Genomic DNA, 72,089 nt, shown 5'->3' on the forward strand with positions numbered 1-72,089 from the left:
GCCAACATTGCTAATGAAGGGGAAAGTAAAGCATTCACACAGCAGACCACAGGGCTGTGCTCATATCTGACTCTGTTAAGTTCCCCAGAGCTGCTCCATGTTCTGTACACATGCGGCTGCTCCATCCAAAGTCAGTTGTAGCAGGGAAAGAAAGGGGGCGGTGCTGTGAGCTGCAGGATACCTGCAGATATTCTAGTGTCTCAACTTGTGTCTGTCTACAGACACTGCACCGGCCCTGGCCTGAGGGGGGATTCTGGGCAGCTGTAATCCCCTCCTGCGTTTGCCTATGCTCAGGAGCTTTTCGTGAATACTATTCTAGCTTATACAATCTACCTTCACATATAGAGAAACCTCCCCCTATAACCAATAGATCTAAAATGGCGGATTATATCCAACAATCAGGCATGCCGACTTTATCCGAAGCCCGATCTAAAGATTTGGAGGTACCTTTTTCAGACGATGAGCTGAGCACTGCTTTGTCTCAGACACCCTCTGGAAAGGCCCCGGGCCCAGATGGGTACACACCCGAATATTATAAAAAAAACTTTACTCCCTCTTAACCACTTCCCGACCGCCGTATGTACAATTGGCGGCCGGGAAGTGCACACAATTGGCGGCGGTTCTTGTAGGGGCATGGGCGGAGCGATCGCGTCATCAGTGACGCGATCCTCCGCCTCCGCCTGGCGCCGCTCACCCGCCGCAACATCCCGCCGGCTATACGGAAGCGCCGGCGGGATGTTAACCCCGCGATCGCCGCATACAAAGTGTATAATACACTTTGTAATGTTTACAAAGTGTATTATACAGGCTGCCTCCTGCCCTGGTGGTCCCAGTGTCCGAGGGACCACCAGGGCAGGCTGCAGCCACCCTAGTCTGCACCAAAGCACACTGATTTCTCCCCCCCCCGCCCCAGATCGCCCACAGCACCCATCAGACCCCCCCCCTGCCCACCCCCCAGACCCCTGTTTGCACCCAATCACCCCCCTAATCACCCATCAATCATTCCCTGTCACTATCTGTCAACGCTATTTTTTTTTTTATCCCCCACCCTGCTCCTTGCCCCCTCCTGATCACCCCCCACCCCTCAGATTCTCCCCAGACCCCCCCCCCCCCCAGACCACCCCCCCTGTTTACTGTATGCATCTATCCCCCTGATCACCTGTCAATCACCTGTCAATCACTTGTCAATCACCTGTCAATCACCCATCAATCACCCGTCAATCACACCCTGTCACTGCCACCCATCAGCCTGCCCCTAACCTGCCCCTTGCGGGCAATCTGATCACCCCCCCCCACACCAATAGATCGCCCGCAGATCCGACATCAGATCACCTCCCAAATCCATTGTTTACATCTATTATCTCCTCTAAACACCCACTAATTACCCATCAATCACCCATCAATCACCCCCTATCACCACCTGTCACTTTTACCTATCAGATCAGACCCTAATCTGCCCCTTGCGGGCACCCAATCACCCGCCCACACGCTCAGATTGCCCTCTGACCCCCCCTTATCAATTCACCAGTGCATTAATTACATCTGTTCTTCCCTGTAATAACCCACTGATCACCTGTCAATCACCTGCCAATCACTTGTCAATCACCTGTCAATCACCCATCAATCACCCGTCAATCACCCCCTGTCACTGCCACCCATCAATCAGCCCCTAACCTGCCCCTTGCGGGCAATCTGATCACCCACCCACACCATTAGATCGCCCGCAAACCCGCCGTCAGATTACCTCCCAAATGTATTGTTTACATCTGTTATCTTCTCTAAACACCCACTAATTACCCATCAATCACCCATCAATCACCCCCTATCACCACCTGTCACTGTTACCTATCAGATCAGACCCTAATCTGCCCCTTGCGGGCACCCAATCACCCGCCCACACGCTCAGATTGCCCTCAGACCCCCCCCCCTTATCAATTCGCCAGTGCATTAATTACATCTGTCCTTCCCTGTAATAACCCACTGATCACCTGTCAATCACCTGCCAATCACCTATCACCCATCAATCACCCCCTGTCACTGCCACCCAACAATCAGCCCCTAACCTGCCCCTTGCGGGCAATCTGATCACCCACCCACACCAATAGATCACCTGCAGATCCGACATCAGATCACCACCCAAGCGCAGCGTTTACATCTATTCTCTCCTCTAAACACCCACTAATTACCCATCAATCACCCCCTATCACCACCTATCACCACCTGTCACTGTTACCCATCAGATCAGACCCTAATCTTCCCCTTGTGGGCACCCAATCGCCCGCCTACACGCTCAGATTGCCCTCAGACCCCCCCTTATCAATTCGCCAGTGCAATATTTACATCTGTTCTCCCCTGTAATAACCCACTGATTACCTGTCAATCACCTATCAATCACCCATCAATCACCCCCTGTCACTGCCACCCATCAATCACCCCCTGTCACTGCCACCCATCAATCACCCGCTGTCACTGCCACCCATCAATCAGCCCCTAACCTGCCCCTTGCGGGCAAACTGATCACCCACCCACACCAATAGATCGCCCGCAGATCCGACATCAGATCACCACCCAAGCGCAGTGTTTCCATCTATTCTCTACCCTAAACACCCACTAATTACCCATCAATCACCCCCTGTCACTGCTACCTATCAGATTAGACCCCTATCTGCCCCTAGGGCACTCAATCACCCGCCCACACCCTCAGAATGCCCTCAGACCCCAGCCCTGATCACCTCGCCAGTGCATTGCTTGCATCTATTCCCCCCTCTAATCACACCTTGAGACACCCATGAATCACCTCCTGTCACCCCCTAGCACACCTACCCATCAGATCAGGCCCCAATTTGCCCCGTGTGGGCTCCTGATCACTCGGCCAATCCCTCAGATCCCCCTCAGACCCCCTTCCGATCACCTCCCCAGTGCATTGATTGCATCTATTTTCCCCTCTAACCACCCCCTGAGACACCCATCAATCACCTCCTGTCACCCCCCTAGCACTCCTATCCATCAGATCAGGCCCAATACAACCTGTCATCTAAAAGGCCACCCTGCTTATGACCGGTTCCACAAAATTCGCCCCCTCATAAACCACCTGTCATCAAAATTTGCAGATGCTTATACCCCTGAACAGTCATTTTGAGACATTTGGTTTCCAGACTACTCACGGTTTTGGGCCTGTAAAATGCCAGGGCGGTATAGGAACCCCACAAGTGACCCCATTTTAGAAAAAAAGACACCCCAAGGTATTCTGTTAGGTGTATGACGAGTTCATACAAGATTTTATTTTTTGTCAAAAGTTAGCGGAAATTAATTTTTATTGGTTTTTTTTCACAAAGTGTCATTTTTCACTAACTTGTGACAAAAAATAAAATCTTCTATGAACTCGCCATACACCTAACGGAATACCTTGGGGTGTCTTCTTTCTAAAATGGGGTCACTTGTGGGGTTCCTATACTGCCCTGGCATTTTAGGGGCCCTAAACCGCGAGGAGTAGTCTAGAAAACAAATGCTTCAAAATGACCTGTGAATAGGACGTTGGGCCCCTTAGCGCACCTAGGCTGCAAAAAATTGTCACACATGTGGTACCGCCGTACTCAGGAAAAGTAGTATAATGTGTTTTGGGGTGTATTTTTACACATACCCATGCTGGATGGGAGAAATTTCTATGTAAATGGACAATTGTGTGTAAAAAAATCAAACAATTGTCATTTACAGAGATATTTCTCCCACTTAGCCTGGGTATGTGTAAAAATACACCCCAAAACGCATTATACTACTTCTCCTGAGTACGGCAGTACCACATGTGTGGCACTTTTTTACACCCTAAGTATGCTAAGGGGCCCAAAGTCCAATGAGTACCTTTAGGATTTCACAGGTCATTTTGCGACATTTGGTTTCAAGACTACTCCTCACGGTTTAGGGCCCCTAAAATGCCAGGGCAGTATAGGAACCCCACAAATGACCCCATTCTAGAAAGAAGACACCCAAAGGTATTCCGTACGGAGTATGGTGAGTTCATAGAAGATTTTATTTTTTGTCACAAGTTAGCGGAAAATGACACTTTGTGAAAAAAAACGATTAAAATCAATTTCCGCTAACTTGTGACAAAAAAATAAAAACTTCTATGAACTCACCATACTCCTAACGGAATACCTTGGGGTGTCTTCTTTCTAAAATGGGGTCATTAGTGGGGTTCCTATACTGCCCTGGCATTTTAGGGGCCCTAAACCGTGAGGAGTAGTCTTGAAACAAAAATGACCTGTGAAATCCTAAAGGTACTCATTGGACTTTGGGCCCCTTAGTGCAGTTAGGGTGCAAAAAAGTGCCACACATGTGGTATCGCCGTACTCGGGAGAAGTAGTATAATGTGTTTTGGGGTGTATTTTTACACATACCCATGCTGGGTGGGAGAAATACCTCTGTAAATGACAATCTTTTGATTTTTTTACACACAATTGTCCATTTACAGAGGTATTTCTCCCACCCAGCATGGGTATGTGTAAAAATACACCCCAAAACACATTGTACTACTTCTCCCGAGTATGGCGATACCACATGTGTGGCACTGTTTTGCACCCTAACTGCGCTAAAGGGCCCAAAGTCCAATGAGTACCTTTAGAATTTCACAGGTCATTTTGAGAAATTTCGTTTCAAGACTACTCCTCACGGTTTAGGGCCCCTAAAATGCCAGGGCAGTATAGGAACCCCACAAATGACCCCATTTTAGAAAGAAGACACCCCAAGGTATTCCGTTAGGAGTATGGTGAGTTCATAGAAGATTTTATTTTTTGTCAAAAGTTAGCGGAAATTGATTTTAATTGTGTTTTTTCACAAAGTGTCATTTTCCGCTAACTTTTGACAAAAAATAAAATCTTCTATGAACTCACCATACTCCTAACGGAATACCTTGGGGTGTCTTCTTTCTAAAATGGGGTCATTTGTGGGGTTCCTATACTGCCCTGGCATTTTAGGGGCCCTAAACCGTGAGGAGTAGTCTTGAAACGAAATTTCTCAAAATGACCTGTTAAATTCTAAAGGTACTCATTGGACTTTGGGCCCTTTAGCGCAGTTAGGGTGCAAAAAAGTGCCACACATGTGGTATCGCCGTACTCAGGAGAAGTAGTATAATGTGTTTTGTGGTGTATTTTTACCCATGCTGAGTGGGAGAAAGATCTCTGTAAATGGACAATTGTGTATAAAAAAAATTAACAAATTGTCATTTACAGAGATATTTCTCCCACCCAGCATGGGTATGTGTAAAAATACACCCCAAAACACATTATACTACTTCTCCTGAGTACGGCAATACCACATGTGTGGCACTTTTTTGCAGCCTAACTGCGCTAAGGGGTCCAAAGTCCAATGAGCACCTTTAGGCTTTACAGGGGTGCTTACAATTTAGCACCCCCCAAAATGTCAGGACAGTATACACACCCCACAAATGACCCCATTTTGGAAAGTAGACCCTTCAAGGTATTCAGAGAGGGGCATGGTGAGTCCGTGGCAGATTTCATTTTTTTTTGTCGCAAGTTAGAAGAAATGGAAACTTTTTTTTTTTTTTTTCACAAAGTGTCATTTTCCGCTTACTTGTGACAAAAAATAATATCTTCTATGAACTCACTATGCCTCTCAGTGAATACTTTGGGATGTCTTCTTTCCAAAATGGGGCCATTTGGGGGGTATTTATACTATCCTGGAATTCTAGCCCCTCATGAAACATGACAGAGGGTCAGAAAAGTCAGAGATGCTTGAAAATGGGAAAATTCACTTTTTGCACCATAGTTTGTAAACGCTATAACTTTTACCCAAACCAATAAATATACACTGAATGGTTTTTTTTATCAAAAACATGTTTGTCCACATTTTTCGCGCTGCATGTATACAGAAATTTTACTTTATTTGAAAACTGTCAGCACAGAAAGTTAAAAAAATCATTTTTTTGCCAAAATTCATGTCTTTTTTGCTGAATATAATAAAAAGTAAAAATCGCAGGAGCAATCAAATAGCACCAAAAGAAAGCTTTATTAGTGACAAGAAAAGGAGCCAAAATTCATTTAGGTGGTAGGTTGTATGAGCGAGCAATAAACCGTGAAAGCTGCAGTGGTCTGAATGGAAAAAAAGTGGCCGGTCCTTAAGGGGTAGAAAGCCCTAGGTCCTCAAGTGGTTAATGCCATTTATGCTAAAAGCATTCAATGCTATCACAGAACTCCCCTCAGACCAAAGTCGGTTCCCAACCCAGATGTTGGAATCACATATATATCTGTTCTGCCAAAACCAGGAAAGGACCTTTCCCAATGCCAAAGCTACAGGCCAATATAACTTTTGAATGTTGACCTTAAACTATATGCAAAAATGTTAGCCAACTTTCTGGCTCCACTCCTAACTGAGGTGGTACACCCTGATCAGGTAGGATTTAAACCAGGAAGAGAGGCGAGGGACAACACGATCCGTACCCTTGAAGTCCTTCACTGGGTGAGGTCCCGGTCCACCCTGACTCTGCTATTATCCACAGATGTGGAGAAAGCTTTTGATAGGGTGGACTGGGACTTCATTGAACTGACTCTCCGTCATATTGGCCTGGGGATAAAATGCGTAAACGGGCTAGCACTATACTCTTGTCCATATGCCAGAGTAAAAGCAAATGGGGTGTTGTCTGAGACGTTCACCATTCACAATGGAGCCAAACAGGGATGCCCACTATCCCCCTTAATTTTTGCCCTTTCTCTGGAATAATTCGTATGTACCGTACGTAACAACCCCGATATCAAGGGTGTCTCTTTCCCATCTTCTTCCCATAAAGTAGTTGCCTATGCAGACGATCTGCTATTCTTCCTCACTAATCCACATATTTCACTACCCAATTTGCTAGCAGAATTCAAAAGTTATGGCCAACTATCCAATATGTCCATTAACTATAATAAAAGTGAAGCCCTTGTATTATTATTACCAATACATCTGAAGTCCACGTTACTAATTTCCCATTTAAATGGCCCAACAAAGCTTTGAAATATCTGCGAGTACAGATCACTCCGAACCGCAGGGACTTGTTTTCAACTAACTTTATTCCCACCCTCGATCATATTAAACAGGACCTCCTCCTATGGGACAAGCCACACTTTTCCTGGTTCGGAAGATCAAATATTATTAAAATGACTATTATGCCCTGTATATTATATCTATTTCAGACACTACCAATATTCATCCCCTCCCATTATTTTAAAGCAGTTACACAAACTTTCTCCAAATTAATTTGGAACGGTCGTAACCCGAGGCTTAAATATTCTCTCCAAACAGCTCTTAAAGAAATGGGTGGTATGGCCGTCCCTAACCCACGTCTTTACCATGCAGAAGCCATCCTGATTAGAGTTATAGACTGGCATAGGCACTCACGCTTTAAAAGGTGGGTAGCCATGGAGAATGAGATAATGAATGGACGTCTCCAACACACCCCCTGGTCTACCCCGTTATTTAAAATAATGGAACCAGCGGCATCTTTGATCTCTCAGACACTCAAAGCCCTGGCGAGATATAGACAAAATTCTGCCATTTTGCCCTGGCCCTCGCCTCTACTTCCTCTCCTGGATAATCCTGGCTTTCCCCTTGATCTCCCCCCTAATAGTTACCCTTTATGGCACACCTGTCCCAAATTATGATCAAATATCAAGGGGTGAGCAGCACAAACCAACTTTTAATGCAATTTTTTTTCAAAGCATGCATGCAGCAGTGGAGACCCTAATCCCCACAAGAAATATATATAACATACAGAGGGGCTGCAGCACACAACAGGAAAAAAGTGACAGGGGCTATTGGTTACGCCTTAACGCGCTTAAGCTCACCAACTGCGCCAAAGTGTCCCCGATCTGGTGAGTCCTACTCTAACCATGCAATGCTAGTTTTTATCAGCAGTCTAGTGGGAACTAATCTAAAAACACAAGAATCAACTAAATGGTAGAAAAGGAAATTAAAAAAATTATGGGCACACACTACAGAACCTTAGACAAGACCTTAACTCTCCCAATCTAGATCACTGGTCCTGGCTTCAATTTAGACACTACATTTTTTCTCAGGGATCCAAAAGCAACTTCTCTAGACCTCTGACGGTATTTGAACAAACCTGTCAAGGAGAGGGACCAATGCGAGGCATGGTCTCATTCCTATACTCGCTCTTAAACAACCCTGAAGCACCTGCGTCAGCTTATAGGGAGAAATGGGAACAGGACTTAGGCTTAACATTTTCAGACAAACAATGGGGAAAAATACTCACCTTCTCTCACAAATCTTCTATCTCTTCTAAAACTCAAGAAGCTGGGTATAAAATCTTTACGAGATGGTACCTTAGACCTTCTAAACTACACCGAATGTTCCCAGGATCTTCCCATCGTTGTTGGAGGTGTGGGCAAGACACAGGGACTTTGATACATACATTTTGGTCCTGATATATAAGATCACTCAGTTTTGGTCGGGCATAAGGGACTTGATGCACGTAATGACGGACGTCCTCCCACCAGACTCACCAGCCTTCTTCTTGCTACACCACAACACCTGGTCTATCCGTAGATACAAAAAATGCTCACGAGACACTTAGTTAATACAGCCAGGGCCTTGATAGCTAAAAAATGGAAATCCTCAGATCCCCCCACTGTGTTGGAATGGATAAGAGAGGTGGACCAGATAAGTTACATGGAAGATCTCACTGCTAGTGTTGGGCGAACAGTGTTCGCCACTGTTCGGGTTCTGCAGAACATCACCCTGTTCGGGTGATGTTCGAGTTCGGCCGAACACCTGGTGGTGTTCGGCCAAACTGTTCGGGGTTCGCCCGAACTGCAGAATGCATGGCCGAACATGGCCGAACAGGGCCCCTGTTCGGCCGAACAGGGCCCTGTTCGGCCGAATACTGCCCCCCTATGCCCCCTATGGGGTCGCAGGCATAAGGGGGGAGCATGCCCCGATCGCGGGGGGGGGCGGAAATTCCCCCCACCCCCTCCGCTAGCGCTCCCCCCTCTGCCCGCTTCCCCATACAAAAAGTTTGAAACAAGTTCAATAGTACCTGGGCTGGTGGCACTGGCTGGCAGTGGAGTGAGGAGGAGTCCGAGTAGCAGAGTGACGTTGAGGCCGGGCAGCGGGCGGTTCAGCGCTAGTACCCTTGTGGTACTTCCGCCCTTTCTCTGACCTCACGTCCTCTGCATACGAGGGTATGCATCACGCGTACCCTCGTATGCGTCATCACGCAGAGGACGTGAGGTCAGAGAAAGGGCGGAAGTACCACAAGGGTACTAGCGCTGAACCGCCCGCTGCCCGGCCTCAACGTCACTCTGCTACTCGGACTCCTCCTCCTCCTCACTCCACTGCCAGCCAGTGCCACCAGCCCAGGTACTATTGAACTTGTTTCAAACTTTTTGTATGGAGAAGCGGGCAGAGGGGGGAGCGCTAGCGGAGGGGGTGGGGGGAATTTCCGACCCCCCCCCGCGACCGGGGCATGCTCCCCCCTTATGCCTGCGACCCCATAGGGCCCCCAAAATGGGCATGTTCGGGGGTCCCATTGACTCCCATTGAGTTCGGCGTTCGGGCCGAACATGCCGAACATCTGGCCCATGTTCGGCCTGTTCGGCCCGAACCCGAACATCCAGGTGTTCGCCCAACACTACTCACTGCTTCTCTTCATGAGAAACATGAACAATTTTGGAAGACATGGTTTGGCTGGTTTGAATTCAAGGAATCTGATTGTTTTTTGGTCCCTTGAGCGTGACTAGAACCCGCCTTGATATACATGTAAACCACATAACAATGGGCGAAACGGGCATGGGGAACTTAGCACTTACCTCCAGCCCTTTTAGCCCAACACTTCTACATTGGCTTTTTGCCCCCTTGGCACTCGGGGAGTGGGAGCTTGCTTCTGGGATGGCCTCTCGACACAGTATTCATCTTCTCTTATCTATTTCTCTATCTACTTTCCTCTCCTTTTTCCCTCTCTACTTTCTCTTCTCTTACCTCTCTATGGTCACAGATATTTATTGCAACCTAAAGGGTTTCATAGTTTACCTAATACACCTAGCGCAAATGTGGCAGCATTAGATCAGAACACGGAAACTGGGACTTGAGGCCTCTGTCTGATGATTTTTGCATACTGCGACAAACCCTGGTGTATGTTCCCTTTCATCTTTTTGTCATCTTTTTTTTTTTTCTCCTTGTAATTCAGAGAGAGACCCCTCCCTATATACGATTGTTTGTTCTTTTTATGCGTCAACAAGTTTGTCCATGTACTCTAGTCTATTTCTACTAGCCGTACTGGCTTGCGGCTTAATATTGTGATTTCTCGTATGCTGTTACAGATGTACTTCCTCATTGCTGCGTGATGTTATTTATCTGTTACCCTTGGATTATCAGTGTTATGTGACATTTGATACTCTTGATGTTGATTATACTTGTATTGGTTGTTCACTGTTATGCTATTTTTTTCTTGAAAAACAAAAATAAAATAATATTTTTAAAAAAAATTAGTTGCCTAAAACATGTTTCACGGTCTATATCATGGCCACTTCTTAAGAGGCTTTATGTCGCAGGTGTACAGTACATGAAAAAGGACAATTAAAACCATAGGTTAATACAGCCACATCATAAGATGCTACGCACGTTCTTAGCATCCAGTCAGCTCAGGTAAAATCACTTGGTTCAATAACCATTAACAAATGCTCAAATTTAGTATCAAAAGGTTGGGTCCCTTAAAGAGACACTGAAGCAAAAAAAATGATGATATTATGATTTGTATGTGTAGCACAGCTAAGAAATAAAACATTAAGATCAGATACATCAGTGTAATTGTTTCCAGTACAGGAAGAGTTGAGAAACTCCAGTTGTTATCTCTATGCAAACAAGCCATTAACCTCTCCGACTAAGTTAGTCATGGAGAGGGCTGTTATTTAACTTTTATTATCTCAACTGTTCCTGGACTATTTACTTTTCCTCTGCTAGAGGAGAGGTCATTACTTCACAGACTGCTCTGAAAGACTCATTTTGAATGCTGAGTGTTGTGTAATCTGCACATATCATAGAATGATGCAATGTTAGAAAAAAACACTATATACCTGAAAATAAAAGTATGAGAATATTTTCTTTGCTGCTAATCTTCTTGTAATTATTCATAGTACACAACCAATTCACTATATCATATTTTTTGTTCGCTTCAGTGTCTCTTTAAAGTAAATGATGGCTCTCACATGGGCAAGTCAAAGCAGTCGGAGTAGCACAAGGGATGCGCCGATCGTTCGGCTGAACAACAATCGGTGCATCCCTTCTGCTGCCGCTTTGAAGTGACACTGATCTACATTAAATTAAATAAAGTAAATGTAGATACTGCTGTTTTCATCTTAAACAATAATAATAACAATGATGATCATCATCATAGAACAACAAAAACAATAAACGTAATTATAATGTGCAGAGTAAAATAATTAACATGATGATTTTTCCTTTAGATCCGTGTGTTCCAGTTAATCCATGTCAACAACAGGGTGGATATGGTGGAGTGAAGAAGTGACAAGATAGAAAACAAATAAGTAAATCTCTCTATACAACTAAAAATCACTTTGTACTCAGTTCCTAAACTTACTTCTCTGAACTGACAAACACCGTTGGAAGTATCCGCAATGCTAATTTCCTAAATAAATGTTATTTCTTGATTCATGTTGGTCTCTTAGTATTATTACTAATGTATCAATGTTGTCTATTGAGTGTCATTTCTAAATGGTATACTTTAACATTAAAACCTGCTGTTCATAACATCAGAAGATTTTAACTTTTAACTAGGGATTCCATTGGTGAATTAATGTGGACAAGGCAATACATAACAGTGATACATGCCACAGAAAAATTGGCTGATTTGAATGCTTCTTGGTGAAGTAGGTAATTTGATGAAATTGGTTCTGCGTAGACCACAATGTTAATTGTGGCTATAGTGGCATCAAATGTATAATTTGGGTAACGCCGGCACAAATAAATACCATAAGAGGCAGTGCTGGTTAGAGATGGGCCGAACGGTTCGCCGGCGAACGGTTCCAGGCGAACTTTGGGGGTTCGCGTTCGCCTGCATCAGGCGAACTTTTGCAGAAGTTCGATTCACCCCATAAAGCTGTATTGAGCAAAATTTTTCGCCTCCATTTTACTGTCAGCAGACTGCTTTCAGTGCTAAAGACCCCACCCACCCACCCTCCCTTCAAGCTAGGTCCTTTTATACCATTTGACTCAGTTGTCTGCCTACACAAATTAGTTATGGGACAGCTGCTACACACTCTGCTAGGGAGATTTTAATTGGCCTCCCACCTCCCACCTCCCTTCTACCCTTCTACCCTTCTACCTATTCCCTCCTCCCTCCTACCGGAGGGAGGAGGGTCTCTTCTGCCAGGGAATTATACTATTTTAAAAACCAGTATACATCATACCATAGCCGGGAAGCGAACCCAGATCTCACTGTGTGGTGGGCACGTCACCCTAAGCACTGTACCACTACAGTAGTAAGTGAAGCTTGCCTAAAATTTAACATTTATGCTCAACGCAATAGAACCATTAGGTTGCTTAAAGGAAAACTGTAGTGAGAGGTATATGGAGGCTGCCATATTGATTTCCTTTTAAGCTATACCAGTTGCCTGGCAGCCCTGCTGATCTATTTGGCTGCAGTAGTGTGAATCACACCAGAAACAAGCATGCAGCTAATCTTGTCAGATCTTACAAAAATGTCAAACACCAGATCATACCATAGCTGGGAATCGAACCCAGATCTCACTGTGAGGTGGGCACGTCACCCTAAGCACTGTACCACTACAGAAGTAAGTGAAGCTTGCCTAAAATTTAACATTTATGCTCAATGCAATAGAACCATTAGGTTGCTTAAAGGAGAACTGTAGTGAGAGGTATATGGAGGCTGCCATATTGATTTCCTTTTAAGCTATACCAGTTGCCTGGCAGCCCTGCTGATCTATTTGGCTGCAGTAATAATAATCCAAACATTTGTATAGCGCTTTTCTCCTGTCAGACTCAAAGCGCTCAAGAGCTGCAGCCACAGGGACACGCTCAAGAGGCCACCCTGCAGTGTTAGGGAGTCTTGCCTTGAACTCCTTACTGAATAGGTACTTGACCTAGCCAGGATTCAAACCCTGGTCTCCCTTGTCAAAGGCAGAGCCCTTAACCAGTACACTATCCAGCCACTGTAGTGTGAATCACACCAGAAACAAGCATGCAGCTAATCTTGTCAGATCTTACAAAAATGTCAAACACCAGATCTGCTGCATGCTTGTTCAGGGTCTAGGGCTAAAAGTATTGGAGGCAGAGGATCTGCAGGATAGCCAGGTAACTGGTATTGCTTAACCACTTGCCGACCGCACGCTTATACCGTGCGTCGGCAAAGTGGCAGCTGCAGGACCAGCGACGCAGTATTGCGTCGCCAGCTGCAGGCTGATTAATCAGGAAGCAGCCGCTCGTGCGAGCGGCTGCTTCCTGTCAATTCACGGCGGGGGGCTCCGTGAATAGCCTGCGGGCCGCCGATGGCGGCTCGCAGGCTAAATGTAAACACAAGCGGAAATAATCCGCTTTGTTTACATTGTACGGCGCTGCTGCGCAGCAGCGACGTAAGGCAGATCGGCGATCCCCGGCCAATCAGCGGCCGGGGATCGCCGCCATGTGACAGGAGACAGCCTGTCACTGGCTGCACAGGACGGATAGCGTCCTGTGCAGCCCGGATCTCCAGGGGGGGCCAGGTAGGAGAGGGAGGGGGAGGATTTCGCCGCGGAGGGGGGCTTTGAGGTGCCCCCCCCCGCAACACCCGGCAGGCAGGAGCGATCAGACCCCCCAGCACATCATCCCCCTAGTGGGGAAAAAAGGGGGGCGATCTGGTCGCTCTGCCTGCACGCAGATCTGTGCTGGGGGCTGCAGAGCCCATCCAGCACAGATCAGCTAAGACAGCGCTGGTCCTTAAGGGGGGGTAAAGGGTGGGTCCTCAAGTGGTTAAAAGGAAATCAATATGGTAGCCTCCATATACCTTTCACTACAGTTCTCCTTTAAGCAACCTAATGGTTCTATTGCATTGAGCAAAAATGTTAAATTTTAGGCAAGCTTCACTTACTTCTGTAGTGGTACAGTGCTTAGGGTGACGTGCCCACCACACAGTGAGATCTGGGTTCGATTCCCAGCTATGGTATGATCTGGTGTTTGACATTTTTGTAAGATCTGACAAGATTAGCTGCATGCTTGTTTCTGGTGTGATTCACACTACTGCAGCCAAATAGATCAGCAGGGCTGCCAGGCAACTGGTATAGCTTAAAAGGAAATCAATATGGCAGCCTCCATATACCTCTCACTACAGTTCTCCTTTAAGCAACCTAATGGTTCTATTGCATTGAGCATAAATGTTAAATTTTAGGCAAGCTTCACTTACTTCTGTAGTGGTACAGTGCTTAGGGTGACGTGCCCACCACACAGTGAGATCTGGGTTCGATTCCCAGCTATGGTATGATGTATACTCATGTATGTATCCCCAGCTATGGTATGATGTATACTCATGTATGTATTCCCAGCTATGGTATGATGTATACTGGTTTTTAAAATAGTATAATTCCCTGGCAGAAGAGACCCTCCTCCCTCCGGTAGGAGGGAGGAGGGAATAGGTAGAAGGGTAGAAGGGAGGAGGGAGGATAAAATCTCCCTAGCAGAGTGTGTAGCAGCTGTCCCATAACTAATTAGTGTAGGTAGGCAAATGGTATAAAGGACCTTGCTTGGAGGAGGGAGGGTCCTCCAGCAATGATGTGTATTTCACTCAATTAGGTGTGGCTCCAGGTATTAGAGCTTTTGAAACATGTTTTCTATCATTTTTCCAGCTGATAGAATGTTTTAAAACTTTGAAAGTTCGCCTCCCCATTGAAGTCTATTGCGGTTCGCGAACTTTTTCGCGAACCGAACCTTTTGCGGAAGTTCGCGAACAGGGTTCGCGAACCTAAAATCGGAGGTTCGGCCCAACTCTAGTGCTGGTGCCTAATAATTGATGTAATAAGAAATGGAAGCAAGTATTTAGTTGTGGAAGGTGGTGCTGATGTCAGCAGAGATTGCAACAGGGGGTTGTGGTAGGCTAGTGGAAGGCTTCTATCAAATGGGAAAAGTTACATTTACAGTAACTCTGCACGTTTATAAAAATACAAGTAGGAAAAATAGTGCGTGGTTCTCTGATATTCTTGAGCAGAAATGCAACCTATATGCCCAGGATAAGGAGGGTGGAGGACAAGTAACCCCCTTTCTGCCCCTTCTCTGTACATCATAGCTAAGTCATACTAACCCAAAGGGTTTATGGATAATCCTTGCTCTGAGGCCATCATAGCATCCTGGATTGCCACCCTAAGGCACAGTGCAGCAGCCACTTGAAAGAGGCACATTGCTATATAGAGTCAAACACACCTTCAGCATGTCAGCCCTCTCACACAGGAAAATGCGGCTATCAGACTTTGGGGTTGATTCTATAACAAATAGTGTGCCTTATCAGAGTTAGCATGCCTTATAAGAGTTGGTGTGCCTTACCAGAATTAACATGCCTTATCAGAGTTATTGTGCTTTATCAGAGTAGCATAGCAAGGGCTACGAACTTATGCATGCTAACTGGCAATGACAAGAGCTCCACTAGTCCTGCCCTGAGCCCCTGCGGGGCCAGTCACTTTAAAGAACATTATTCCCACACTTTGATTGGCCCAATAGGCTGACTGTCAAGCCTACTGAGCCAATTAAAGTGTGGGGATAATATCCTTTAAAGTGATTGGACCCGCAGGGGCTCAGGGCAGGACTAGTGGAGCTCTCGTCATTGCCAATTAGCAGGCATAAGTTTGTAGCGCTCGCTATGCTACTCTGATAAGTCATGTTAACTCTGATAAGGCAGACTATTTGTTATATTGAATCAACCCCTTTATGTGGTCTCAAAACATGGTTTATGATTGGCCTAAAATAGACAAATTGAGGTGTTGGAAGGGCTATTATTTTTTTTTTTTTTGTTAAATTGTGATAGGTGGCATCATCCACCCTATTCAGCAAAACTGAAAAAAAATGGGTGCCACCAAAGGCTCCCATTATAGAAGCTACAATTTGCAGCGGTGAGAGTAAGGGTTCCGCATCACCGGGGGGGGGGGGGGGGAATTAAGGGTTATGCATAGGTAGAGAGAGGATTCTGTGCTAGGCATCGGCAGAGGGAAGGTTCTGTGTGAGAGTAGGGTTAGGTTCAGTCATATTAAAATATCAGTAAAGATTACTGATATTTTACTATTACAATTCAGTAGTAGAATATTGCTAATATTAATGATATTCTACTAGCAGCAATCCTCTGCGCCCCTTTTTCCTGGCACCTTTTTTTCATGGATGTCTATTAAGTACATTGCCCTTTGGTTTTTATTGGCTTTACCATAAGGCGTGCAACAGGATGTAAATGTTAGCCTGAAGTGCCAAGGAGCACAGCACACGTGCCTGTGCTCTTAGTCTTCGAGGTGAAGAACCTGTGACGTTCCTCAAAGGTCCTATACCTATGAGGTATAGGACCTTTTGATGAACTAACCAAAGGTATCCCTCTTGGTTTCCAATCCCCCCACCCCATCCCCTTCCCCTTCAGCAAAGGTTGGCAGCAGGAAGCAATGCTGGTAAATATTTCTCTCCTTTCTTAACTCCTGCAGTGATATGTTCTTTCCTATGGCTTGTACTTCAGCCAGCCTCCTGTACTCACATGTAACAGGTACCAACTTGAGCAAGGGACCCAGTACAAAAGATAGTGAAGGCCAGCTGCAGTGCAAGCGAGGGGAGCACCATCACTGCTGCAGGCATGGGGAGTTGTAAGAGATACTTACCAGCATCAGGGATAGTCAGGAATGCAGATTACCATATTTTTTGCATCATAAGATGCTCCTGACCATGAGATGCACTTAGGTTTGGAGGACAAAAACCAGGGAAAATATATAATATATACTAAACCTAGTGCATCCATGATGCAGGGGCATCTTGTGGCACTCCCCCTTCCCAAGCTGTCTCTAAGCAGCACTGCCCAGCTAAAGTAGCTCCTACTGACTCCCAGCACATCAGACCACAGATGAAAGCAGATCTCACCACGCTGGGGCCTCCATCAAACAGGCAACTGTAAGAGGAAATAGAGGATCCATGACAGCCAGGATCAGCAGCCAAAAAGCCAATAGCAGTTGATAGGTAGGAGTACGGTAAGATTGTGCATTGAATGACCCACTGCCCCTTTAAGCCTCCTGTTGCCCAACATAGCCTCCTGCTGGCCCACAGTCTCCTGCAGCCCTACAGAGCCTCCTGCTGCCCCACAGAGCCTCCTGCAGATCTACAGAGCCTACTGCTGCCCCACCGAGCCTCCTGCTACCTCAAAGAGCCTCGTGCTACCCCACAGAGTCTCCTGCTGCCCCACAGAGACCCCTGTAGCCCCACAGAGTCTCTTGCTGCCCCAAAGAGTCTCCTGCTACCCCACACAGCCTCCTGCTGCCCCAAAGAGTCTCCTGCTACCCCACACAGTCTTCTGCTGCCCCACAGAGTCTCCTGCATCCCCACAGAGCCTCCTTCTGCCCCACAGAGTCTCCAGCTGCCCCAAAGAGCCTCCTGTAGCTCTAGGAGCTTCCCAAAATCCCACAGAGCCCCCTGCAGCCCCACAGAGTCTCATGCTGCCCCACAGTGCCTTCAACTGACACAGCCCCTCCTGCTGCCCCACAGCCCCCTGCAGCCTCACGGCTTCCAGCAGTCCCACAGCCTGGGCTGTGCCTGTGTGATCTATGTAAAAAAAAGACATCTGGTGGACAGCCTCGGCAGGGTGGCGCCCCATGCTTTCATCTAGACAAGTATGCCTATGACCGCTCCCCAACTAAGCCTTCTGTGACCCGGAAGATCTAAGGGGAAACTCTCACCTGATCCGCGATGGGAACTCCCGACTTTTTGAACCCTCACTTCCAACCCCAACTGCTTGCATCCTCACAGGCTTCTTTCATCCTCTCTGTCTCTGGTAACCCCCGGCTTTTTGCGATCTCGCTGGCAGCCCCGGGTGCTTGCATCCTCGCAGCCATTTTCACTAGCATGCTTCTTTCTGGCATTCTTGCACTGCGTGAGTCATGCAGCGTGAGGACAGAAGCAGCCAGAGTTGCGAGCAAGGGTTCAAAGAGATTGGGGTTCCCATTGTGGATCAGGTGAGAATTTTCCCTGAGAACTGCCGAGTCATACGCATACTTGTCCAGATAAAAACATGGGACGCCACCCTGCCGCGAGATCTCTCTACCTACACCAGATTACACTGCCGAGGCTGTAGGAGGCGTAGCGGGGGCCGCCGCAAAGGTTTTTAATGTGGTGGGGGAAGCCAGACGTCGGACTGAAATGTACTATTCGGACCATAAGACACAGTTGACTTTCCCCCCCCCCCCCGCCTTCAATTTTGGGGAGAAAGGTGCGTCTTATGGTCCGAAAAATACGCGGTACCGATTTCAGTTATAGATTTCCGTGGATTTTGATTTTTTTTTGCCATTTTTGTTAATAAAGTTATGTAATTTAAAAAGAGTTTTTCTACACTATATTTTGCAGATGTCTGCTATCATGTGGACATCCTTGATACAGTACCAAATTCTCTGGTGGACCAAATACTTCCTAGTCAGATGCAATGGACTAATCACAGGATGCAGAATTTTTCCACGGAAATCAGAATACCATGAAAAATTTAGACCAATCACAAGACTCAGATACCACTGAGATTTACAGTGGTGGCCTCTCGGTTTCTCTTGCCCCGGGAGTTATAGAGAGATGGCAGTTAAATAAGGACTCGGATAAACTCATTTCTAGATATTACTCAATTCGCTTGAAGATAAATATGACCAGAGATTGGCTAAAGCTAGGGTAGGCTGGAAGGACTGGGGCAAAAAATTCAAGCTTCTGAATGGTTGGACTTTGAGGGATCTTACATGAGGACCGTGATCAGTTCGTGTAATAAACTGATCCAATTACGGTGGTTTCATACACCCCTCTTAAGATCTCAAAAAAGAGTCAATAATGCTTGCTGGAGGTGTGGGTATAGCCCCGGTACATTTAAGCATATGGCCTGGGAGTGTCCTCTTATTCAATCATTTTAGGATAAAGTTGATGGGCGACAATCTAGGTCTTCATGTTACAATACAATAATACAATACAATAAAATTTCTATAGCACTTTTCTCCCATAGGACTCAAAGAGCTTAGGCTCTCTCAGATTCAGTAATTGGTAGTAGGATGAAGTATTCACACAACAAAAGTTATATTTCTGCAAATGCCAAACTGAACAGGTGGGTTTTCAGTCTGGATTTAAACACGTCCAGGGATGGAGCTGTCCTGATCTGTTGAGGTAAGGAGTTCCAAAACGTAGGGGCAGCATGACAGAACGCTCTGGGACCAAAAGTTTCCAAGTGGACTCTGGGTATGACTAGATTATTAGAACCTGTGGATCTGAGAATGTGGGAATTGCTACGCAGCTGCAACATATCTTTCTTGTATCCAGGGCCCAGATTATTCAGTGATTTAAATGTCAGTAGGCCGATCTTGAATCCATTCTATAGGTAGCCAGTGAAGGGAGTGCAGGACTGGCGTTATGTGGCAGTGACGGGGTTGGTTGGTTAGCAGTCTGGCAGCAGTATTCTGTATCAGCTGTAGGCGGTACAAGTCCTTTTTTGGAAGGCCAGTGTAGAGAGCATTGCAGTAGTCCAGTCGGGAGGTAATGAAGGCATGAACTAAAGTTGGTAGATCTTCTGGGGGGATGAGGTGCTTTATTTTTGCGATGTTCTTAAGGTGAAAATAGGATGATTTCACCACAGCAGAGATGTGAGTTCTGAAGTTTAACTCCCCATCAATTAGAACTCCCAGGCTACGCACATGATCAGAGCTGTGTAGATCCTATTCCCAGTGGTGAAGACTGCAAGATAAGTTGTTTTGTTGTCATGCGCTGCCCTCCGATCAGAAGGACTTCAGTTTTGTCTGCATTCAGTTTCAGCCAGTTGTCATTCATCCATTGCTGTAGTTCACGTAAGCAGGCGTTTATAGTTAGAGTTGGGTCTGTCACACCAGGCTTGACGGAAAGATATAGTTGGGTGTCGTCAGCAGTGGTATGTCAGGCCATGTTTTTGGATTAGTTTTCCAAGCGGTAACATGTAAATCGTGAAAAGCAGGGAAGAGAGGATTGAGCCCTGGGGCACCCCATACTTAAGTGGTACAGGGGTGGACAGGAAGGGCCCCATAGACACTTTTTGGGTTCTGCCACTCAAGAAGGATTGGAACCACTGAAGAACTATGCCATCAATGCCGCAGTATTCCTGTAGCCTGTTTATCAAGATGTCATGGTCAACTGTATCAAAGGCTGCAGAAAGGTCTAGCAGTATGAGGCTGGAGTACTCTCCTCTGTCTCTTGCCATGAGCAGGTGGTTGCATATTTGGATGAGGGCCTTTTCAGTGCTGTGGTGTTTCCTGAAGCCAGACTGGAATGGGTCATAACTGTTGTTTTGTAGGATTTTGGCTTCTAGCTGGAGGTATACAGCTTTTTCAATTAGCTTACCCAGAAAGGGAAGGATAGAGACAGGTCTGTAGCTGATCATTGCATCTGGGTCCAGGGAGGGTTTTTTGAGGAGAGGCCTGATGATTGCTTCCTTCAGTAAAGCAGGAAATATCCCTGATTGTAAGGAACAGTTAATTTTGAGGAATACTGGTACAAACAGGTCAGGGCAGTTGAACATGAACTGTGTTGGGCCAGGATCCAGGTCACAGGTAGTTAGGTGGAGGTGAAGGAGGATGCATGATGTGACTTCTTTATCAATTTCTTTGAAGTTTGACCAAGGTGTTACGTTGTCTCTGCTAATGGTCTTCGGCGCTATATTAGGCTCAGATGCTGTAAGTTGGATGGCGGACCTTATAGTGGAGACTTTGTCTGTGAAGAAATGGGCAAATTGGTCACAGAGGTCCTTTGAAGACTCGATATTACGTTTTTGACATTCCAGGTTGCAAAGTTTTTCCACTGTGCAGAACAGTTGGGCTGGTTTGTTAACTGCATTTGCAATCTCTTGTGATAGAAAGGATGATTTTTTCCCCATGATTACCTTTTGGTAGTTCTTCAAGTGGAGGATTAAGGCAGGTTTGTCTTCTGGGGACTGAGATTTGCGCCAGTCTCTCAAGTTTTCGCCTTGTCTTTTTAGCTCTTTTATAGAGTTATCAAACCACTGTGCATGATTGTGTGAAGTAAGATATTTGGTGCACAGAGGAGCAATGGTCTCAAAGGTGGAGGACACACATTTGTTGTATTTAAACACCAGAGTATCAGGGTCCAAGCTGGAGTCAGTCAATTCATCAAAGCTAAGGTTATCTCGGATATGTTGAGGTGTTAGCCCTTTTAAGCGGCAATATTTTATTTGATTCTTGACCTGGTGTTTGACAGCTGGTATTGAGAGGGAGAAGTGGATATGGTCTGACCACCAGGCAACAGGATTAACCACTTGAGGACCTAGGGCTTTCTACCCCTTAAGGACCGGCCACTTTTTTTCCATTCAGACCACTGCAGCTTTCACGGTTTATTGCTCGCTCATACAACCTACCACCTAAATGAATTTTGGCTCCTTTTCTTGTCACTAATAAAGCTTTCTTTTGGTGCTATTTGATTGCTCCTGCGATTTTTACTTTTTATTATATTCATCAAAAAAGACATGAATTTTGGCAAAAAAATGATTTTTTTAACTTTCTGTGCTGACATTTTTCAAATAAAGTAAAATTTCTGTATACATGCAGCGCGAAAAATGTGGACAAACATGTTTTTGATTAAAAAAAAACCATTCAGTGTATATTTATTGGTTTGGGTAAAAGTTATAGCGTTTACAAACTATGGTGCAAAAAGTTAATTTTCCCATTTTCAAGCATCTCTGACTTTTCTGACCCCCTGTCATGTTTCATGAGGGGCTAGAATTCCAGGATAGTATAAATACCCCCCAAATGACCGCATTTTGGAAAGAAGACATCCCAAAGTATTCACTGAGAGGCATAGTGAGTTCATAGAAGATATTATTTTTTGTCACAAGTAAGCGGAAAATGACACTTTGGCCTCGATTCACAAAGCGGTGATAACCCAGTTATCACGCCTAAAAGACTTTAGGCGTGATGACCTTTTCACCACTGAGTTATCACCGATTTTTCCTGCTCTTCGCGCGAAGTTACCGCGCGTAAGCGCGTTCGCGCGTACGCGCGTAAGAGCTCGCGCAAAGTCCCATAGGGCTTAATGGGAGCTTCGCGCGAAGCGTCGGGTGTTGCGCGCGCACTTACGCGCGTACGCGCGTATGCGCGGCAACTTCGCGCGAGTTTCTTCTTATCATGCCTAAAGTGACTTTAGGCGTGATAAGGGCCTTTTCACCATGGTGCTAACACTTTGCACCGCTTTGTGAATCGAGCCCTTTGTGAGAAGAAAAAAAAAAAAAAAGTTTCCATTTCTTCTAACTTGCGACAAAAAAAAATGAAATCTGCCACGGACTCACCATGCCCCTCTCTGAATACCTTGAAGGGTCTACTTTCCAAAATGGGATCATTTGTGGGGTGTGTTTACTGTCCTGACATTTTGGGGGGTGCTAAATTGTAAGCACCCCTGTAAAGCCTAAAGGTGCTCATTGGACTTTGGACCCCTTAGCGCAGTTAGGCTGCAAAAAAGTGCCACACATGTGGTATTGCCGTACTCAGGAGAAGTAGTATAATGTGTTTTGGGGTGTATTTTTACACATACCCATGCTGGGTGGGAGAAATATCTCTGTAAATGACAATTTGTTAATTTTTTTTACACACAATTGTCCATTTACAGAGATCTTTCTCCCACTCAGCATGGGTATGTGTAAAAATACACCACAAAACACATTATACTACTTCTCCTGAGTACGGCGATACCACATGTGTGGCACTTTTTTGCACCCTAACTGCGCTAAAGGGCCCAAAGTCCAATGAGTACCTTTAGGATTTCACAGGTCATTTTGAGAAATTTCGTTTCAAGACTACTCCTCACGGTTTAGGGCCCCTAAAATGCCAGGGCAGTATAGGAACCCCACAAATGACCCCATTTTAGAAAGAAGACACCCCAAGGTATTCCGTTAGTAGTATGGCGAGTTCATAGAAGATTTTATTTTTTGTCACAAGTTAGCGGAAAATGACACTTTGTGAAAAAAAACTATTAAAATCAATTTCCGCTAACTTGTGACAAAGAAATAAAAACTTCTATGAACTCACCATACTCCTAACGGAATACCTTGGGGTGTCTTCTTTCTAAAATGGGGTCATTTGTGGGGTTCCTATACTGCCCTGGCATTTTAGGGGCCCTAAACCGTGAGGAGTAGTCTTGAAACAAAAATGACCTGTGAAATCCTAAAGGTACTCATTGGACTTTGGGCCCCTTAGTGCAGTTAGGGTGCAAAAAAGTGCCACACATGTGGTATCGTGGGTGTTTAGAGGAGAGAATAGATGGAAACACTGCGCTTGGGTGGTGATCTGATGTCGGATCTGCGGGCGATCTATTGGTGTCAGTGCTGCTCGGATACCCCTTTTCAAAATCCGGATCCGATTCGGATCCGGATACCCCGCTATCCGATCCGGATCGGATATCCGAATTCAAAATTTTCCGATCCGAATCCGATTCGGATATCCGACCCTAGTATCCGATCGGATTCGGATATCCGTGTTTAATCCCGGAAGTGGCCTTTAAATTGCTTTAAAAAGGTTTTTTAGGGTATATGAGGCATGTAGCATCATAATTGTGAAAAGGGAAACACTGATGATGTGGGGAGTGGACTTAAAATCCCCCCCCCCAAAAAAAAAATGGCTGTCAATCAACATCAGAGTGGTATCAGGAAGCAGTCGTACTGACGCAGTTGGGGCCTCCCCACAACTCGGACAGCAGACACCTCCAAAAAAAATTACACAGCTATTGTGTTTACATAGTTGACCACGGCACTGTTGTAGGTACCACGGCACAGTAAAAAATTAGGAGAGGTTCCAGGAAGCGGTCGTACTGACGCAGTTGGGGCCTCCCCACAACTCGGACAGCAGACACCTCCAAAAAAAATTACACAGCTATTGTGTTTACATAGTTGACCATGGCACTGTTGTAGGTACCACGGCACAGTTAAAAATTAGGAGAGGTTCCAGGAAGCGGTCGTACTGACGCAGTTGGGGCCTCCCCACAACTCGGACAGCAGACACCTCCAAAAAAAATTACACAGCTATTGTGTTTACATAGTTGACCATGGCACTGTTGTAGGTACCACGGCACAGTAAAAAATTAGGAGAGGTTCCAGGAAGCGGTCGTACTGACGCAGTTGGGGCCTCCCCACAACTCGGACAGCAGACACCTCCAAAAAAAATTACACAGCTATTGTGTTTACATAGTTGACCATGGCACTGTTGTAGGTACCACGGCACAGTAAAAAATTAGGAGAGGTTCCAGGAAGCGGTCGGTCGTACTGCCGCAGTTGGGGCCCCACAACTCGCACAGCACAGACACCTCCAAAAAAATTACACAGCTGACCATGGCAGGTACCACGGCACAGTTCAAAAAATAAGAACCTGGCTTCATGAAGATGGAGTCAGGAGGTTGTGGTGGTAAAGGGTGGTTAAGCAGGCCAGGCATAGTGATTACCACTCAGCCACTTCATTTCCCCCTCTTGCCAACAACAGGGGCCAGGAACTCACCAACTGCCCAAGCCTCGTTCATCTTTAAAAAAGTCAGTCTGTCCACAGACTGGCCTGACAGACAAGAGCGCTTCTCAGTGACCACGCCACCGGCCGCACTGAAGCACCTTTCCGACATAACGCTGGAAGGCGGGCAGGACAGCACTTCCAGGGCGTATTGCGCCAGCTCGCCCCAGATATCCAGGTGCTTCACCCAGTACTCCAAGGGGTCCACAGGGGTGTCGGTGTCAAGCCCGCTATAGGACCCCATATAATCGGCCACCATCCGGGTCAGGTGCTGGTTCTGGCTTTGAGAGCCGGATGCTGCTGCAGGCACCTCCTCTGTAGGCAGCGGTACTGGTGTGGCATAGAGCGCCTTTGTCAGAGACAGCAGGTTTGTTGGGCGCCTGCTGATGCTGGATGCAGGCACCTGCTGCTGTGCTGGCTGGACTGAGACAGCAGGGGGGGTGGGAGTCCGGGGGAAGGCTTCCTCCAAGCGCCGAACCAGAATCCGCTGCAAGTCCCTGATTCGGCGCACAGGGTCTCCTCCTACAGGCAGGAACTGAGCCAGCTTCCCCTTCAGCCGTGGGTCCAGCATCAGGGTGATCAAGATGTCCTCCCGAGCACTCATCTCCTTCACCCTTGGGTCTTTGCGCAGGCACTGCAGCATGTGCGCTGCCATAGGGAAGAGGGCTGCCATCTCTGCTGACCTATGATATTCTGCACCGCTGACAGTGCTGTCGTCCTCCTCTGATTCCGGAGCCTCATCTTGCTCTCTCCACCCCCGCACTACTGCAGCTGCACTCCGCTGTGCCCCCTCCTCTTCAAGGTCAGGGACCTCCAACTCCTCCAAGTCCTCCTCCAACTCCTCCGAATCCTCCTCCTGCTGCACAGAGGTGGACTGTGAAGTGTGCTGCTGCTGCTCCTGCTGGATCAAGGCTTCCTCTCCCACTTCCAGCAGAGCATCGAGGGCCTTGTCCAGCATGCACACAATGGTCACCCACTCACACAGCGACCATGTTGGTGGCCTCCAGGAAGGGTGCCAGCACAAAGCACACCAGCTGCATTTTTCCCCACTCAGCAGGGCGGATGATGTCTGGGAGGTGGGTGGTGCCGGTCCCCAACAAGTTGGCATCCATGGTGGCTCTGGCCAGGTACAGGTTGACAGCCCGCCTCTGTTCAACCAGACGTTCCAACATCGCCAGGGTGGAATTCCAGCGTGTTGGAACGTCTATAATGAGGCGGTGCTGTGGGAGGTTCAGCTCCAGCTGCACGGCTGTAAGGGTCGCTGTGGCACCACCCGAGCGGCGAAAATGACCCACCGTTTTCCTTGCCGCTCCCAAAAGAGTGTTCATCCCCTGGTAGGTGTGCAGGAATTTCTGCACCACTAGGTTCAGGACGTGGGCCAGACAGGGGATGTGGGTGAGGTTTCCCCGCTGGATGGCGGCAACCAAGTTTGCCCCATTGTCGGCCACCACCTCTCCGACTCTGAGGCCTCTGGGGGTCAGCCAACTGCTCTCTTGCTCTCGGAGCTTGGCCAAGACGTGGTCTGCCATCAGCTTGTTCTTGCCCACCGTGACCATCTGCAGCAGCGCTTGGCAGTGGTGGGCCTTCACGCTGCTGCTGAGGCGGGGTTGTTTGGCGGCGGATGGAACCGGATCAGAGCTGGAAGCTGCTGCACTTCCCCTGACCCTGCTGCGGGGTGGCACCACCCACCGGGGTGATGATGCTGCTGTCTCCTCTTCACCCCCTTCCACCAAACTGACCCAGTGCGCGGTGAAGGACAAATAGCGGCCTGTCCCGAAGCGGCTGCTCCATGAGTCCATTGTCACATGGACGCGCGCACCAAGCGCATGATCCAGCCCACGCTCCACGTTGGCCTTTACAAAGCGGTGCAGTGCTGGGATGGCCTTGCGTGCAAAGTAGTGCCGGCTGGGGATTGGCCAATCCGGCGCTGCGCACTGCAGGAGCGCACGCATCCGGCTCCCCTCCTGCACAAACGAGTACGGGAGGAGCTGGGAGGACATGGCCTGTGTCAGCAAGCCGTTCAGCTGGCGTATGCGACGGCTGCCGGGAGGCTGAGCCCTGACCACAAAAGAGTCACTCAGCAGGGTCTGGTGGTGGGGGCGTTTTAGGCTTGCACGGGAAGCTGAGGAGGGAACAGAGGAGACCACTGAGGAGGACTGGCTGCCTGAAGAGGCCTCAGTGTCAGCAGGAGTGGCAAAGGTTGTTATAGTGCTCTGACCTCTGCAAGGGCCAGCGCCAGCTTCCTTCAGCCTCTTGAATTCCTGATGCTCAGGTTTGTGCTTATTGCCCAGATGATTTATGAAGCTGGAGGTGCCATAAGTGGAGGGGTGAGACCCTCTGCTCAGCTTCACATGGCATAATTTGCACGTAACATACTTGCTATCCAGTGAGGGCAGATGGAAAAACTGCCATATTGGGGATTGGTGTTTTCCCTTACGTGGCTCAGAACGGGATGCTGCTGTGGATTTTCTGCCGGTGGTGGTTAGGGCCTGGGGTTGAGTGGTGCGGCTGGTGGTAGTCGTGCCACTGACAGATGGAGCAGCAGCCTGCGGGTCACGTATTCCATGCCCACTGCTGCTCCTGCCAATCCCTGAAATGCTCAACCTGCGTGCCAGACCCACTGACTCCTCCTCCTCAGAGTCAGAGCTGACATGCCCCTCCGGTCGCTGGTAGTCCGGGTCCTTCACCTCATCATCAAACTCCCCTTCATCAAACTGCTGGGATGATGAGCCCGCATCAAATTCCTCTTCTGCTGACACATCATGGACGGGCTCCCCCCCAACAATTACTGTCAGCATCTCAGACTCTTCTGAAAAGCCAATTTTGCAGAGAATATTTTCTCTAGGGCTAGGGCTGGTGGTGGTGGTGGCCTCACTGTCACTGGCTTGCTCCTCGTCATGCGCCATCTGCTGCATCACAGACGCGGCGTCCTTCTCCTCCAATCTGCGCCGCTGACCCTGCTTGAAAATGGACGCAACACGGTGCTGCGTCTCTGCAGCGTGACTGCCAGTGGGTAGCGGCGGAATGCCTGATGCGGCAGAACTGCTGCCAGAGGCCGTAATGTTGCTCACTCTCCTTCCGGCCTTTCCCCTCCCCCGTCTCACACTGCCAGTGCCAGACATAGTACTGTACAAGACTCACTGTCACTGATGAGTCGACGTCACAGATGATGTGTGTGGGGTACTTGGTGCACTTTTATTATTGGCGGCGGGCTTGGAAATGATCAGCAGATTGACAGACAGGAGTACAACAACTAAACACACTGACACTGCTCACTCAGTCAGCAGCAGCACAGCAGCAATAATCTGTAGTACTAGCACTGTCTGCAACTACACAATACAAAACCACAGTAGCAGTAGTAATAGCAGCCCAGCCAGCAGCAAGGAGCCTGGAGTGTGTGCACACAGACACAGCACACACAAAGACACAGGACCTAGTAGCAGGCACAGGCAGCGCAGCTGCTGCAGCTGAAAGACTGACTGACAAGACTGACTGACACTAACAAATTACACAGACTAGCTAAGCTAACTACAACACAGTACAACAGTAAAACCAGAAGGTGTTTAAGTGTTAAAACGCTGGGTTATCACTTGGATAATGTACTTGCTTCAGCCAAACACACTGGACAACCTATCACAGTGGCAGTCACAAAGCAAGGACGAGATTCTTAACATGGCCCCCTCCTTATATACAGGAGGGACTGGCCAAGGTTCTCCTCTGTGATTGGGTGCTTGGGCTTAGGCTGGGAGCGCTCTGATTGGCTGAATGACGTCATGGACATAATGTCCATGGTTACAGCACCCGGATTCGGATATCCGACCGGTATCCGCGGGTATCCGGGTTATGAGACCAACTATCCGCATAGAGCTATCCGGATTCCCATCCAGCTATCCGGAATCCGGATCCGATCGGATAGGCCTAAAAAGTTCGGATATCCGAGTCTATTCGGATATCCGGTATCCTGTTGAGCAGCACTGATTGGTGTGGGTGGGTGATCAGATTGCCCGCAAGGGGCAGGTTAGGGGCTGATTGTTGGGTGGCAGTGACAGGGGGTGATTGATGGGTGATAGGTGATTGGCAGGTGATTGACAGGTGATCAGTGGGTTATTACAGGGAAGGACAGATGTAATTAATGCACTGGCGAATTGATAAGGGGGGGGGTCTGAGGGCAATCTGAGCGTGTGGGCGGGTGATTGGGTGCCCGCAAGGGGCAGATTAGGGTCTGATCTGATAGGTAACAGTGACAGGTGGTGATAGGGGGTGATTGATGGGTGATTGATGGGTAATTAGTAAGTGTTTAGAGAAGATAACAGATGTAAACGATACATTTGGGAGGTAATCTGACGGCGGGTTTGCGGGCGATCTAATGGTGTGGGTGGGTGATCAGATTGCCTGCAAGGGGCAGGTTAGGGGCTGATTGATGGGTGGCAGTGACAGGGGGTGACAGGGGGTGATTGATGGGTGATAGGTGATTGGCAGGTGAGTGATCAGTGGGTTATTACAGGGAAGAACAGATGTAATTAATGCACTGGTGAATTGATAAGGGGGGGTCAGAGGGCAATCTGAGCGCGTGGGCGGGTGATTGGGTGCCCGCAAGGGGCAGATTAGGGTCTGATCTGATAGGTAAAAGTGACAGGTGGTGATAGGGGGTGATTGATGGGTGATTGATGGGTAATTAGTGGGTGTTTAGAGGAGAGAATAGATGTAAACAATGGATTTGGGAGGTGATCTGATGTCGGATCTGTGGGCGATCTATTGGTGTGGGGGGGTGATCAGATTGCCCGCAAGGGGCAGGTTAGGGGCTGATTGATGGGTGGCAGTGACAGGGGGTGATTGACGGGTGATTGATGGGTGATTGACGGGCGATTGACAGGTGATTGACAGGTGATTGACAGGTGATCAGGGGGATAGATGCATACAGTAAACAGGGGGTGGTGGTCTGGGGGGGGGGGGGGGGTCTGGGGAGAATCTGAGGGGTGGGGGGTGATCAGGAGGGGGCAAGGAGCAGGGGGGGGGGAATAAAAAAAAATAGCGTTGACAGATAGTGACAGGGAGTGATTGATGGGTGATTAGGGGGGTGATTGGGTGCAAACAGGGGTCTGGGGGGTGGGCAGGGGGGGGTCTGATGGGTGCTGTGGGCGATCTGGGGCAGGGGGGGGGAGAAATCAGTGTGCTTGGGTGCAGACTAGGGTGGCTGCAGCCTGCCCTGGTGGTCCCTCGGACACTGGGACCACCAGGGCAGGAGGCAGCCTGTATAATACACTTTGTAAACATTACAAAGTGTATTATACACTTTGTATGCGGCGATCGCGGGGTTAACATCCTGCCGGCGCTTCCGTATAGCCGGCGGGATGTTGCGGCGAGCGAGCGGTGACAGGCGCCGGCGGAGGATCGCGTCACGGATGACGCGATCGCTCCGCCCATGCCCTTAAATGGACCGCCGCCTCTGTGGGTGAGCCGGTCCTTAAGGGCTCCACTTCCCGGCCGCCTCTGTGCGTTAGGCGGTCGGGAAGTGGTTAATTTCCACATTGGCTATTGACAGCCCAGTATGGAATATAAGGTCCAGAGTGTGACCTTTCCTGTGAGTAGCAGAGCTGATTGATTGGAAGAAGCCAAGTTCATATAAGGCACGAGGTAGCTCTATTTCAAATTGTGAAGAGGAGTCATCCACCCATGTATTGAAATCTCCAAGAACAATCCATCCGGGGTGTTCCAGTGTTAGGTTGCATAGGAGATCTACAAGTTCCTTAAGGAAGTCCGAGTCTTTTTCTGGTGGGCGGTAGATCAGCAATATGTTAATGTTTTTCTCAGCTGAAAGTTGCACCCCCAAGCATTCAAACGAGTTGGTAGGTCCTACAGTAAGTGGTCTGATTTTCAAAGGTGATTTAAAGCAAAGTGTTATTTCCTCTTATAAATCCTGCCTGTTAGGTTTAGTTGAAGATTTACTGCTGAGGAATAGTAAAAAAAACTTTTGGTTAGACAATTGTTCTTTTATGCTAAGCAGACTATCTATATGGAATGGAAAAAAAAAATGTCTGAGCCTCCGTTGATTTTACAGAAGCAGTTGATTTATTCTGCTCTTCCTCTATACCAATTGACTTGGCTAGCTATGGGTTCCGGTTCTAAATTTTCTAAAGTCTGGGGTCCCTGGTTGACTTGGCCATTGATAATTTGCATGTAACACCTCATATTATTGATTGACTATGAGATTCCTTATTATATGTATTCTGGTCTCTTTGTTTTTTTTGGGAAATATAAGATTATTATGTTGGATTCCCATGTACCTACATTACAATTCCAAAGTTTTGTAATCTCCATTACTACATTGTAAGGTTATTATGTTATTTTTCTATGCCTATCTGCCCATTCGATTGCTACATTTGTCACTATGTTGTTTGCACTGCCAGTCAACGGTTTGTTTTCTTTGTTTAAAACTAACAAAAAGAATAAAAAAAAAGTGTATATCCATTCTCCATTAATGTTCACAGTTATTATAACACATTATAACAAGTGTGTTCTGAAACTGACCATTGTGAAGCTAGCCATACAGTATCTGTTGTACTTGTAGGATGTGAACATAAAACTTTGTTATTAACACATATTTAAAAAATACACACACGAGAGCGTGTAATCATCTCATCTTTCATCATTTTGTATATCCATGAAATTTAAAGGTGTGTGAGAGCGGTCAGTTTATATATTTGGAACAATAAACCTTGGTAAATAATAGCTTTGTGCGCAAGTGAAAAACTATCACATGCACATTTATATGAAGTAGCAATACGTGGACCTATTGCTATGGAATAAAACTTACAGTATTTATTAGGTCGTAAAAGTACATCGTAAAGGTTCGTTTGCGAAATGGTAGAAACTGTTCTGTTGCTGAATCATTTCCATTGAATCTAACTGCTCATTAGCCATTAATAAACTAAATTTATTAGTTAATGAGTCTGAAACGTTTACATATCAGCTGACGGTATGATGCCTAAAGCAAGTAATTAACTTATATCAGAGTACACCTTGCCTTACAGATATGCTAAAAAAAGAAATTTAATTACAATAAACAACATTTAGACATCCTATTGGCTTATGTGTGAGTATGACTTATTTTATGGTTATGGAAGACCCAGAATTCCTTTTCTATATAAATGCCACCTTTGTACAGAGCTGGTATATCACTTCTTCACTGCAATCCGGTTCATCTGCATCTTTAGGAGGGAGAAATATGGCAACTAAGGGAGGAAAATGCAAAGACCGTAAGTGTCATATTAAAATGAAATATTATTTATTCATTTTTCATTTTTAGTTTAGGTATATAACAGCTGTCTCAAGCTTTGGTAGTTTGTACACTTTCAGTCTCTGTAAAAGAAAGAAAAAGTGTGCGGAGGAAAATGCCAATTTATGTGCAAGGTAGAATATAGCAATTTAAAAAGAGAGGTATATGGATTTTCCTTTTAAACAATACCAGTTGCCTGGCAGCCCTGTTAATCTCTTTGACTGCAGTGGTGGCTGAATCACACACCTGAAACAAGCATGCAGCTAATCCAGGAGAACAGAGGCGCCAACAGGATAAAAGGAAACTAAATGAGCTTAAAAACCAAATTCTTGGTAAAAAGAGGAGGAGGAGCCTAGCTCTTCTACTGACCACATATGCTATTGCTCCGTTGTTATTGCCTAATGAAGCGGGATCAAACCTATGAAACGTTTTGCATATTTGGAGTTCATAAATAAAATATATTGGCTGTCTTTACTACAGTTGTTGTGCGTCTACTTGGAGGAGGTAAGTCCACCACTACCTCCTCTATTTACCAAGAATTTGGTTTTTAAGCTCATTTAGCTTCCTTTTATCCTGTTGGCGCCTCTGTTCTCCTGCATAATATTGAGTCCACCCTGGGTGGAGGGTTGAACCCCCTTTTTTCTCATCTACAGAGAGTGACTTCTTATTCCTGAGTGGGGTCAGGAAAATTTCCCCACCTGCCTTTACAGTGGTTGCCTAATGGTAACCCTGGTTTGTGAGTATTAATATTTACTCTATCTAGTAACCATTTACCAGTACATATTACACTATTGGGGCTCTTGGTGTTCCCTGTTTTTTTGCAGCTAATCCAGTCTGACTTCAGTCAGAGCACCTGATCTGCATGCTTGTTGAGGGACTGTGGCTAAAAGTACTAAACACACAGGATCAGCAGGAGAGTCAGGCAACTGGTATTATTTTAAAAGGAAAAATCCATATCCTTCTCAGTTTAGGGTTCTTCTAAACTCTAGTGTCAAACATCTGATTTGCATGCTTGTTCAGGAACTATAGCTAATTTTTTTAGCAGGACAGCCAGGCAACTGGTATTGTTTAAAATTAAATGAATATGGCAGCCGCCATATTCCTCTTAGTTCAGGTGTCCTGTAAAATATAGCGCATTATCACAAATTGTTACCAGATGTTAAGTAGTAATTGTGAGTTTAAAATATACAGTATAACACAGGCTTCTCATTTCACACAGTTTTGAGCTACATAAAATTGAAATCACATCATATGCTAGATTAGTTGTTTCCTTCAATACTGTGAGATTATTCATGTTACTATGGGTGCTCGATGTCTGAATTCAATGTTATTTAGTTTGCTCTGAAACTGCCACTTTAATGTATAAATTGCACCCTTCTCTTCTCAGTTCACTAAGCTGTTCCCTTTGGCAGCTGTCACTCACCATCCCTAGGCAATGGTGTTGGTTACAAGATAAGAACACATTGGTCTTGTATGTATGGATTGCTTGCTCTTCTTGATAAAGAGGGAAACTGCCCAGGGCTCTATTTTTTAAAATTTGACACCCATTTCAACCAGATTTCTTTTCTTTTTGAATCAGCCCTGTAAAAAGCAAATGATGGAATCTATGTAAGCATTTAAACGTAACCAACAGTCATTCTTATGTTAACTGAGGGAGATTAATGCGGGGCACAGACTTCCTGTACACCAGTGCTGTCCAACTTCACGGGCATGGAGGGATGATTTTTTTTCAAAATACATGGTGGAGGGCCAACTCCCTTCCCTGCTAACTCCACCCTCACCACAACCCAACTCTGCCCTTGACTCCACCCCCAACCACACCCCAAACTCCGCCCTTGACTCCACCACCCCAAGGAAACAAAAATCTGACAGCATATTCCCACAAAATGCACAATCTGGCAGCATTTTCTTACAAAATACACAATATAATAATAATAGTAATAATAATAATACAGCAGTGTTAGGCATATGCAGGCTTGCTCCCTCTCTTCCTCCAGCAGTATTAGGCATATGCAGGCTCCCTCCCTTCCCCTTAGCAGTGTTAGGAATATGCAGGATCCCTCCCTTCCCCCAGAAGTATTAGGCATATGCAGGCTCCCTCCTTTCCTCTCACCAGTATTAGGCATATGCATGCTCCCTTCCCCAGCAGTATTAGGCATATGCATGCTCCCTTCCCCAGCAGTATTAGGCATATGCAGGCTCCCTCCCTTCACCCAACAGTATTAGGCATATGCAGGCTCCCTCCCTCCCTTCCCCCAGCAGTATTAGGCATATGCAGGCTCCCTCCCTTCCCCCAGCAGTATTAGGCATATGCAGGCTCCCTCCCTCCCTTCCCCCAGCAGTATTAAGCATAACTAGGCTTCCCTAGAACCCCCCAGCAGTATTAGGCATATGCAAGCAGCATTAGACTACATAGGCTAGGCTCCAACAACCTCTGGCCTGCTCCATCCATCCTCCCCCCACCTACATACATATTGCATACACCCCATATTTTATACACCCCCACACCATTGGCAAAATCCCCCCCTTCCCCTCCGAAAGAGTGAGCTCTCACCTCACCTCTCTGATGTGCAGCAGCTGCCAGGGATCTGGAAATGGCAGCAGCAGCATGGCTCCTAAGATGGAGGCGGGGCTCTTATAAAAGACCATCTCCAACGTCCAGATGGGGACAGAAAGCCATCTGTGCTGCCCCTTTGCACCGCCTCCATCATTCCCATACCAATCACTGCATTGCACACATCCTCTGACAGGACGTCTAGTGGGGAGGGTGGAGCGGTGACACGGAGGGGGAAGAAGCCTCTGCTTCTTCACGGAAGTAAAAAAATAATAATAATCAATTGAGCCGCAGCCATGTACGGTAATTAGTTAGGAGCAGGCGGGCCACAGAAAGACCTATGCCGGGCTGCCAGTTGGACAGCGCTGCTGTACACCAATGAAAGATTTCAAACATTAGAAATATTGCAGACTACTAAAAAAAAAGCAATTCCTTGTTGACATTTATATCTGTATATGCTGTTAAAGAATATTTTTACAATAGGCTTGATTTGAGATCTGCCACCACTGTTTGACATGTATATGCAAGGACTATTGTCATAATGTGTGGCATAACATCCATAATATGATGCTCTGTTTTACTTTTTAGAATGTGCTCCAGCTCCTGTATGCCAGGAAGCACCCCAGTGTTGCCCTCCTCCAGCGCCAGTCCAATGCCCAAACCCATGCCAGGACCCATGCCCACCACCACAATGCCAAGGTATGTAACTGTGCTTTATTAAACACGCCTTTAATATAATAAAATAACATCAATGCATAGGAAGCAACTGTAAATCCAGATGAACTTCAAGTACAAAAAACCATTGCGGTCATTAATTATTAAACCATACATCAGTTGTCATGTAACCACCCTGTCTCGGAAGGGGAGGGGTCAGGCTAAACTCTCTAAATACATACAGCGTGCATCTATGTTTTCCTTTTGTTCTGTGCAAGAGTTCAGGCCCACTTTAATGTGAACTCAAAGTGAGATTGATATGCAGGCTGCCATATTTGTTTTCTTTTAAACAATACCAGTTGCCTGGCAGCCCTACTGATCTACAGTAGTGTCTGAATTACACCAGAAGCAAGCATGCGTCTAATCTTGTCAGTTCTGACACTATTGTCAGAAACATCTAATCTGCAAATGCTTGTTAAGGGTCTATGGCAGAAAGTATTATAGGCAGAGGATCAGCAGGATAGCCAGGCAACTGGCATTGCTTAAAAGGAAATACATATGGCAGCCTCTATATCACCCTCACTTTAAAGCAAACCTAAACTGAACAAAACGTATCAGATAATTAATTGTATACGTAGTGCTAATGTTAAATATAACTTTTCCTGGAGGATTACATTCTTAGTTTTAGGGCAAAATATTAATATTGTTTTTTAAATAGCAGCCATGTCAACTGGAAATCAATGACAACAACAAATAATACCAACAACTTTTTGAGTCCTACCATGTAAACTTTCAAGAGATATAGGGCTGCATTTGATCGTTATTCTCTGTCTATCTATCTATCTATCCACACATATACTTATATATACATATATGATATATATATACGATATATATATAGATATATATATATATATACATACACAGTACTCTGTGCAGTCAATCAGATACAGTAAAAGCAGATGACATCATGATTTTATTTGTGTATCTTTCTGTGTTGTACTCCTATTTGTTTGGTAAGTGAATCTACAGCATGTTCAAGTTCATTTAGTATCCAATTAAAATGTGGGTGCCACAGGGAGCTCAATGGCCCAGATCCAAACTACATGCAATTCCAATTCCTTTGCACGCACGTTGGGAAAATCACACTGTTGATCATATCTATTAAACTGGCTAGAAAAAACATACTACTAATTGTTTCACTAAACCTGATTCTTTAGGTTCATATGTATGGCTAAATTGAAATGCATAATTAGGTGCACACAATATGTCAGGAAAAGAGTGCCACCTGGTTGCTGAGTAATGCATGTGAATGGTAATATTTGTAATGACAATTGTTTAAATTGTCATTAGTGTAGTTAATAAATAGTGCAGTGTAGTTAATAAATGGTTGAAAACCACCATCTAGTGACAGTGGCGTAACTAGAAATTAATGGGCCCTATTGATTCCAACAGGCCCCCCCTCCCCCTCCAAAAAAAAATAGAATACAGATATTGGAAAGGCAGGCCAGGTAGGAGATTATATATATATATATATTTATTTAACAACTTATAATAGGTAGCCGGGTATAGGTGCCCCTAATATAGATAGCCTGGTATAGGTGCCCCCAGTATAGGTAGCCAGGTGTAAATGCCTCCAGTATAGATAGCCAGGTATAGGTGTCCACAGTATAGATAACCAGGTATAGGTGCCTCCAGTGTCAATATCTAGGTATAGGTGTCCCCAGTATAGGTAGCTAAGGTATTAGTACTCTCAGTATAGATAACCTGGTATAGGTGTCCCCAGTATAGGTAGCCATAGAGTTGAGCTGAAATTTTCGTAATTTCGCATTACTAAAATTACGCATGCGAAATTTGCGATTACGATGCGAAATTACAGTAGCGTAATTGCCATTAAAATCGTAATTGAAAATACCGTAAGCGTAATTTTCAACGCGTAATTTCACGTTTCGTTCATGCCGTAATTTCGCATTAAACGCTACCGTAATTTCGTGTTAAACCGTAACGCTCCGTATAATATAAAAAAGCCGCCGACTTTAAGGGTTAATAGCAAAGCCCCTTTAATAAGAGCCTCAAATTAGGAGAATATATTAAGGAGATCAGGAGGAATAAGAGGAAATTTTTTTTTTTCAAAAAGACCTTATAGTTTTTGAGAAAATTGATGTTAAAGTTTCAAAGGAAAAATGTAAACATTTAAAAACCTGCCGACTTTAACGGTTAATAGCAAAGCCTGCTTAAAGTTTAGGAACACCAAATTCCCAGGGTATATTAAGGGGATCAGTGGGAATAAGAGGAAATTTTTTTTTTTCAAAAAGACCTTATAGTTTTTGAGAAAATCGATTTTTAAGTTTCAAGGGCGAAAATGTCTTTTAAATGCAGAAAATGTCAGGTTTTTTTTGCACAGGTAACAATAGTGTATTATTTTCATAGATTCCCCCAAGTGGGAAGAGTTTTACTTACTTCGTTCTGAGTGTGGGAAATATAAAAAAAAAACGACGTGGGGTCCCCCCTCCCAGACCTCTTTAACCCCTTGTCCCCCATGCAGGCTGGGATAGCCAGAATGCGGAGCACCGGCCGCGTGGGGCTCCGCACCCTGACTATACCAGCCCGCATGGTCCATGGATTGGGGGGTCTCGGAAGGGGAGGGGCAGCCAAGCTTTCCCCTCCCCCTCCGAGCCCTTGTCCAATCCAAGGACAAGGGGCTCTTCTCCACCTCCGATGGGCGGTGGAGGTGGAGGCCGCGATTTCCTGGGGGGGAGGTTCATGGTGGAATCTGGGAGTCGCCTTTAAAAAGGGGTCCCCCAGATGCCCACCCCCCCTCCCAGGAGAAATGAGTATAGAGGTACTTGTACCCCTTACCCATTTCCTTTAAGAGTTAAAAGTAAATAAACACACAAACACTTAGAAAAAGTATTTTAATTGAACAAAAAACATAACCACGAAAAAAGTCCTTTAACATTCTTAATTAACCATTAATACTTACCTGTCCCTTTAAATAAATGATCCCTCGAAATAGCCTCGGAAATGTTCTATCAGTTACAATGTAACAAAGTTATTACAATGTAACAACTTTGTTACATTGTAACTACGCCGCACCCGACGTCACTCGCCGCCGCATACGCGTCTGCGCTGCACACATTCCCGACAGAGCTCTGAGCTATATAGCTCAGAGCTCTGAGAAGCATCTTTGTATTTTGGCTCCAAGGAGCCCCATTGGTCCTTAGCAGACCAATGGGGTTCCTTCAAATCAAAAGGAACCCCATTGGTCTGCTAAGGACCAGTGGGGCTCCTTGGAGCCAAAATACAAAGATGCTTCTCAGAGCTCTGAGCTATATAGCTCAGAGCTCTGTCGGGTCCGTGCAGGACGCTAAGTCCCCGAAGCTCCCGCTGTCCACCCCGCCCACATCTGTCACCCACATGTCACCCACATGTGGGTGACATGTGGGTGACGTGGGAGAGGCGGGGAGGGCAGCGGAGCCGGCGGGGACTTAGCATCCTGCACGGACCCGACAGAGCTCTGAGCTATATAGCTCAGAGCTCTGAGAAGCATCTTTGTATTTGGGCTCCAAGGAGCCCCATTGGTCCTTAGCAGACCAATGGGGTTCCTTTTGATTTGAAGGAACCCCATTGGTCTGCTAAGGACCAATGGGGCTCCTTGGAGCCAAAATACAAAGATGCTTCTCAGAGCTCTGAGCTATAGAGCTCAGAGCTCAGTCGGGAATGTGTGCAGCGCAGACGCGTATGCGGCAGCGGCGAGTGACGTGGGGTGCGGCGTAGTTACAATGTAACAAAGTTGTTACATTGTAATAACTTTGTTACATTGTAACTGATAGAACATTTCCGAGGCTATTTCGAGGGATCATTTATTTAAAGGGACAGGTAAGTATTAATGGTTAATTAAGAATATTAAAGGACTTTTTTCGTGGTTATGTTTTTTGTTCAATTAAAATACTTTTTCTAAGTGTTTGTGTGTTTATTTACTTTTAACTCTTAAAGGAAATGGGTAAGGGGTACAAGTACCTCTATACTCATTTCTCCTGGGAGGGGGGGTGGGCATCTGGGGGACCTCTTTTTAAAGGGGACTCCCAGATTCCACCATGAACCTCCCCCCCAGGAAATCGCGGCCTCCACCTCCACCGCCCATCGGAGGTGGAGAAGAGCCCCTTGTCCTTGGATTGGACAAGGGCTCGGAGGGGGAGGGGAAAGCTTGGCTGCCCCTCCCCTTCCGAGACCCCCCAATCCATGGACCATGCGGGCTGGTATAGTCAGGGTGCGGAGCCCCACGCGGCCGGTGCTCCGCATTCTGGCTATCCCAGCCTGCATGGGGGACAAGGGTTTAAAGAGGTCTGGGAGGGGGGACCCCACGTCGTTTTTTTTAATATTTCCCACACTCAGAACGAAGTAAGTAAAACTCTTCCCACTTGGGGGAATCTATGAAAATAATACACTATTGTTACCTGTGCAAAAAAAACTGACATTTTCTGCATTTAAAAGACATTTTCGCCCTTGAAACTTAAAAATCGATTTTCTCAAAAACTATAAGGTCTTTTTGAAAAAAAAATTTTTCCTCTTATTCCCACTGTTCCCCTTAATATACCCTGGGAATTTGGTGTTCCTAAACTTTAAGCAGGCTTTGCTATTAACCGTTAAAGTCGGCGGGTTTTTAAATGTTTACATTTTTCCTTTGAAACTTTAACATCTATTTTCTCAAAAACTATAAGGTCTTTTTGAAAAAAAAATTTTCCTCTTATTCCTCCTGATCTCCTTAATATATTCTCCAAATTTGAGGCTCTTAGCATTTAAGGGGGCTTTGCTATTAACCCTTAAAGTCGGCGGCTACCTAACATTGATACATGCGTCAACTTTTCCGCTTCGGGAGCATGACCATACGCATTAATTTCGTAATACCCGTTGCAATGCGAAAATTAGGCGAAAATTACGCTTACGCGAAATTTCACGAAACCCTTCTTCATTACGATTATGTACTTACGGCCATAAACGTAATTACACTAATTACGCGAAATTTCGCGAAATCGTAATTACTCCATTACGCTCATCTCTAGGTAGCCAGGTATAGGTGCCCCTAGTATAGGTAGCCAGGTATAGGTGCCCCCAGTATAGGTAGCCAGTTACAGATGTCCTAGGGTTATGAGGGGGTGCAGCGGGCACACACAGGAAGGGGGGCCCAACTTCCCACCCCTCTTTCACCTCAGATTCCTCCTTCAGCACTCCCCCCTTCAGAGATTACAACATGGGCAAGGCAGGAAATGCAGTCTCACCTCTTGTGTTCCATGCAAATAGAGGAATAGTGGTTAGCACTATTGTATCATAATGCTGAGTCCTAGGTTTAAACACTGGCCAGGGCAAGGGCGTAGGGCCCGTGGTCGCAGCGGTCGCCTTGGCGACCGGGCCCGGCTCCTGAGGAGGCGGGGGAGGGGCCCGGGGGGCCCATCTCCGTTTGGAGGGCCATGCGCCCGTTCGCGCTGGTAGGAGGGAGCCGCAGCCGCGGGGAGGGCAGCCCGACCTCTTCCTCCCTTCCTCTCCCCGGGCCCCCCCCTCAGATGCAGAGTAAGCGGCTAACGGAAGCGCTATAGGCAGAACTCACCTCCCTGCGTTCCACTCGCCGCTGATCTCCTCTCTGGCTGGCTCTGCATAGATGTTGTTACACACGCAGCTTCCGGCTAAACAGGAAGCTGCGTGTGTAAGCATCTATGCAGAGCCAGCCAGAGAGGAGATCAGCGGCGATTGGAACCAGGGACGGAGGTGAGTTCTGCCTATAGCGCTTCCGTTAGCCGCTTACTCTGCATCTGAGGGGGGGCCCCGGGGAGAGGAAGGGAGGGAGAGGTCGGGCTGCCCTCCCCGCGGCTGCGGCCCCCCCCCCTCCATTATGGGGACAGGCAGCTACCTAATCTATCCTGGGGGGCAGCTACCTAATCTATCCTGGGGGCAGCTACCTAATCTATCCTGGGGGGCACCTACCTAATCTAACCTAATCCTGGGGGGCAGCTACCTAATCTAACCTATACTGGGGGGCACCTACCTAATCTATCCTGGGGGCAGCTACCTAATCTATCCTGGGGGGCACCTACCTAATCTAACCTAATCCTGGGGGGCAGCTACCTAATCTAACCTATACTGGGGGGCACCTACCTAATCTATCCTGGGGGCAGCTACCTAATCTATCCTGGGGGGCACCTACCTAATCTAACCTAATCCTGGGGGGCAGCTACCTAATCTAACCTATACTGGGGGGCACCTACCTAATCTATCCTGGGGGGCAGCTACCTAATCTATTCTGGGGGGCAGCTACCTAATCTAACCTATACTGGGAGGCACCTACCTAATCTATCCTGGGGGCAGCTACCTAATCTATCCTGGGGGGCAGCTACCTAATCTAACCTAATCCTGGGGGGCAGCTACCTAATCTATCCTGGGGGGCAGCTACCTAATCTAACCTAATCCTGGGGGGCAGCTACCTAATCTATCCTGGGGGGCACCTACCTATTCTAACCTAATCCTGGGGGGCAGCTATCTAATCTATCCTGGGGGGCAGCTACCTAATCTATCCTGGGGGGCAGCTACCTAATCTACCCTGGGGGGAAGCTACCTAATCTATCCTGGGGGGCAGCTACCTCATCTAACCTATACTGGGGGGCACCTACCTAATCTATCCTGGGGGCAGCTACCTAATCTATCCTGGGGGGCAGCTACCTAATCTAACCTATACTGGGGGGCAGCTACCTAATCTAACCTATACTAGGGGGCACCGACCTAATCTAATTTATACTGGGGGCACCTACCTATCTAACCTATACTGGGGGCACTTACTTATCTAACCTGTATTGGGGGCACCTAGCTAGCCTATACAGGTGGCAACTAAACTGGCTACCTATATTGGAGGCACCTACCTAACTAACCTATACTGGGGGCACCTACCTATCTAACCTACGCTGGGGGCAACTATTCTGGCTACCTATATTAGAGGCACCCACCTAGCTAACCTGTACTGGGGGCACCTATCTATCTAACTTATACCGGCGGCGCCTGCCTATCTCACCTATACCGGGGGCAACTATACTGGCTTACCTATGCCTGACTACCTATACTGGGGGTACCTATAGCTGGCTATAGGGATTTTGATATGTGTGTGCATCCGTCGGGTGTTGTCGGGGGAGGGGGGGCTGTTGTTGCCGGGGGGGGGCCCACATCCAGATTCCGCATCGGGGCCCAGAGGTTTGTAGCTATGCCACTGGGCCAGGGCAAAATCTGCATAGAGTTTCTATCTTCCCCCAGATTTCATTCAGACACTTCATATTCTCCTACATCCCAAAAACATACTAATATGTCAACTGGTTTTCCCCAAAACAATTCTATAGTAAAAATATTAGACTACAACTATGGTAGATATTGGATTGTGAGCATTTCTGAGGACAGGCAGTGACATGTGATCTGTAAAGTGCTGCAGAAGATGTCAGTGCTATATGAATACATGATAATAATATGGTAGGATATTAGACTAGGAATGATAGGATTATACTGTGAGCTACTCTGGGGACAGTGCATAACTATGTACTCTATAAAGTGCTTCAGAAGATGTCAGTGCTATATAAAGACATAATAATATGGTAGGAAATTAGACTATTACTATGGTAGAGATTAGATTATGAGCCCCACCAGGGGCGTAACTAGGAGCCACTGGGCCCCCCTGCAGAGATTCCGATGGGCCCCCCCGGGGCCCTCTCAGGGCCGTTTTGGAGTGCTGGAGGGGTCTCAGCATGAGGGGAAAGCCATGGCCACACTCGGCGGGGAGGGGGGATGGTCCCCCCCTCCCTCACCTCGTGCTCTCCCCTCTGCGCTCCCATCCAGCTTAAATTTGTGTCTGGGCAGCGGCAGATACATACCTTCTGTGCGCTCCACCGGGAATGTTCCTCTTTCTAGTGTCTGATGTCACTTCCTGTATAAACAGGAAGTAGCGTCAGACACTAGAGCGAGGAGTATCCGCGGTGGAGCGCATGGAAGGTATGCATCTGTCCGCTGCCCACCGCTGCCCAGACACAAATTTAAGCTGGAGGGTAGCGCAGAGGGGAAACCAAGTGTGGCCATGGCTTTCCCCTCATGCTGAGACCCCTCCAGCACCCCAAAACGGGCCTGAGCGGGCCACAGGGAGGGGGCCCGAGCCCCACGCGGGAGCAGGGCCTGCAGGCCCTATTGTTACGCCCATGAGCCCCTCAGAGGACCGTCAATGACCTGACTTTGTACTTTGTAAAGTGCTGAGAAAGGTGTCAGTGCTATATGCAATAAGGAGCCCCACATTATCTGATGATATACAGAATATATACAATTCTCACATTTTACTTTAAAAGCTTTAGAAGATGACTGCCACTAGTGACAGAGACCTGCAGCTACACTCACAGCAATTCACTATGCAGACAACAGAGATTCATTGGGGCAAGTCTCTCCCAGCTGGTACTCTGGGTCCTGATCTTAATATGATGTTCTGTCCTCAGGCTGAGAGCACACTTGTCTGTGTGTTTTCTACACAGGAAAAACAATGTTATTCAATTGGCTAGTGCAAACGTAAATGTGTTTTCTCCATGCAGATAAAAACTGATAGCAGTGAAGCACTGCACACATTTTCTCTATCAATTACATCAGCTTCTGTGACAAAATGTGTATGTTTTCACCAGGGCTGGATTTGTGCTTTTTACCGTCCAAGGCCATGCTGACACCCCCCCCCCCCCCCTTCCTTCAGTATAGGTAGCCAGATGTTTCTCCTCCCTCCCATGAAAGTAGCCAGATGTTTCCCCCTTCCTCCCCTATATCTAGCCAGATGCTCCTCTCTCCTACCTTCCCTATAGGTGGACAGATGCTTAACCCCCTATGTTATAGGTAGCCAGATGCTTCTCCCTCACCTCCCCTATAGGTAGCCAGGCACTTTTCCCTAACCTCCCCTATAGGTAGCCAGATGCTTTTCCCTCACCTTCCCTATAGGTAGCAAGAGGCTTCTCTCCCATAGGCAGCCAGGTGCTTCTCCCCCCTCCCTATAAGTAGCCTGGTACTTCTCCCCTCCCCATATGTAGCCAAATGCCTCTCTCCCTCCCCATAGGTAGCCTAGTGCTTCTACCCCTCCCTATAGGTAGCCCAGGTGCTTCTTTGCCTCCCTGTAGGTAGAAAAATGCTTCTTCCCCCTTCCTATAATTAGCCTGGTGCTTACCCCCCTCCCATAGGTAGCCAAATGTTTCTCCCCTCCCTATAGGTAGCACAATGCTTCTCACTCTCCCTATAGAATCCAGGTGCATCTCCCCCTCCTTATAGGTAGCCAGCTTCTTCTTACTTTCCCTATAGGTAGCAAAATGCTTCTCCCCCTTCCCTATAGGTAGTCTGGTGCTTCTCCCCCTAGGTAGCCAAATGCCTCTTCCCATAGGTAAGTCAGAGCTTCTCCCCCTCCCTATAGGTAGCCCAGTGCTTCTATCTGTCCCCCCTCCCTATAGGCAGCCAGGTGCTTCTCCCCCTCCCTATAGATAGCCAGATGCCCCCTACCACAGCAGCTGTCAGCCCACCACCAGCCATGCACCTATCTGTTCGCTTTCAGCACCGAAATTTGCCCTCCATCAGCAGCCGCTGTGCATCTCTCTCCCGCCGGCATCTCCCATAACATGTGATGTGTCTGCACGCTACCGGAGAATCGCATGATTTGAGAGACGCCGACTGAAGAGAGAAGCACAGTGGCGGCTGATGGAGGGGAGGCTTCGGCGCTGGAAGCGAGCGGATAGGTGAGTGAATATACAATGCCCGCTCGCATCACGTGATGAGTCCAGCCAGATCCGGTTGCCCGTAGCCACCCACAGCCATTGCAAAATAGCCACAGAAGCAAGGTGGGCGGGCGCAGGTCGGGTCGAGTGTACATAAGCAGCACACACACTGCACAGCCATAGGCAGCCGGCAAAAGAGTACCATAGTCGGATGCTCGTCCGATCTAGACCATGGCCCATTCAGCCTTGGCTTCAATCTGGCCCTGGTTTTCACACTCAGACACACATGGGGCTTGATTCACTAAACTGTGCTAACTCATAGCACGGCCGCACTAGCGTTTTTGTGTTTCCGCGCTGCAATCACGAATTTCAATATGCGATTGTGAATGTTAACGTGAAAGCACACAGTAAAATGCTACCGCGGCTGTGCTAGGAGTTAGCACGGTTTAGTGAATCAAGCCCAAGGTGTGCCGACAACGCATATAAAAAAAAATCACACCGAAAACTGATAGACAAGTGTGCTACCAGTCCCAGCTTCTTATTACACTTACTCTGTCTTCTAATGGAGCAGAACTGCTTCTGCAGACTCCAGCATCACTACAGTACACTGCACTTGGGGAGGGGTAAAGAAGCTGGGGGCAGGGCACTGTACACAAGGCACTGCTACAAACTGAACAGGGACTGTCTACAAATCTTTATCTTCAAAATTTGGTATGATGCCTTATCAGTGGCTGAGAAGACACAGTCATTAGAACAGAGCCTTTTCTCTCTTTGCCAATAGTTGTCAGCCTCTCAGGATAAGAAAAAGGAACTTCTCCCCCCATGGCCCCCTTGTGGCTCACTGAATAGGGACTGTCTACACATTTTTTCCTACCAATGACAAACCAAAGTGTCTTAAATATACTTTTAATCATAGCCTGCAAAATATAATTATACAAAACATGGCTCACAAAACTGTTAAAATATCCTAAAACCAAAGATAGGCACAAGAGCTGCTAATCATAAACATCCTACTGACCCCATCATGGTATATCACCGTATTGATCACCCAGCCTTGGCCTATGCAAATCAATCGGTTACCCAATCATGTTTGGACATCTGTGTGCCCTCCACCCGGCGCACACTGCGAGGCCTCCACACTCATACCCCGACAGTGCACTGTATCTTTAAGACAGACATCTGGGTCCCAGAACCAGACCTTTTCTTCAAAGATTTCTTCTCAGATCTGTTCTGATCACAAAAAACAATGGGGGTATAGTAACAGATGACCAAAGTCCCTCTCCTTCCTCATTCCCATACGATCACAAACCAGATTCTGCACAGTCCTGATGTTAATTGACTGACCCACTGAGAGATCATACATTCCTGCTGCCACTGCCAGCATGGCCATATGTCTGTCAGATCTTCTGTCTCACTGTACAAGTTAGGGCATGATTTTGCAAGTGTAGATGATACTCACGACCTTCCAGCAGTTGCTGCGTGCTTCAGAGGGAGCTATGCTCAGGGCTCCATAGCCTGTGGATGCCCGACGCTTGGATTGCATCACCTCACTGCGCTTCCTGCTCAGGTCTGGTCTCTTACTCACTTGCGGAGATTCATGGCATGGCCTGGCGTGTTTCCTTATTAGTGGCTGAGCAGATGCCATCATTAGAACCACTGTGCAGGGATCAGAACGCTTTTTCTCTCCATGCCCTTAGTTTTCAGTCTCTCAGAACAGGGAAAAGAAACTTCTCCCCCCACGGGCCCCCCTGAGTCTTCTCCCTCCATGGGCCCCCTGCAGCTGAATCCCTTTCACAGGCGATTGTTACGCCCCTGTCCAGTGAGTAACTTCTATCCGTTCAGATGTGTGTCCAATGGATGGGTTGAAATTATATTTTGCTGGAACCAGAAAAAGGTCATTTGTAATCTGTAGTCTTGGAAAAGAGTTTCACAATACTCTTGCGCTAACCTTACTATTTTTATACATAATGTATAAAACAGTCAAATCATATTGGCAGCCAAAACATAACAGCACCCAACAACTTGTGTCAAAACCTCGCCACACAGGGAAATTGCCTCTCCCCTGCAGGAAACAAAACATTTCAATTCAGGCTTTGTTCAATGTCCACACTGGGGGCAATGCAGAAGGCTGTCACGATGCACAAAACTGCGTTGCTACACAATTTTCCCCAATGCGTTTGCGATCCCATTCATTTATAATGAACAGAATTGCACTGCTAGTGAACAGAAATTTATCCAACCATGTTTTGCAATTCCATGGTGAATCCCTATGAATGGATAAGGACATCAGACAGTGCAGTCTATGCCCTTCTGATGTACCTGTGGCTGTGGATCACATCACTGTGCATTGCTGTAAAAGCAATCAGCAATGCACAAGTGGACGTGAGGCCTTAAAGGGATACTGTAGGGGGGGGTCAGGGGAAAATGAGTTGAACTTACCCGGGGCTTCTAGCGATCCCCCGCAGACATCCTGTGTTGGGGCAGCCACTCACCGATGCTCCGGCCCCGCCTCCGGTTCACTTCTGGAATTTCAGACTTTAAAGTCTGAAAACCACTGCGCCTGCGTTGCCATGTCCTCGATCCCGCTGATGTCATCAAGAGCACACAGCGCAGGCCCAGTATGGTCTGTGTCTGCGCAGTACACTCCTGGTGACATCAGCGGGAGCGAGGACACGGCCGTGCAGGCGCAGTGGTTTTCTGACTTTAAAGTCAGAAATTCCAGAAGTGAACTGGAGGCGGGGCCGGAGCATCGATGAGTGGCTGCGCCAACACAGGATGTCTGCGGGGGACCATTAGAAGCCCCGGGTAAGTTCAGCTCATTTTCCCCCGACCCCCCTACAGTATCCCTTTAATAGTTAATTTAAAAATGTAACAATAAGATTTTTTTCTCATTAGTATTTCATTACATGTTAAACATTTACATTGTAGGAACAGATTTTGACTGATGTAAATATTAATAAAATTAATTCATTGATGATTTCTTCTATAGATCCATGTGCTCAAGTTAATCCATGCCAGCAACAAAGCCAGGGATATTATGGAGGGAAAAAGTAAACAACATGGAAAAATTCTTCTGCACAACTGAACCTCATTACAGCTGAAATGTGTTTAAAAGTACATTTGGTCTATTGTGTATGTTAATTTACGTGCCAAAAGGAACACACCTGATATCTGTCAGTTCCTTGAATAAAAATATTGTCTTCATTCAACATGTCTGTGTATTTGTGCTTATCATCAGTGGTGCTTGGATACCCCCGATCACGTATTCGAGTGATCACAATCATGACTCCACCCACTTACGAATTGGTCGTGATTACGGATAAAACGGATATCCGACTCTAATGCGGTTTCGAGTCGGATAACCGCATGGTAATCACGACTCGTAATCATGAATTCCCTTTAAATTGCCTTTAAACCCTGTTTGACATGAAATGATGCATAATGTTGTTGTTTTTTTTTTTTATTATTGAAAACAACAATTATGTATGTGAGAAGGTGTATAAAATATATATATATTTTTCAAGAGATAAAAAAAAGAATATATATAAGTAATGTCTCCTCCTCCTCATCCTTTTTCTTCTTCTTTTTGTCACTCAGCTTTGCATTTGCTAATTTATTTATTTTTTTTGCATCATGCATGTTACATTGGCATGAGTAGCAAATGGATTAGCTGGTATCAGAGAAGGCCACGGAACCTGGCAGCGGTACCACAGCACTGATTCCAAGAAATTATTATAACAGCATAATAGGCCATGGCTAAATAGCAGGACGTTCCAGGCAATGGTCGTGAAGCCCACATTGTGTCCAATACACAACTGTAACTGTAACTGTAGGGGCGACAACACACAGAATTGGCTGCTCTCCTGGGTCCTGCATGGAGAGGGAGTGACGCAGGGAGATGGGAAGTGTCTGCTACTGAGCCGATAGCTGTCATTCAGTGACAGTAATGGCTGAACGGTTTTGTTGACATTTGAATCCTTGTCCAATTAACCAATTCTTGTTGAAGGAGCGTATTGGGGCACTTCAGGGACAGGTAAGCCTGCTCATTACAGTAGTGCTGTGCACAAATGGATATATGAAGTGATAGACTATGGCATTGATTATGAGATATTGCATTGTATACAGACATGTTTACTATATTTGTCAGGGAGATTACATCATTGATTTGGTCACTTTGGGGTGGGGTATTAAGGATTAGTGGAGTATATAATGTTTGTTCACTATTGATGCATGTAAACCACACACCTTGATAAAGGGGGACCCTGCGAGGCCCCTGAAACACTTGTTGGCTAACTATTTGTGGATATTGATGGCTCAATAAAGAGCGTGATTCCAATGAACCTGGTGTGCTGATATATTGGAGAAAGACTACTGCTGGTGATATTGCCTAGGTCACAATATCAAGCACCCAACTTGATATAAATAGAGATGTGCCCTATCACAACTTCCAAGACAACAATACACAACTGGGACAGCACGGTTTACAAATCAGACACCTTCAAAAAAATAATTTTACAAAGCAATATATAGCTAATGGCGTAATAGCTGGTGGCGCATGGCAGCAGTGCCTTATTCCGTGGACCCTGGTGGTGGGAACACAGAGAGCAGGAGGTACAATGCAGCAACAGCAGCAGCAGCAAAGTCAGGGACCTCCAACTCCTCCTCCAACAGCTCAAAGTCACATGGCCTAGGCAAGCAACCCATTCAGCATCCGGATGCGCCGTTGACACCCAGAAAGGCGTTGCTGAGCAGGGTCTGCCACTTGCTTGCATGGGAAGCTGAGGAGGGAGCTGTGGAGGGAACAGAGGAGGCCACTGAGGACTGGCTTCCCTCACCAGTCTCAATGTCGGCGGTGGGAGGAGGTCTGGAGGGAGCAGTGCGTTGATGCGCTCCTGCTGCTGCTGGATGAGCAGTAGGGTGTGATGCTGATGCTGCTGAAGGATGCACATGTCCACCAGCGCCTCTGTAATTCCTCAAATGGAGTCCTGTGCTGACTCTTCAAATGTGACTGGAGGCTTGAGGTACCCATCCTGGTGGGATTACGACCTCTTCTCAAATTTGTTTTGCAGGAATTGCAGACTGAAAAACACTGATTCAGCTTGGAGATGAAGTATTTCTAAATTGGGGATGTGAACACCCCCCTGCTGCTGCGTCCCACTGGTTGGGGGTTGACTGGTGGTGGTGGCTGAAGCAGTGGGTTGTGGCTCCTGGCTATCACGCCCACTGTTGGGTCTGCCCCTGGCTGCCATGCTGCGCCTCTCTGCCACAGCCTCCTCCAAGCTGCCTTGGGGGGAGAACTGTGTCTCTTGTAGGGGCTATCCAGCACCTCATCATCCTCCTCCTCCCCAAACATCTCTGACCTCTCAACCACCTCTTCAGCCCCATCCCCTAGCTCTGGCTCCTCCACTTCCAGAGCCTCGTTTCTGACAGTGCCCACCATCTGCTCCATCTCCTCCACAACAGCTGTAACCTCCTAAAAGAGGGCCACAGATTGTGCTAATGTATTTTAATGTGTGCAGTGAATTCAGCATCTAAGGCTAAAATTCGTTTTAGATATTAGCCTGATGGAACTAAAATGGCGCACGAGAGAGAAGCTGAAGGGCTGAAATGGTCGCTAGGCTGGGTTGCTAGGCGACCAAGTATACAAAGCAGTGGAACTTTCCAGAAAGCCCTGCACGGCTGGTCAGACACTACAGCTCAGGCGCGAGGGGGCAAAGCGCAGGAGACCTAGCTGGAGGGAACTGGTCTTAACCAGTTTTCCCTCAGCGCACCAAGAGAGTCCGGGGAGCGCTCTGAGAGGCAGAGGAGGTGGCAGAGGAGGCTGAAGGAGGATGGCCGCAGCGGTCACCCCATAAGTCTAAGAGGGGACTCGGCGGCGACACAGAGACCACCTGCAGAGCAAGGAGAGCAGCGACAGCCAGGGCAGACAAAGACCGGAGGTCAGAGGCAAAGTGCACAGGCAAGATCTGAGCTAACATGGAGGGAGGGAGACTCTAGCAGTGCAGATAAGTGTGGGCCTTGGAGCCAGATACAAGCCACAGGTGTGTGTTTAGAGAAAGGGCCAGTGTTCAGTGCAGGGGAGCTGAGATATAGAGATAGTTAACCCAAGAAGTACTGAAAAGGCATATCCTGATCAATGTGGTGTGACTAGAGACTAAAGCATTAAAGAAACAGAGACATTGTGATTATGCTTCATTTGTGATGCAAGATAGAGCTGCCCAGTTGAAGTAAAAGAATCTGCTGCTGATGTTATTAAGTGTGTGAGCCTTGCTGTCATCAGAAAAGTTATCAGCCTCCATTAAGTTTCCCTCAGAGCTGACAAAGCCAAACGCTCGCAGTAAGCCTGATGCAGAGAGTGAGACCTGTCAACCTGCTTTCAAGTCAAGAGTTAGAGTTCATTTTATTCTTCAGTTGATGTGTTCTGCAATATTACTAAAAAATCTGACATAAGAAGTGAACCAAAGTGTGATCTGTGAGTTACTTAAGTGCACGGCCTAACAGAGAGAGAGATAACAAAAGCCGTGGAAATAAAGAGAATCTGTCAGTGAGAGATAATGGAGTTTGTTAACCTGTCAGCATTAAAGGAATACTATCGATACCCAAGTTTTCTAAAATGACAGTGTGCAAATAATGTCTAAGTAGCTGTGTAAACATTTTCCTACTTTTCATGTTAAATATCAGAGGCAAAAGATGTAATTTATTGAGGGTAGGATTTAGCTATATTGGGACAAATCAATTGCAGAAGGGGTGTCTGCTTCAATGCACAGCCAGAGTTGCATGTCAGACTACAGAAAGCAAATATCAAACATATCAAACTCTGAAAGCAAGAACAATATGAAAAGCTGTGACAATTCGTTACATTTCCTCTGCTCTCTTCAGACACTTCAGTCAGAAACACAGGACACAGGAGCTGCAGCTGTTGGGAGCTCTCTTCTCTGTCACACACAGAGCTACACATAGAGTTAACTGATCAAGTGTGAGGGGAATGTCCCCTCTCCTCATGGCTTAGTCAGCTCAGTTTTGGCGTCAGTAAACTTTGAAAGTATTTTGCTAACAGTAAACAATGAAGTTGCTACTAAAATGTATACACCAGTACTTAGCAGCACTTCCCAAACAATTCCTGTGTCAATTGAAAAAAATATGTGAATCGATAGTATTCCTTTAAAGAAGAAGATACAGTGGGTTGCAAAAGTATTCAGCCCCCTTGAAGTTTTCCACATTTTGTCATATTACTGCCATAAACATGAATCAATTTTATTGGAATTCCACATGAAAGACCAACACAAAGTGGTGTACACATGAGAAGTGGAACGAAAATCATACATGATTCCAAACATTTTTTTTACAAATAAATAACTGCAAAGTGGTGTGTGCATAATTATTCGGCCCCTTTGATCTGAGTGCAGTCAGTTGCCTATGGCACAACTGTAAACCTACCAAGACAAGGTCATCCACCTAAACTCACAGGCCGAACAAGGAGCGCGCTGATCAGAAATGCAGTCAAGAGGCCCATGGTGACTCTGAACGAGCTGCAGAGATCTACAGCTCAGGTGGGAGACTCTGTCCATAGTACAACTATTAGTCATGCACTGTACAAAGTTGGCCTTTATGGAAGGGTGGCAAGAAGAAAGGCATTGTTAAAGAGACTCTGAAGCGAGAATAAATCTCACTTCAGAGCTCATAGTTAGCAGGGGCATGTGTGCCCCTGCTAAAACGCCGCTATCCCGCGGCTAAACGGGGGTCCCTTACCCCCCGAAATCCCCTCCGTGCAGCCGGGGATCTCTTCCTGATTGAGGCAGGGCTAACCGCCGCAGCCCTGCCCCACGCGCGTCTGTCAGCGCATATCTCCGCCTCTCCCCCGCCCCTCTCAGTCTTCCTTCACTGAGAGGGGCGGGGGAGAGGCGGCGATGCGTCGCTGATAGACGCGACTGGAGGCCGGGCTGCAGCCGTTAGCCCTGCCTCTAGGAGCAGCAAAATCTACAACCAATTTGGTCATTGATTTTGCGGGGGGGGGGGGGTGTTTGGGGGTGAAGGGACCCCCGTTTAGCCGCGGGATAGCGGCGTTTTAGCAGGGGCACACGTGCCCCTGCTAACTATGAGCTCTGAAGCAAGAATTATTCTCGCTTCAGTGTCTCTTTAACAGAAAGCATAAGAAGTCCCGTTTGCAGTTTGCCACAAGTCATGTGGGGGACAGAGCAACCATGTGGAAGAAGGTGTTCTGCTCAGATGAGACCAAAATGGAACTTTTTGGCCAAAATGCAAAACGCTATGCATGGCGGAAAACTAACACTGCACATCACTCTGAACACACCATCCTCACTGTCAAATATGGTGGTGGCAGATTCATGCTCGAGGGGTGCTACTCTTCAGCAGGGACAGGGAAGCTGGTCAGAGTTGATGGGAAGATGGATGAAGCCAAATACAGGGCAAACTTGGAAGAAAACCTCTTGGAGACTGCAAAAGACTGGGACGTAGGTTCACCTTCCAGCAGGACAATGACCCTAAACATAAAGCCAGAGCAACAATGGAATGGTTTAAAACAAAACATATCTATGTGTTAGAATGGCCCAGTCAAAGTTCAGATCTAAATCCAATCGAGAATCTGTGGCAAGATCTGAAAACTGCTGTTCACAAACGCTGTCCATCTAATCTGACTGAGCTGGAGCTGTTTTGCAAAGAAGAATGGGCAAGGATTTCAGTCTCTAGATGTGCAAAGCTGGTAGAGACATACCCTAAAAAACTGGCAGCTGTAATTGCAGCAAAATGTGGTTCTACAAAGTATTGACTCAGGGGGCCGAATAATTACGCACACCCCACTTTGCAGTTATTGATTTGTAAAAAATGTGTGGAATGATGTATGATTTTCGTTCCACTTCTCACATGTACACCACTTTGTATTGGTCTTTCACGTGGAATTCCAATAAAATTGATTCATCTTTGTGGCAGTAATGTGACAAAATGTGGAAAACTTCAATGGGGCCGAATACTTTTGCAACCCACTGTAAGTGAAGAAGGAGTTTCATCGCATCTTGTGATACTAAAGTGTGCTACAGTGAAGTGGAGTGACAGCTGACAGAGATAAAGAGTCAACAAAGTGGATTTACAGGTTTTGCAATGTTACAAAATCAGAGCTTATTTGGATTATATTGTCGGAGGGTGTTATTGTGGGAGGGTGATATTGATGGTATAGCTGGTTGCATTGGTCACTTTGGCACTTTATTTTTGTTTCATTTACTTTTATTTTTCTAACCCTTTTTGATTATTTGATTTATTCTTTATTTTGTTTTTTTTTATTTTGAGAGGCCATATCCAAACAAGTGGTGCTCAAGGGTGTAGTGAATTGAGATATCCAAAATAAAGAGTGTTGAAACTGTTCAGTACCATATTGAAAAGAGTCACGAGTTCCCCCAAGGTTTTGCTGAGCAATATAGCTTGGTCTTGGCTACAAGGGACTGAGACAGTATAGGAACTGAATTGCTCAGTAGACCTGTCCCTGCCCAAGCCCCTATGCCCTAGTGAATGGTACTGTGATTTAAACATGCTGTAAAGTGGTTGATGATTGTACAAGAAGATCTGTTGTAGCTAAAATTTCATCAAAAAGTTTCTGTGTAACTTAACCTTTTTACTCCGCAGCTTTTACCGATGCACCGGCTGTGAAGAGGAGAAGACTGCATTATTTTGACCTATGATGTGCAAGGGAAGTGTATTGTATAGTTAAAGTGTAACTGGCTGAGTGAAGTTACTAGTGACCACTGTTAGGTCACAAATAAATCTTTGATAATCGTATCTGAGTGTGTGTCTGGTGGATTCCTCTCAGCCGACGCAGAGTGCTAACAGATAAATCGGGTTACACAGCCCTCAATGTGCTCTCCGACACTGGACTGAAGTGGAGTGAACTTTCGTCAGTGTGGGCTGTTTGGCCACTGGGGTCGACGTGACCTCCAGTGGGAAGCCTCTGCTGCTGCTGTTGCTACTGCTGCTTACACGAGTGCTGGTGACAGTGGTCTGTGTGGAACCGGTGGCCTGTGGCTCCACCATCCGCTCCACGACAGACTCTGCCTGTCTCTCCTGAATGGCCCGGTTGAACCCTGGCCAAAGATGGGTGCAAAACGCTGCGCCTCTGCACTGCGCCTCTCTGCTCCCTCCCCCAGAGCTGAGCACCACATGGACCAGCCACAGACCTGCTGGCAGCGGCCGCGATGGTGCTGCTTCTCCTGCTGCCTCTGACCCTGCCAGACATTGCACAATACACAAATGAATACAATTTATAATGGAAAATAAAAAAAAAATGGAAAGGGGGATATCCTGATTTTTTGTTTTTAACGGACAAATATACTACAGTACCATATTGTACTGCTGACTGAGTAGCTCACTTCACTACACGTACACGGATGGTCAGTGACAGTGAGTGAACTATTAGTCTACTACAACAAGTAAAAATAAGTAGCAGTAACTGTCTAGTTAGTCAGTCAGTCACTAACTAAACTGAACTGACTCTGGTAATGAATAGAGATGGCCCGAACGGTTCGCCAGCGAACGGTTCCTGGAGAACTTCCGGTGGTTCAAGTTCGCCATCTAAGGTGAACTTTTCCGGAAGTTCGGTTCGCCCCCATAGTGCACCATTAGGGTCAACTTTGACCCTCTACATCACAGTCAGCAAGCCCATTGTAGCCAATCAGGCTACACTATCTCCTGGAGCCACTCCCGACCTTATATAACGCAGGCTCCGCACTCACTGTGCCTGCTATAGTGAGAGTAGGGCTAGCTGCTGCTGACTGTTTCTCCTAGGGAGAGATTAGTTAGGCTCTTGGCTTGTTAGCTTGCTCCTGGCTGATGCTTATTGCTATAATAGCACCCCACAACAGCTCTTTTGAGAGCTAATCTTGTTCTTGTGATCTATTTTTTTTCTGTGTGTCCCACTGACACTTGAGTTGCATTATAGACAGCCTTGCTAATTCATAATGTGTGTGTGTGCCACTGCCAGCCAGGCCCAGCACATTCAGTATCTACCTGCGTGACAGGTGCACATTGTAATACCCCCAGTACTGCATATACCTAGTACCTGTTGTGTTTAGTGAAGCCACCTCACTGCATATACCTACCTTTTGTGTTGAGTGAACCCACCTCACTGCATATACCTACCTTTTGTGTTGAGTGAACCCACCTCACTGCATATACCTAGCTGTTGTGTTCAGTGAACCCACCTCACTGCATATACCTACCTTTTGGGTTGAGTGAACTCACCTCACAACATACACTTAGCTGTTGTGTTCAGTGAACCCACCTCATCACAGCATATACCTAGGTGTTGTGTTCAGTAAACCCACCTCATCACAGCATATACCTAGCTGTTGTGTTCAGGGAACCCACCTCACTGCATACACCTACCTTTTGTGTTAAGTGAACCCACCCCACTGCATATACCTAGCTGTTGTGTTCAGTGAACCCACTTTATCACAGCATATACCTAGCATCCCCCCTGAGATGGACAAAATGGACAAACCAGGTAGAGAAAGAGGTAGAGGTAGACCCAGAGGAAGGCCACCTGGGACCGGCAGGTCTGTGCGAGGTCGTGTTGATGTGATTTTGTGCAGCCCTGGCCCAAAGTACAGTGCTCAGAAGAAGGCATGTGCCATCACATCCCAAAATTGGCAGGACGTGGTTGACTATTTAACACATAACACCTCATCTCCTGCAGCCACCAGCGCTACTACAAGCACCACATCCGCTGCATTTGACACTTCGCAGGAGTTATTTGGTGGTGGGGGTGAAATCACTGATTCCCAACCACTTCTGTAACAACAAGATGAAGGCGCTAAGCAAGTTACACCACCTCATATGTTTGAGTTAGGCGACGCTATGGACGTAACGTGTGAGGATGAGGATGATGAAGCACCTGCTGTTGGTGCAGTTTTGGAGGTGTCTGAAGCAAGCGAAGCTGGGAAGGATGATTATGATGATGATGATGATGATAATACGGATCCCACGTATGTTCCCAATAGAGGAGATGAACAGGGGGACAGTTCAGAGGGGGAGTCAGAGAGGAGTAGGAGGAGACGAGTTGCTGAAAGAAGCAGGGGGAGCTCGACGTCAGAAACAGCTGGTGGCAGCGTCCGGCGCCATGTATCGCCACCTATGTACATCCAGCCAACATGCCCTTCAACGTCAGCTGCTGAGGCCACCATAGTGCCATCACCCCAGGGGGGCTACGCGGTTTGGAAATGTTTAGTGTGTGTGCCTCAGATCGGAGCAAAGCCATCTGTACTCTCTGCCAGCAGAAATTGAGCCGTGGAAAGGCCAACACCCATGTAGGGACAAGTGCCTTACGAAGGCACCTGGAGAAAAGGCACAAACAGCAATGGGAAGAACGCCTGAGGAACAGCAGCACACAAAAGAAAAGCCACCCTCCTTCTCCTCTTCCTCCTTCAGGTGCAGCGTCTTTAGCCGCTTTCCCCCTTTCACCTTCACAATCACAGCCACCCTCCTCCACTCCGCCTCTGACCTTAAACGGTTCCTGCTCCTCTGCCCACAGCATCCTGGTGTCTGTGAAGGAAAGTTTTGAGTAGAAGAAGCCAATTTCTGCCAGTTACCCCCTTGCCCGGCATCTGACAGCTGGCGTGGCAGAACTGTTAGCTCGCCAGCTGTTACCATACAAACTCTGAGGCCTTCCATAAATTTGTGGCCATTGGGACACCGTAGTGGAAGATGCCAGGCCGCAATTCTTTCTCTAAAAAGGCGATACCCAAACTGCATCATGAAGTCAAGGGTCCACCTGACCACGGATGCCTGGTCTGCCAAGCACGGGCAGGGCCGCTACATTATGTACACAGCCCATTGGGTCAACTTGGTGACCGATGGCAAGCAGGGAGTAAGTGGCTGCGCAGCGGACCAACTTGTGACACCTCCACGGCTTGCAGGCAGGTCTCCTGCTACATCCTCTTCGCTGTCGTCATCCTCCTCCTCGGCTGATGCCGCAATCTCCTCTCCAGCTACACAGACCCAGCTCCCCAGGGCCTGTGCTCCATGCCAGGTACAATGGTGTCACGCCATCTTAGACATGTCTTGCCTCAAAGCGAAGAATCACACTGGACCACCTCTCCTGGCTGCTCTTAACAAACAGGTGGATCAGTGGCTGACCCCGCACCAGCTGGAGATCGGCATTATGGTGTGTGACAACGGCAGCAATCTCCATTCCGCTTTGAATTTGGGAAAGCTGACACATGTACCCTGCATGGCACATGTTCTAAATCTAGTCATTCAAAGATTTGTGTTAAAGTATCCAGGCTTAGAGGACGTCATGAAAGCAGAAAAGGAAGTTGTGTGGGCATTTCAGGCGGTCTTACAAGGCCATGGCACGATTTGCGGACATTCAGCGGAGAAACAACATGAGACGCTTAATATGTGATAGCCCGACTCGCTGGAATTCGACCCTGCTGATGTTCTCTCACCTGCTAGACCATGAGAAAGCTGTCACCCAGTACCTGTACAATTACAGTACAGGCACAATCTGGGGAGATGGGGATGCTCTGGCCCCCGAACTGGACACTGATGCGAAATGCATGCAGACTCATGCAGCCGTTTGAGGCGGTGACCAACCTGGTGAGTCGCAGTGAAGGCACCATCAGCGACGTGATCCCGTACGCTTACTTCCTGGAGCGTGGATCAAGCTGTGGAGGTGCGTGAAGAGGAACAGTTACAGCAGGAACATTTGTGGGCGCAATTTGCATCAGATGTTTCACCTGCGGCAGCACAGAGAGGGAAGGAGGACGAAGAGTTGTGTGGGGAAGAGGAGTCAGACTCGGTTGATGAGGAATGTGTTTCTGTGGAGGAGGAGGCAGTGGGAGAAGAAGAACTGCAGCAGGCATCACAGGGGGCTTGTGCTGCTCAACATCCCTGTGGTATTGTTCGTGGCTGGGGGGAGGAGGAGGAGGACTTACCTGACGTCACTGAGGAAGAGAAATAGGAAATGGAGAGTACGTCTGGATCCAACTTTGTGCAGATGGCGTCTTTCATGCTATCCAGCCTGTTGAGGGACCCCCATATAAAAAACACTCAAGGGTAATGAGCTGTACTGGGTGGCCTCTACTAGACCCTCGGTATAGGCACAAAGTGGCGGACATGTTACCAACCCACCAGAAGGCAGAAAGGATGCAGCACTTGCAGAACAAGCTGGGAACTATGCTTTACAATGCGTTTAAGGGTGATGTCACACCACAACGCAAAAGGTACCACTGCCAGTGATCCTCCTCCCATGTCCACGCAGGCAAGGACAGGGCGCTCCAGCGATCTCATGGTGATGTCGGACATGCGGACATTCTTTAGTACAATGCCTCGCCTTAGCCATTCCGGATCCACCCTCCACCAACCCCTGGACCGCCAGGTAGCCGACTACCTGGCCTTGAGTGTGGATGTAGACACTGAGCAGCGATGATGAACCCTTGGACTACTGGGTGCGCAGGCTTGACCTGTGGCCAGAGCTGTCCCAATTTGCCATCCAACTTCTGTCTTGCCCTGCCTCAAGTGTCCTGTCAAAAAGGACCTTCAGTGCAGCTGGAGGCATTGTCACTGAGAAGAGAAGTCGTCTAAGTCACAAAAGTGTTCAGTACCTCACCTTTATCAAAATGAATAAGGCATGGATCCCGGAGGGCTACTGAACGCCCGAAGACTAAGTCAGTCCCCACACACAGCATCTCTGCCTGCAGACCGCTTGACTGCCTTCTCCGCCACCACCAACAGGTTCCAGGACTCCAGGTGGATTCCTGAATTTTTACGGCCGCTATACAAATTTTTATGGTGCGTGTACATGCCTGCCTAATTTTTCTGGCTGCACTGCGGCTGCAACAACAAAACAAAAGGCGTATCCCAATGAAGCAATGACCGCCGGATATATGAGTGTCTCGGGGGGGCACACCAAATATAATAAGGTCATTGCTTCATTGTGGACAGACCAAATTTGATCAGCTGGACAGTCACTGTTGTTCTATCACTGAGCTACCACAGCCCGGTGACCATATGCATACCTCCCAACTTTTTGAGATGAGAAAGAGGGACACTTAAGCCACGCCTCTGTCACATCCCTGATCACGCCCCGTCACACACCTAGTTACGTATACCATAAAGATTTCATAAGAAAATTATGTTGTTTTATAATTCAAACCACACTGGTCCTTTCTATCACTGTGCATGTTCCTTCTTATTAACATTTGAAAATTAGTAATATATCAATTTAAAGGATGGGAATAAAGTTTAGAGTTAATCAAGCACATTTTTAGTAGAGAAATATATATATTTACATAGAAAGAAGGACAAAGTCTTGAAAGAGGGACAAATGAGGAGGAAAGAGGGGCAGAGGGACAGGGCTCCCAAAGAGGGACTGTCCCTTCAGAAAAAAGGACAGTTGGGAGCTATGCATATGGGCTTGAACACCGCCACGGCCTGCACTCTCGCCATGGTGTGCACCAGCCCAGCATGGCCGTCACTACGCAAACAGCTGTTTGCGGTGCGTTACACTGAGTTTGGTGCGTCAGTGTGAAGCAGAACTCTACACTCCCTAAATTGATGTATACACATGCAAGATGTTTTAAAGCACTTTAGGCCTGCAATTTAGCATTCAATGTGATTTCTGCCTTTAAAACGCTGCTTTGCGTCAAATCCAGATTTTTCCCCGGGACTTTTGGCATCTATCCCACTCATCCATGCCCCCCTCCAGGTGTTAGACCCCTTGAAACATCTTTTCCATCTCTTTTGTGGCCAGCATAATTTTTTCTAGTTTTCAAAGGATACCTCCCCATTGAAGTCTATGGCGGTTCGCGAACGTTCTCATGTTTGCGAACGTTTGTGGAGGTTCGCGAACCTAAAAACGGAAGTTCGGGCCATCTCTAGTAATGAACAGAACACTAGTGACACAAGAACAGAGAGTGACAGTGAGTCACGTTAAAAAATGTTGCGTTGTGGTAACTCACTGCTTGCAGTGCGTTACCTCTTAACGCAGACACATCTCATTAAAACGCAACGTCCCACTGTGAATACATCCTTAAACTGAAATCAAAGGGAAATTGTGAAAAAGTTCAGTAAGCAAAATTTGGCACACAATGTAATTGGACTTTGCAATTCCTGGTAAAGAGAATGAGAATTGCATTGCTATCGCCGCCAAATTCCGCATGCAGCATGTTTTCAATTTATAAAAATCACAAGTACTGCAGACAGTGAGAATGATCCCATAGGGATACATTTGCCACAGCACTTTGCTGATAGCAGAAATGCTCCCCAAAATCATCCAAGTAAGTGTGAACCGACTCTAAGGCCTAGTGCACACCAGAGCGGTTCTGCTGCGGTTTGCAATCCGCTTGCGGGTGCGGATCTGCTAGGGTAATGTATTTCAATGGGCTGCTGCACACCAGAGCGGGAGGCGTTTTGCAGAAACGCATACTCCCGGGCTGCTGCAGATTTTGGATTGCGGATGTGTTTCTGCCTCAATGTTAAGTATAGGAAAAACGCAAACCGCTCTGAAAAACGGCAGTTCAGAGCGGTTTGCCAGGCGTTTTTTGTTACAGTAGCTGTTCAGTAACAGCTTTACTGTAACAATACATGAAATCTACTACACCAAAAACGCTTCACAAAACCGCAAAATGCTAGCTGAAACGCTACAGAAAAAGAAGAAAAAGCGTTTCAAAATCTGCTAGCATTTTGCGGATCTGCTAGCGTTTTTTTGGTGTGCACCAGGCCTCTCAGTTTTAAGTGAAAAGGGCACATGTATTTAAACATTGGGAAAAAAAGCACCTTGATTTTCCACTTAAAGAGAATCTGTATTGTTAAAATCGCACAAAAGTAAACATACCAGTGCGTTAGGGGACATCTCCTATTACCCTCTGTCACAATTTCGCCGCTCCCCGCCGCATTAAAAGTGGTTAAAAACAGTTTTTAAAAGTTTGTTTATAAACAAACAAAATGGCCACCAAAACAGGAAGTAGGTTGATGTACAGTATGTCCACACATAGAAAATACATCCATACACAAGCAGGTTGTATACAGCATTCCTTTTGAATCTCAAGATATCATTTGTGTGTTTCTTTCCCCCTGCAATTCTCATGCACTGAAGTTTCAGGCTGCTCTTTTCTTCCTGCAAACAGCTTTGCCCTTGTCTGAATTTCCTCAGTATGTGAAAGACCAGCCAGCTCAGAGGACGATTTATCCAGCTTGTAAAAGATAAGAGAGAAGAGAGAAGCTGCCCTAATCTAAATAATACACAGGCAGTGTGCATAGAGGGGCCTGGAAGGGGGAGTTCATAGCAGAACCACAACACTGAAGAACTTGGCAGCCTTCCAGACACAGGCTGACAAGTCTGACAGGGGAAAGATACATTGATTTATTACAGAGACTGTGATAGTAGAAAGTGCTGCAGTAAGCCAGAACACATTAGAATAGCTTTTGGAACTTGTAGGATGATAAAAAACAGGATGCAATTTTTGTTATGGAGTCTCTTTAAGACCCATCATCAAATATGTAACCTGAGTGGCCAGGAAAAGGAAGATGGCTAGCATGGAGCCCACTACTTGTATCAGACTTACTTTATGCCTTTCAAGACTGGGGACAAGGGTGGAAAAGTGGTCTCCTTCCTTCCCACATAGCACCCACCAACCCCAGCAGGAGGTTGGGGTTTTAGTACAGGTAGACCTATGGTGGAATCTAAAATAACCCTGCATAGGGAGGGTGACCCCAGTGGCGCACGGAGGGGGTTGTTCTGAGTGTCTAGAACACCCCCCTGCACCGGGACCGGAAGTGGGGCTGCCGCATGGCCCGGCCGGCTGGGGAGAGAAGACAGAAGAAAATGATGGAGGCGCCAGCCGCGCTAATAAGGGATGCGGGAGCCGGCTTTATTCCTCGCTCCCTCCCTCCCTCCCTCCCTCTGAATGCCCCTCACCTGCGGTGAATGTGTGCCCGGCTCCCCCATGAGTGTGTGCGCAGCGGAGCGGTAGGTCCTCTTACCGCAGATCAGGCGCACCAGCAACTGGAGTCTCATGCTTCCTGTTTACCATGACGTCACAGGAAGCATGAGACTCCAGTTTCTGGTGCGCCTGATCTGCGGTAAGAGGACCTACCGCTCCGCTGCGCACACACTCATGGGGGAGCCGGCACACATTCACCGCAGGTGGGGGCATTCAGAGGGAGGGAGGGAGCGAGGAATAAAGCCAGTTCCCGCATCCCTTATTAGCGCGGCTGGCGCCTCCATCATTTTATTCTGTCTTCTCCCCCGGGCAATCTTCTCCCCACACAGGGGGCGGGCACCTTCCTTCACCTATCTTATACTGGGGGGCATATACCTATCTAATCTATCCTGGGGGGCATATACCTATCTAACCTATACTGGGGGGCATATACCTATCTAATCTATACTGGGGGGCATATACCTATCTAACCTATACTGGGGGGCATATACCTATCTAACCTATACTGGGGGGCATATACCTATCTAACCTATACTGGGGGGCATATACCTATCTAACCTATACTGGGGGGCATATACCTATCTAACCTATACTGGGGGGCATATACCTATCTAATCTATACTGGGGGGCATATACCTATCTAACCTATACTGGGGGGCATATACCTATCTAACCTATACTGGGGGGCATATACCTATCTAACCTATACTGGGGGGCATATACCTATCTAATCTATACTGGGGGGCATATACCTATGTAACCTATACTGGGGGGCATATAACTAACCTATACTGGGGGGCATATACCTATCTAACCTATACTGGGGGGCATATACCTATCTAACCTATACTGGGGGGCATATACCTATCTAACCTATACTGGGGGCAACTATATGGGCTACCTATACTGGGGGGGACCTATAGCTGGCTACCTATACTGCGGGCACCTATACCTGTCTCCACGTTGGGGGCGCATTTTACGCCCTCACCCTGGGTGCAATTTAGCCTAGAAACTGCTAGTATTTGGCTCCACCCACACCATATTTTGACCACGCCCACACGCCACTTTCAGGAACCCCTCCCTTGGAAATCCTGGATTTGCCCCTGGACCCCAGGATGTCCACCTCACCTAGAGAAATGGGTATAGATGTTTAATGATACTCATTCCCACAAACAGTAAAGGTTGAAAGAAAACACAATACCATGAAAATATACTTTAATCAGAAAAAAAGTAAATAAAAAAAAAAATAAAAAGAAACGGAAAAAGTAATCTAAATCAAAAGAGTGTGCAAATGAATTTAATCCATCTCATGGCTTTCCCAATAATTGTAATCAATAACAAATGCTAACTCTATAACCCACCAATAATATGACACTAACTCCCAGCAGATATGGCTTAGAGAATTTCTATATCCTGATTGGCAAATCATGTCATTCACCAACTATGGCTGCCAGAATCACCATCTTGGAAGTATAATGGGGTGGATTATTTAAAGTGGGCCTCTCCTGTAAATTCCAAAATGAAAAAAAAGCCAGAATGATACTGAATATGCCTGTTCCTCCTCTTTTTTTATCCAGTGCAGCAAAGGCTGACTAATTCATTAAAGGGAACCTTAACTGAGAAGTTTATATAGAAGATAGGACCATTGTAGCCCCTCACACACCCCAATAAGTTCTGGTTCACCATGAGCTTGCTGGTTAGTCTGTACCTCTCGGTGTTACAAGCCCTACTCCATAGAGCCAAATTAATCCATGCCATGCACTGATGAGGATCAAACAATCCGAAACAGTCTGTATGCATGTTGGATTATTATGGCTCTGTAAAAAATTAACAAGCTGACACATCATTGCATTCCAGCGGTTTTGGAGGTGTGTTTAGCTTCTAAAGGCAACAATGGTTAATTTGCGTATATTCAGCAGTGATGCACTGGGAGACATCTCAAGCTCACGCCAACCTGAATTATCACAAAGCAAACTTTAGTTAAACTGAGAAGGATATGGATTTTTTCTTTTAATTAATACCAGTTGCCTGACTCTCCTGCTGATCCTGTGTCTCATACTTTTAGCCACAGCCCCTCAATGAGCATGCAGATCAGGTGCTCTGACTGAAATCAGACTGGATTAGCTGCATGCTTGTTTCAGGTGTCTGATTCAGTCGCTACTGCAACCAAAGAGATCAGCAGGACTGACAAGCAACTGGTATTGTTTAAAAGGAAACATCCATATCCCTCTCAGTTTAGGTTCCCTTTAAACAGCACTTGCCTTGCGGCAGCTCTGGTATGTAACATACAGTTCGAGATGGCCCGAATAGTTCACCGGCGGACAGTTACCAGCGAATTTCTGCGGTCCGCGTTCTCTGTGAACTGCAAACATATGGCATGTTCGACCCGCCCCCCTATACATCATCATAGGCAGCACAGTGGTGTAGTGTTTGGGCAGCACGGTGGTGTAGTGGTTAGCGCTCTCGCCTTGCAGCGCTGAGTCCCCTGTTTCAAATTCCAGCCCAGAAGTCAACACCGGCAAGTGGTGATGGATTTTAGCCTATCATGTACGTGATCTAATAAAGTAAGTTTGATTCTACCAACATCGTGCGGAATCCACTTTTTTTATTATTATTATTAGTTAGTATTTATATAGTGCCGACATATTATGCAGCGCTTTCTACTTTACTGGACTTGGGGTCTGAGCAGCCCGCTTTTCCTACACTCACTGTTGGTGGGCGGAGTTTGTGAGCGGAGTTCCACTCACACAACAAACACCGGCAAGGGGTTTGTATGTTCTCTCCGTGTCTGTGTGGGTTTCCTCCAGGCACTCTGGTTTCCTCCCACATCCCAAATACATACAGATAAGTTAATTGGCTTCCCCCTAAATTGGCCCTAGACTATGATACATGCACTACACGATACATACATAGACATGCCTATAGTAAGGACTAGATTGTGAGTGCCCTCAGAGAATCAGAATCAGAATCAATTTTATTTCGCCAAGTAAGTTTGCACCTACAAGGAATTTGTCTTGGCAGTTGCTTAACAAACACAAACACAAACAATACAAGGACAGGCAGTGTGAATATTGCAAGTTAAGGACGTTATAAGTATAGTGGCAGTAAGCAATGTGAGAATTGTTCATTTACAGTTCTGTGCTGATTACTATCAAGTCCTAGCAGCTCTAACGTGATTCAGCATTAAGTATGGCTACCGCTTGAGGAAAAAAGCTGTTCCTGTGTCTGGAGGTTTTGGTAGCGATTGGCCGGAATCTTACTCCTGAAGGCATGCGCTGGAAGATGGAGTGAGCTGGGTGAGAGGGGTCAGAGGCAATTTTGGTTGCTCTTTTTCTGCACCTGCTAGCGTAAAGATCCTGCAGGGAAGGTAAGCTACAGCCAATTATCCTTTCCGCTGTTCGGATGATGCGCTGCAGCCTCCCATTTAATAATGCTGAGCAGGAGCCGAACCATACAGTCATAGATGATGTTATGGTGGATTCAATAATTGCAGTGTAGAACTGCACCATTAAATTTTGAGGTAGGCCAAACTTTTTCAGCTGCCGTAGATGGTACATCCTTTGTTGCGCTTTCTTGACAATAGTGGCCGTATTGTTATCCCATTTTAGGTTGTGTGAGATCGTGGACCCAAGAAACTTGAATGACTCTACCTGGGTTATTGTGGATCCATTTATGGTTAAGGGGAGGTGCTGGAGGGAGATCTCCTAAAGTCTATTATCATCTCCATGGTTTTGAGAGCGTTTAGTTCCAAGTTGTTGCTGCTGCACCAGGAGGAAAGCTGTCCCACCACCTGCCTGTACGCAGATTCATCCCCGTTTTGTATGAGACCAACTACTGTTGTGTCATCTGAAAACTTCAGAACCTTAACAGATGGATCTGTGGAGATGCAGTCATTGGTGTACAGTGAGTAGAGCAGTGGGGAAAGAACACAGCCCTGGGGTGCACCAGTACTGACGGTCAGAAAGCTTGATGTGTGTTTACCAAGTCTAACACGCTGTCTCCTATCGGTTAGGAAATCGGTTATCCATTTGCAGATGGATTCAGGTATGTGTAGTTGGGAGAGCTTGCTGTGTAGCAGAGATGGCATTATGGTATTAAATGCAGAGCTGTAATCTATAAATAAAATCCTGGTGTAGGTTCCTGGGGTGTCTAGATGCTGTAGTACATAATGCATACACATGTTCACGGCATCATCTGCGGATCTATTAGGCCTGTAGGCAAATTGCAGAGAGTCCAGCAGGGGATCTGTGATAGATTTCAGGTAATCCATTAACAGTTTTTCGAATGCTTTCATGACCAATGATGTCAGGGCAACAGGCCTGTAATCAATTAAACATGTAGGTTTTGAATTTTTTGGGATTGGTACAATAGTTGACCTTTTAAAACAGTCCGGAACAATTGAGAGTTCGAGAGATGCTTTGAATATGTCTGTGAATACAGGAGCTAATTGATCGGCACAGAGTTTCAGGCATTTCGCAGAGATAGAGTCTGGCCCCAGACTCTATCTCACAAGACTATATACTCTGTACAACCCTGCGTTATATGTCGGCGCTATATAAATACTTAAATAAATAATAAATAAAAAAATCATGGAGCCAAACTTTGACCCCTTACCACACAGTCAGCAGACACATGGCAACCAATCAGCTAGCACCCCCTCCTGGTCCCCCCACCCCTTATCAAAAAAAAAGCAGTTACGGTGGCCATATTGGATTCATTCTCTGCTGGCTGCTCACCTTTAATGAGAGCAGGGTCAGACTTTCTGCAGATAGGTAGGGAAAGCATTTGCTAGGGACTGTGTTCTTGTTCCTCACTTGCTGTGAAAGCACCCCAAACAACCCTTTTGAGGGCTAGTACAACCGGTCTCCTGTGTTGTTTTTTTGTGACACTCCACAGCCCACTGACACCCAGAGCTGTGTGCACACTACTGCTGTTGCTACATTAAAGCGGAACTGAAGGATCTTTTTTTAATACAATATGATAATATGGGTATGTACCTTTAATGATCAAATACCTCTGTGTGTCCTATGTATCTCTTTCTGTGTTGCCTCCATCCCGTGATTCTGCTGGTAAACAGCATCGACTTATAAGTCGATGCTAAAATCAGGCAGAAGAGTCAGTGTTCCTATCCCTGCAGAATGTTTTACTTCCCCTCAGGCCAGGTCCCCGCCCTTTCTCCGCCCCCACCAGTTCCACTCCACGCTCGTTCCTTCAGCGCAGCTATGTTACAATATGAAGACATGAGGCAGCCAGACCCGACCTGTCAGCAGCCGCCCCGCATCAGAGAATAGTGGGTGGCTGAGGACAGATCAGGTCTGGCTGCCTCATGCTTTCATATAAGTTGTAACAGAGCTGCTGGCTGCTTGTGTAACTAGAATGGAGGAGAGGGCAGCAGGACAGCGGGCACATCAATAGTGTGTTTGCACAAGTGAAAAGCTGAATGGCTGTGAAGGCAGAGGGTGCAAACACACACAACAATACTGTGCATTCCTTCCCCCTCCTGATCCCCAGCGTTAGGCTGTAAATCCCCCCTCCCTCCACTGATCTCTCTCCCCCATTGCAGGCAGTGTCCCTTGCAGCGCTGTGAATAGGGCAGGGTGTGTTTTACTCCCCGAGGCTCTCTCCAGCCATGACGTCATCAGCCGCGTGTACTGTATACAGTAGTCCAGAGCTGCATGGGGAGAAGAATACTCAGTGATCGCTGAGCCTCCGTGAGTCAAACGCCTCCTGCCCTATTCACAGCGCTGCCAGGGACACTGCCTGCAATGGGGGGAAGATCAGTGGAGGGAGGGGGGGGGGGTTTACAGCCTAACGCTGGGAGATCAGAAGGAAGGAATGCACAGTGGAGGGAGGGGGGATTTACAGGCTAACGCTGGGAGATCGGGAGGAGGAAAGAATGCACAGTGGAGGGAGGGGGGATGTACAGCCTTAAGCTGGGGATCAGGAGGAAGGGATGCACAGTGGAGGGAGGGTGTATCAGCAGCTACAAATCTCCCTGGCTGCGTTCACGAACCTGACTCGTCCATACCACTTATAGCAACTTTTAGCTGGACGAGCCATGTTCCTTCTTACTGCTAGGGAGGTTATTACAAGCAGTACAAGTGTACTTGCAATGGCATCTGCCGGCTCTTGATTGAGAGTGCACGAGAGGACAAGTTACGCATGTGCAGTGCTGGAATCCTCTCGTGCACGCTACCGCAAAAAAACCAAAAACATACCAATGACTAGCAGTAACCCAGAAGTGATCAGGCACTGCGGCCATCTTGCCTGAATCCAGGAAATTAATAAAAAATAAAAAATACAATGATTGCAGCAACAGGGAGCGGCGCTCATCATACAGACACATTGAGTTTATAATTTAGAACCTACTGGTATGTTTATTTTTATTTTTTTTATTCTATATTGCAGTTCCGCTTTAACTTGCAGACACAGTACCACTCCTGTGCATTATTATTTTACTGTATTCTGATAGTACTATTGCATTTATCTGTGTGTGACACTCCACAGCCCACAGTCAGAGCTGTGTGCACACTACTGCTAATGTTGTTGCCTCATTAAGTTGCAGGCACAGAACCACTCCAGTGAATTATTATTTCACTGTATTCTGATAGTACTATTGCATTTATCTGTGTGTGACACTCCACAGCCCACAGTCAGAGCTGTGTGCACACTACTGCTAATGTTGTTGCCTCATTAAGTTGCAGGCACAGAACCACTCCAGTGAATTATTATTTCACTGTATTCTGATAGTACTATTGCATTTCTCGGTGTGTGACACTCCACAGCCCACTGAAACCCAGAGCTGTGCACATTACTGCTATTGTTGCTACATTAATTTGTGCGCACAGTACCACTCCAGTGCATTATTTGTAGGAATGCAATGCGATTTCTGCCTTTTAGGGATTAAAACCCAACTTTGTAATTTCTGGTGTGACCTTTGGCATGGATCCCCTCTCTGGCATGCCACATTCCAGTTGTTAGACCCCTGTAAACAACTTTTCCATCACCTTCGTGGCCAGAAACAGTCTTTGTAGGTCTTTGTAGGTTTTCAAATTCGCCTGCCTATTGAAGTCTATGGCGGTTCACCGGGTTCGCATGTGAACATTTGCGGAAGTTTGCATTTTCTGAACTGAAAATTCTATGCTCGCGACATCTCTACATATGGTGGCTGGCACTGCATATCTTCTCTCTGCACCTCACTGAGCGCCGATATAGCCGTAATACTCATTATGGCCTATGGCAACGCCCTAATCATCGGTGAAGCTCTGCACCAAAATTAGCTGTCTCAGTTGGGATGACCCTTAACATTCCCTAAGGCAGGGTACATTCCAGTGTTTATGATGAACAGTGTTCTACTTGATGAACCACACTTTTCTTGATTCAGTCCCATCAAATAATTTGAGCTGTGCCTAAAATTTGTGAGGACCTTGGCCCTTGAGGACAGGAGTGGGACATGCCTCCCCTAAGGGCGTGTATGTAGGGGGTACATTCTTATCCTGTACTCATTCCGACAGAAAATGAAGAGCAAAAAAAGATACTGATACATAATTTGACCGAAATAAAACACATATATTAAAAATATTTAATTAAAATCCAGTGCTATATTCTGTATCTCATTTCCAATATATTTTTCTGCTTTACTTGTTTTGCACCAGTGCAGAGAGTGGGAATCGCCACATAGTGGGGAGGAGGCAAAACTGCAGTGGAGGACCAAGCAGTTCTAGAGCTGGGCACTGATGACAAGGGGTGTGGCCAAGGCTACATCTGTCCTATTTTTAGGCCCCAGACAAGATAACCTGTGACTCCACAACACACACACCCTATGCTACTAAGACAATACATGATAAGCAATAGGGGTCAACTATCGGCAGAAAGTAGGTGACAAGTAGCAAGAGGCCCTAGATGGTGAATAGTGGCAGGCAATGGGTGACAAGCTCTATCAGATAGTGGATGATGACTTATAAGTAGTGACATGTAGTGAGTAATTAACAGTAGCAGAGAAGAGGAGGGTTCTGCCGCTACACAATGCACACCTCCTGTCAATATTCCTGGCTCCACCCACACTACTTTCATCTGTCTTCATTCAGGAGTTGGGGACTTTGCAGATAAGTGATGTATCCTCCTTCCTCCCTCACCTGGCTTCATTGTTCATGACACAGTGGAGGCCGGGAGAGATGTCTGAGGGGTCTGCCGACTGATCTTTTGCTGTGTAAAGGGGCCAATGCTGTTGCAGCTTCAACTGACAACAAGTGCCTGTCACTTGTATTGGGTGCACTTCAGGCACAGGCCTGGTAAGCCTACTTTGAAATGGCCCTAGCTGTAGTCTAGATGAAAAGAAGACTCCAGATTCACAGACTAACCAAATAAAGGTTAGACTTTGAAAGGTCATTTAACTAGGCATGAATGGGTAAAATTTGCAAACTAACTTTTATAAATCCCCTTCCTAAATTTTCCATATAAGTCCACAGCACCAAATTTTATTATGGTTAATTGCAAAGCTTACATTAATGCTATTGTCACCAAATTCACTGAATATATCATGGCCAATGGTACAAATAAGGAAAACATATTTTTGAAAAGATCTTGCAGTTTTTGAGAAAATCAATTTTATCAATATCTCAATAGTAGGGATGGGACGACGAATCCGGCGAATCCACGAATCCCTCGAATATTGGGAAATATTCGAGATTCGTGGATTCGAATCCCGACGCCATTTTCCACTTTGCGAATCCGCCGAATCCCGACGCTGCATCGCCGCGCATCCGCCGCTCGCACTCGTCCTCCTCCGACCCCCCCCCCGCGTCTCCTCCGCCCGCCCCGCGCCTCCTCCGCCTGCCCGCATACATTGTATCAACTCACCTGTCCAGTGGAGCGCAGAGCGGCAGACCTCTCGCTCACTTCCTGGTTCCCTCTAGTGACGGCTTTTACAATGACGTCATCAGTAAAAGCCGGTCCGGCCACTAGAGGGAACCGAGAAGTAACGACGAGGTCTGCCGCTCTGCGCTCCACTGGACAGGTGAGTTGATACTTATGCAGGGGTGAGCGAGGAGGCACGGGGGACGGAGGAGGCCGTGGGGGTGAGCGGAGGAGGCACGGGGGGGGGGGGGGGGGGGAGAGGGAGCGACACCTACCTACCTACCTACCTACCTACCCCTATACCTACCTAAAGGCCCCCTA

The 72,089-nt window shown here is 46.9% G+C and overlaps 2 long non-coding RNA genes across 2 annotated transcripts in view; both read left to right on the forward strand.

Moving 5' to 3' along the window:
* LOC137535724 (uncharacterized) overlaps nucleotides 1–11,679 on the forward strand; it is a 24,586-nt gene extending 12,907 nt beyond the window's left edge. Inside the window, exon 3 of the long non-coding RNA XR_011024461.1 lies at nucleotides 11,472–11,679. This is a non-coding gene — a long non-coding RNA (uncharacterized lncRNA). The remainder of the gene's footprint in view (nucleotides 1–11,471) is intronic.
* A 20,211-nt stretch (nucleotides 11,680–31,890) lies between these two features.
* Nucleotides 31,891–48,176, forward strand: LOC137535729 (uncharacterized). The gene is made up of 3 exons (XR_011024464.1): nucleotides 31,891–31,987; nucleotides 35,150–35,260; nucleotides 47,957–48,176. It is a non-coding gene; the product is annotated as an uncharacterized lncRNA (long non-coding RNA).
* Nucleotides 48,177–72,089: the final 23,913 nt, after the last annotated feature.

Source organism: Hyperolius riggenbachi, chromosome 10 (genome assembly GCF_040937935.1).
Source record: "Hyperolius riggenbachi isolate aHypRig1 chromosome 10, aHypRig1.pri, whole genome shotgun sequence".
In the NCBI taxonomy this organism is placed as follows: Eukaryota; Metazoa; Chordata; class Amphibia; order Anura; family Hyperoliidae; genus Hyperolius; species Hyperolius riggenbachi.